Genomic DNA, 72,089 nt, shown 5'->3' with positions numbered 1-72,089 from the left:
CTCCCTTTTTCAGAATTCCTTAGTTGCCTGTAGTTTTTTGGTGTAGAACTGAAATCATGTGATCTTTTCCTTATACACTTTGCCCTTTTAATCTACCTCTAGATTATAATAGACTTTATAGAGAAACACACAACCTGTGTAAGGTAAATAAATAAATAAATAAAACTCAAGTTAATTTGGAGATTTTCTGGTGGTAAGACTCTACAAAAATACCAAGGTAAAGTTCATGTGAGCCTACAAGAGGTCAAAATAAGAGAACACCTTCACAGTAGTAATGATTTCCTCAAGATATTTGAGCAAGTGATTCCAGATGTGAGACGTAGCCTAGCATTTGGAAATGTCAGTTAAGGCACAGATGAATTGCAGCTTGAGTCCAGGACAAGAACTCTCAAATTGCCAGATTTTAAACACTACCAATTAATACCTGAAAAAAATTTAATATGTCTGATGTGAAATTGTACCAAGAGCTCCTATGAGACCTTCTCTGAAGTATATCACACTGCCTCTCTGTTCCAGGAAGAGGATAGAGTGTCCTCACCATCTGTAGTTTACAATAGGTGGCTCTTAAGGATAATCTTTCAAGAAAGATGCAATGACTAGAAATTTGCAAGTGGGGTGATGTAAAAAACTTGTAAAATACCACAAATATTAGTCTTATTATCAAAGAAAATATAGATATATGTATAATTGTGCATATATGAAATCATTGACCTTGACATGCTTTGAAATACCTTCCTCCCAGAATCATCTCATGTGACAATTTTAGCAGAATGTTTACGAAGTAGAGCATGGAAATTTAAAGAAATTACATCAAATAATGCAGTGTCACTTACTTGGAAGCCTAGGTGTTATTCTAGAAAAGGATCAAGTAAACCCCCCCACCCCCATGCTTCATTTGCTTAATGTTAAACTGTTTCTTTGTATTCCCTTGAAGGTGAATGTATCATGTGATAGGACCCTCAGGAGAAATCTATGTGGATATTTTTTTTTTCTTTCCTAGATACAGTAGCCCCCAAATCCCAGGGCTATGACTTTGAAATTGGCATCATTATGTCTCTGATTGACTGTAGAAGTTCACATAATACTAATGTATTAATTCATAAAAACAAAGTAAAATTGTAATAACATCATCAAATGCAAGTGTTTCTGTAGCAATGGAAACACTTTATTTTTAGCCTAGGAGTATCCTTAGTCATTGTTCCTGTGAAGAGGGGTAGAGAATTCCTTAACATTTGGTGCAGCATGTTGGAATTCTCTTTGCATTGTTAGTTCTGAGCTCCCCACTCATGACTTAGCAAGACATTAGTGGCAAAAGGATGAGGAATGGGATAATTTTGTAAGGCTGAGTTAGTTAATAGACTTACCTGCTGATGAAAGAACCACAGGGTCAAGAACTCTCTTAGCATTAACCAAGTCAAAGGAAATACAACTGCACAGTGAAGCTGGTTTCTAAATCTTTAACATTATTAAAAACTGAGTTTTCATCTTTTTCAGAATTATTTAGAAAGGACCTGACACTCATACATACTATTTTCTCTTTCTAAATATTCGAAAGAGGCATGAATTTTATACAATCAATCCCCATGTTGGAAAGAGCAAAATAAAATATGTTAAGAGTTAATTTATAGTGTTAAATGAACTACACCAGAAGTTAATTACTAAAGACTTTCATTGTCCCCAAATAATTCCTGACGCTCCTGTGAAGCTCGTTCATGTCTCCACCATGACTCTTTGACAAACTTGTTTCAACATCTTTGCCTTTGACAGAGCTGTGACCTAACAGGAATCTTATAGCGTGGGCTTTATCCACTCAGCCCTCATGGAGCAATGTTCTAGGCGTACATCAGTTTGTAATAGAGCAACACTTTGTTCCTTCACGAATCCCTTTCTTTTGCAAAAGATAGTCTGTCACCAATTACTGCACACTTGAATTGTTTCTGGAATCTTAGTTTTATAACTAACTTTTCTGTGAGTATTTTTGCATGCCTTTTCATATACATATGTTTATATTTTTCTTGGATTGGTACAAGGATCCCAAGGATTTCTAGAAAAAAAATCGTTTGCCTGTGTGCACATGAGAAATCTCTTGCTTTACTTGGATAATTTATTGTTAAAATAGTCAGTGATATATGTCATTTGTTTTTTATACTAAATTTTTTTCAGAGTATAATTGCATTTTTCAGTATTTCATTGGTAGTGTTTTGAAATGTTATTGATTTTGCTGTTTGCAATGTTATTTTTATTAGTTTTATCAAGGATTTTGTCTGTGTACATGTGTGTGTGTTGGTGAATAAGGGAGCAATGAATGCTATGTCTTTATAATCTAGATATTTTATATTTAACATTCTGTTTTCAGCAGTGGAAATGGCAAATTGTTGAAGAAAAGTGACTGACTGTGGCTGAGGAGATGTCTCAGTGGTTAAAATGCTTTCTGTGCATGTATGAGGACTACCATTTGGATCAAAGAAACCATGTGAAGGCTGTGTGGGTGTGGCAGCCAACTCGATTCTCAGCACACAGAGGACAATGCATCCCTGGAGGAAACTGGCTAGACAGCTGAGCAAAAATGATGAGTTCTTGTTGAATAAGAGAATCTGCTTCAATAGAAGATGCAGGAGAGTAATTAAGAAAGACATATGCTGTCAAATTCTAGGCACACACACAGAGGGATGGGGAGAAATATAATAACAGGCCAACTTTTATAATCATAATTTTATGCAATAGTACTTAAATATTTACCTGTGTCTGTTTAGTTTAACTTTGGCTATTTATATGTAAATTTCTTAACATGAAGCTTAAGATTTGGACTTACCTTCCATTTTTTTTTTCTTTTCTTTCTTTCTTTCTTTCTTTCTTTTTTTTTTTTTTTTTTTTTTTTTTTTTTTTTTTTTTTTTTTTTTTTTTTTTTTTGAGACAGGATTTCTCTGTGTAGCCGGGCTGTCCTGGAACTCACTTTGTAGACCAGGCTGGCCTCAAACTCAGAAACCTGCCTGCTTCTGCCTCCCAAGTGCTGGGATTACAGGCATGTGCCACTACCACCCGGCTCCATTTTTGTACTAACAAATGAATTTCTCTTTTCCCATAGTTGTTATCCCTGAATTGTCTTCTATATTATTCCTATCCACTTTCTCATTTCATTTTCCATGTGATTTCTAATACTTGTGGCTCATTTAGAAATATGTTATTCATGTTCTGAAACTTTGTGCATTATACATATCTCCTTATTACTCCTTAATTTATTACAGCATAAAGTCCCACTATGTTTATATTTTCTGAGGTTTGCTTTAGGGCTTGGGATATCACCTACCACTTAATGCAATCCACATGTTCTTTGTAGAAGTTAATATACAAAAGAAGGTTAGAGCTGTTCAAATTCCCCATCTACTCAATGAGTTTTCTATCTACATGTCCCACCAGTTATTAGCAATTGGATATTTTAAGTATCACCCTGAATCCTTTAACATCTTTCTCTTTCAGTTCTATAACATTTCCTAGCATATTTGGGAGAAACGATTTTACATGTTTGTATATTCACAACTTTTATGATTCCTTGGCAATTATTTTTCTGTTATGAAATATATAACTCTAGTTAATATTTATTGTTTTGAAGTCTACCTTGCCACCAGCATAGTTTAATTTCTGCACTATGGTTACTCTATTATCTTTTAGAAATTGTTTCTTTATCCCTTATTTCTTCAACAATTTGGAGTCTATGAACCCACAATACATCTCTTGAAGAGAGAGAGAGAGAGAGAGAGGGAGAGAGAGAGGGAGAGAGAGAGGGAGAGAGTCATTGACCCTTAACATAATTGAAATTAATTGCAATGTACCAACCACCTCTAGATTATATTTGTTTTATATTTACATATTTTTAAATCAAAAGACATTTCCTTCATGGAATATATTTCAGTCATGCTTTCACCTCCACATACTCTCCCCAAATCCTTCCCCACCTGCCCAGTGCAAACTTTACATTCTTTCTCTTTCTCTGATAAAACAAAAGAAAACAGAAAAACAAAACAAAACAAAATAAAACAAACATTCTCCCATTCCCAGCCCAGAAGCCATCTCAAATTGATAGCCACTTACAAAAGAAAAATTAGTTTTTTTCCAAGTGAGTATCACAAGGGAAACAAACTACTCTTAAGGTTAGCCTGCATGCTCAGTCCGTGGCCAAAACCAAACACCTAGGGGTTATCTCTGGAGGTTATTCCTCTCATAATGTTAAGAGAGGGTCTTTTTTTTAACCTTAACAGTTCCTTATGTATATATTTGGCTTCCTGTTTGGGGTTTTGTAGAACTCATTCTATGCAAAAGTATATGTGTATATTGTATTGGCATTGCTCCTTTCAATTTCATGCAACTCTTGTATTTTAAATGGGATTCTGTGTTAATAATGACTTCTCCACTCCTATGCTTAATCCTATGTAATGTGTTCTCATAGTTTTAAAATTTGAGAGTCTTCCAGGTATAATCTGACAGGGCCATTTCAGTGGTTTCTCTTTTGTTGCTTTAGGACATGACGCTGCTAGATAACTTCTGTATGTGGATCACCTGCTTTACTCTTTTTCCCTTTGTCTTTGGTTTTTGAAATTTAATACTAATCTGAATGGAATTTTCTTGAGGTTCTTGGATCTCCAAACTAAGAATTGCTTTCAAATAAAATTGTTAGATTTTTGTAGTTATAATTTATGTATTAAATAAAGTGAGAGAGAGAGGAAAATTAAGCACAGTTTAAAATCAAAACTTCTGCTATGAAGAAGCAGCCAAATAATTGAAAATATACTCTTAGAAAGTCCTATACTTTGAAAAAAATCAGTAGCATGTGGTGATTAAGTCAACCCTACACACACAAAGGTGGGCTTTGCAAGGTAGAGGAAACAGTGAAATATAGAATTCATGAATTCAATACCATCATAGCTCCTGAGAGAACAAAAATGGAAGTGAAATTACCTCAATTACCTAAAAATGCTATTTTCCATATACAGAAACAAAATTCTCTTTGGTAAGGACCCTGTAGTGTTTAGCATAGCAATGGAAAAGGTATCTATACCAAGTTGAGTCTTTGTGATATTTCAGAACCTTCTAGAGTTAAAATTAAAAAATTTACATCTTCTAAAGATTTAAGAAATATCAAGAAAAGTATGAATTTTGGATAGTAGCAAAACAATGTCTTAAAAATCATAGGAAAACAATTTTATGAAGAATTTCTATATCCCTATATCTTTTTAAAGTTATTTATTTACTTACCTTATGTATATGAGTACACTGTAGCTATACAGCTGGCTGTGAGTCATCATGTGGTTGCTGGGAATTGAACTCAGGACTTCTGCTTGCTCCAGTCCTGCTCGCTCTGGCCCAAAGATTTATTTATTGTTATATATGTAAGTACACTGTAGCTATCTTCAGACACACCAGAAGAGGGCATCAGATCTCATTACTAATGGTTGTGAGCCACCATGTGGTTGCTGGGAATTGAACTCAGGACCCCTGGAAGAGCAGACAGTGCTCTTAACTGCTGAGCCATCTCACCAGCCCGTATAGTCCTATATCTTGATAAACTATAAATCTCAAGATAATATGAAGATGTTTGTCAGCTGAAGTGAATATTGAAATTGTTGGTTGTCTATATGCTCTGTCTTCAGAAACTACTAGAGGTTGTAACTCAGGAATGTGTGGACGTAAATTAAGAAAGATTCTCACAGTCTAAATGGTAAGAGGTGGCAAAAAGCTGCTGGGAAGAACTCATAGCAGGACACCTGTGTGTGGTACTGAGCACAAGCTATCCTCCAGAAACCCTTGGATATTCATGATATGTGACAGATTACACCAATTTTAATGACTGGACTAGAATATGATTGGATAGAGAAGGAAATAAGAGACACATGGTTAGTAATTAGCTAAAAAAATTTTTTTAAAGTTACAAGATAAGGGAAAGGAAAAACAACACAGGTAAGAAAAAATAAAAATTTTCTGGTTAAAATGATTATTTCCTATTTATTCAGTCAAACTGTTAGATGCAGCTCATGCATTGTAAGAGCGAGGAAGTGTTGTGTGTGGTTTGTAAGGGATGCAACAACATCACCATAGTATCATACCAAAAACAGTAAGTCAACAGTCAACAATAGAAATGCATCATTCAACTGTGGGAAACAAAACAAAACAAAACAAAACAAAACAAAACAATACGAAACAAAATGAAACAAAATGAAACAAAACATGCATGTTTCAAAGTGCCTTTTTTCCCTGGAAACTGTTCTAGGTCAGGGTGAATTTTGAAGTAAACTATCATGCAACATTCATTTAAAATTACATTTCTTGCATGTGTTATTGGTATGTATTTGAAACAAAGCAAACCATCTTGAGAAAGTGCTCCGTATGCACAGTGAGATTTCTTTATCAAACAAAGAAGCACAGAAACATGTCTGTCTTTAGTTTGACACTTGCGCCATCATTTAAATGAACCCAGATGGCAGGTTCAGCAAGGAACATATTTTTAACCTTGGATTTACATATTTAATTGGGGATGCCTTCCCTGGGGAATTCTTCCCACTGTCCTATGGACCTTGTTGCCCCCTGTGCTGCATAATATTGGCATCTCTGCCACAGGCAACTTTGATTAATTGGCTTCCCATCCAGTTATAAATTTTGGAACCCAACACTGCAGCCTCATGGCCTGGAACAGTAGGTGCCCCTTTAATGATTACCAAGGGCCATTTCTCTGTGGAACTCTGATTTTCAATGGACTAAGGGGCTGTCAAGGAGCACTATCCATGATTTCTTTTTGTTTGTTTGTTTGTTTGTTTTTGTTTGTTTGTTTGTTTTTCGAGAGAGGGTTTCTCTACATAGCCTTGGCTGTCCTGAAACTCACTCTGTAGACCAGACTGGCCTCGAACTCAGAAATCTGCCTGCCTCTGCCTCCCGAGTGCTGAGATTAAAGGTGTGTGCCACCACTGCCCAGCTCCATGTTTTCTTATTTTAAAAATTGAACAATTACATTCTGTCTAGATTTTGTGTTTTAAAAAATTAGAGTAGTGTGCAGCTACTGGTTTCAAGTGAGAAGTGCAGAAAAGGACCAGTCTGGAATGGAGCACAGGAGCTTCAGATAGACTCTTCTGGAGCCTGCTTTCCTACATCCTAGTGTACATGTGCTTTGAAACACCAGACACAAACCTCACCATGTTTTCCTTTACTCTTTCCATCTATGAAAACAGCATCATCAGTCTAGCGGTCAGCACAATAAACCTGCTTCAGATTCTGTCTTTATCAAGTCGTTATAGGATCTGGAGAGCAAAGCAGCTTTGGAATACTTCAGTGTTATAACACTTCCATTATAATGCAAAAACAACAAGTAGGAAAATGTTGTGCCCCTGGAAGTATTATTGACATTTTATTCAAATGTAATTTTCATAAAGTAAAATCTATGATTTCCAGGCATATTTTTGGGAATTCTCACAGTCATCTGTTATAGAAGTGCCATTCTAGTCTTGATCCAGAATGCCCCACAAGCTTTGCCTTTCTCATGGGCTACTTTACCTTCCTCAGTCCAGCCAATGGCAGCCATTTTCCTGACTTCTTTCATCAAAGTTTCCTTCTACAGGATTCATGTAAGCTGGGGCAAATGTGTGCACTTGTGTGTGTGTGTGTGTGTGTGTGTGTGTGGGATGGTAACACTGAAGGGGAGTCTCAGAGATTTTACCATAATGCTTGTGAATCTATTTCTTTTTCCTGTGACTTTGCTATTTATCACTGGGCAGGCTTGCACTGTGTGGATGCATTATAATCAAGCAAACTGATTGCCAGCTGACAGGCACAGCTGCATTTCCCTTCTTGGTGATAAAGAATAAAGTTTCTAACATAACTCATATGTAAGTGTCTGTGTTGAGATATGTCTTTTTTGTTTCTCTGGTTAATATCTATGGTGGGTTTGCCTCTGGCTTCTGGGCAGGCCAAGTGAATTCACTTTAAAGTTATTGCTAGATTTCTTTCCAAGCAATTCATGATATTTTGAATTCCAACAGCAATTTAAAAAACTGGTTCCATTTCATCTTTGCCAGCTTTTCTCAGGCTTGTTCCTTTTTACTTAAATGTGAGCCCTTCCTATAGTTACTTAGTGACATTTTGTTGTAGTTACAACTGTTATTTCCACAGGCACCAGGGGTTGAACACCCTGTTTCCAGGCACTCCTTCAACTGCACTGATCTGCAGTGTAGTTTCTGTTAGATGCTTCTGCTTATATTTTACAAGATGTATTTATTATTTGATTTTCAAGAGTTCATTTAATACTATTTTGGAATATTTTGTCTCAGGTATGACTTTTTTCTTCATTTTCTAAAGAGCACTCTTTCAAGATGGGATATTATTTTACAAAGTCCCATCTGCCAAGTAAAGTCTGTGCTCTGTATCCCCAGGTGAAGGATAAAAATCCTCTACCATATCAAAGGTTGTGATATTTTTTCCCTCATTCAATTTTATGCTTGTGTGTGTTCAGGTTTGTGCATGCATGTGTGAGTATGTGAACATAGAGAGGATAGCAGGCAACCTCATATGGTGTTCTACTAATACCAGTTTTTAAAATTAATTTTTAGTACATAAGCGTGTAAGTGGTCTCCAATTCTTTCTTAAGCATATTATTTTCATTTTATTGACTAGCCCTGAATCTTTTTGTGATTGACCAGGCATGCTTGGGTGAATTTTTGGACTCTGATTTCCACTAATTAACATTTGAAATAAAAATGAATATATACATAGTTTCATGGAGATCACACAAGTGTATAATATTATATTTAATTTCACTAGCTATATCTTTTCAAAGCATGATTTTATTATTACAGTATATTGTCACAGTAAAGTTCCACATTGCAGGTGTAACAGCAATCAGGGATGTTGAGGAAGGAGTTAATTTGTAATTTAAGCTTACTTTGTCATCTTAAACAAGATGAGCATTAAGAAAACCAGAATTAAGCTCCCCTTCAAAGCCATTATAGCTGTGTCTGAATATAGTAACAGCAGAGTCTATGGGGACTGTTAATTCCAGCTCAGAGATGGGAGGAGGATGGGCACAAAAACAAATTACATGTGTGACATGTCATGGGACAGGAGCATTGCTTGGTTATCAAACAGGGAAAGCAAGGACCTCCACAACCACACTGCTACAGTGAACCCAGAGTAAGTGCTTTTAACCTGTCTCTAGCAATCAAAGGCCCCCGAGTGTTTGCCAGCTTCCAGGGTTACTTCTGCAGGCTATGGGGAGGGACTGTGGCTGTCTGGCCAGTCAGTCTGCACAGGGTAATGAAAATACATTATGGCGAGGCCTGAGTTACAGGAGAAGAAGAAGAAGAAGAAAATCAGAACAAAACTGTCTTTGGATACATCAAGCTCTCAGAACACTTCTTGGCCTTGCCTGATTCGCTTGTTGGGAATTGTCAGTGGCCCCCTGTGAGTGCACGCTTGCTTCCGCTGGCAGTGCTGTTCTCCATGAACAAAAGAATCAAACAGAAACACCAGTGTGGAGTTATGCCTTGTCCTAACCGCGCATGCCAGTCCACTTTGATCACAGGCTGGCTGCATTAGCATTCTGTCCTGGAGCTTAAGCGAGCCTATTCACACTGCTCGAGAGAAAACTTCCCGAGGTTCTAATGAATTGCTGTGTTTGTTCAACAGTTGTCAGGTGTTCCGAACGGTCCTAGCGATAGTACAGTGCTGTGTGTTTTATGAGTGACAGTTAGGCCACTGCACAAAGAAGATCTGTCCTTGTGGGTATGCACTGCCCATCTTGGAAATCTGAACACATCTGTAAATCACTCTTCCAATGAACTCGGTGCAGCCTGATTTAGAATCACTCACTTTGATTCTCCTGGCTTCTTAGAAATTCTTGCCTAAAGCTGCACAGTAGTTAAGAAGTTGAACGCAGATGCACAGCGAATGGTAAAACACCTACAAAGAAAACCGAGTTCATGGAAGGTCAAGGCAGAACTGAATTCACTCAATTACCATTTTCTTTATTTTAACTTAAGAAAGCTTGGAGAGTTACCAAAGCTGATGGAGAGGCACAGCTAAGTTGACTGAGTTTTTGGCAGCCTGAGGACTCACAAGGCAGGGGAGAGAGGCATATGCACTGGTGCCAGGCATGTCTAAAACCAAAATATGGATGGGCATAAACTCCGCCCTATGGGAACCCAGGGTATCTATGCTCCTTTTCCTAAAGATTTGGTAGTAGCTCTGTTTTGTTTTTTTTTTTAAAGGACAACCTCTTTCTGAAAGCACCACAAGATCAAAACTTCCAGTTTTCACTTGAACACACAGCAATATGATGTCATCCTCATGTAAGTTAAATTAAAAAAAAAAAAAAAAAGGAAAGGAAAGCTGGACAAATTACAGCTATCTCCTGAGAGGCTCTGCCAGATCCTGACCAATACAGAGGCAGATGCTTGCAACCAACCATCGGACTGAGCACAGGAACCCCAGTGGAAGAGTTAGGGGAAGAACTGAAGGAGCTGAAGGGGCCTTATCTGGCATCAATGGGAGGGAAGGCCCTTTGTCCTGTGAAGGCTTGATGCCCCAGTGTAGAGGAAAGCTAGGGCAGTGAGGGAGGAGTGGATAGGTTGGTGGGGGAGCACCCTCATAGAAGCAGTGTAAGGGGGGATAGGATAGGGGAGTTTGCAGAGGGGAAACCAGGGAAGGGGATAACATTTGAAATGTAAATAAATAAAATATCCAATTAAAAATGAAAACTGTGGTATAGTCTCCAATCTTCCCAGAAAAAAAAATGTATATTTACAATCTTTCCTTAACCAATAATAACAAGTAGTTCTAATTACCATAGCGATTGCTGGGACAACCAGGCTGATGAGGCCACTCAGAATATAATTAATTTTGCAAAACATTATTTTGACTATACACTGTAGCCCTAAAGACAATTAAGAGCTGTACCAAAGACTATATTCTGTCTAGTAAATATGTTTCTGCTTCTGAAGAGAAGGAGAATGCTAGGGCAGTACTAGAGGTCAGCAGGCAGTTGTGCTCTCTAGCGGAGGAGGGCACCTTCCTCACAACAGCCTGGCCCCTCAGTGTGGTTGTTAAGTACAGCACAATGAGGGAGCTCGGTTCCTCTTCCCGAGGAGTCTCCGTAGGGAGCAGCATCCTATGTCGTCGTCATCCAGGAGAGAAAGCTGCAGTAGTTAGTTTTTGCACACACTGTTCAGATCTGTAGGTAGACCAGAGAAAGGTGTGGCCAACTCCTTGAGCCTGACACAAGGAATGCTTTGCTGTTAGAATAGGCCTGGGGCATCAGGGGCTTTGCCATGTATGGACCCATGTCCTCCACACATTTGTTCAGGGTTTCACCCACTCCCTGCATCTCCCTGCATTTCTTATTTTCCAAATGCTCCAGATGTGATGTGACTTTTAATTCTGGGGCAGCTCTGCATTGTCTCATGTAGATACTTGAGGAGAACAAAGTTCTAAGAAGAACTTGAGATAGATTTGGAAGCCTGAACAATATCTTTTTTAAAAAACTGTTTTTTATGTTAATTAGGCATTTTCTTCATTTACATTTCCAATGCTATCCCAAAAGTCCCCCATACCCCCCCCCACTCCCCTACACACCCACTCCCACTTCTTGACCCTGGCGTTCCCCTGTACTGAGGCATATAAAGTGTGCAAGACCAATGGGCCTCTCCACTGATGGCCAACTAGGCCATCTTCTGATACATATGCAGCTAGAGACACGAGCTCTGGGGGGTACTAGTTAGTTCATATTGTTGTTCCACCTATAGGGATGCAGACCCCTTTAGCTCCTTGGGTACTTTCTCTAGCTCCTCCATTGGGGGCCCTGTGATCCATCCAATAGCTGACTGTGAGCATCCACTTCTGTGCTTGCTAGGCCCCGGCATAGCCTCACAAGAGACAGCTATATCAGGGTCCTTTCAGCAGAATCTTGCTAGTTGGGAACAAAACACCCATGGAAGGTGTTACAGAGACAAAGTTTGGAGCTGAGATGGAAGGATGCACCATCTAGAGACTGCCACACCCATAGATCCATCCTATAATCAACCTGAACAATATCTTGACAACCAATAAAGTACATCTCATCATTTGTGCTTAGCTAAAAGTTCTCACAAGTCCTGCCATTCCTTCAATAATGTCACCAACTTCCTTCCTTCTTAGTCCATCCAAAGAATACCTCATATTTTTCTAATTTCCTCAGCCACCATTTTAAAATGTAGTGTACAGGTGCCTCTGGTTTTGCCCATACATTTGTGTATGTGTGTAAAAGGCATGAAATTGACTTTAGGTGTTTTTCCTCAGTTAGTTTCCACTTTTCAGAGGCATGATCTAGTGCTAAACCCAGACCTTGCCATTGGTTTGAGTAGCCAGCTTCTTCAACTTCTTCTTGGCTTGCCTTCTCCCATCTCTGACTCCAGAGGGCTGGGATGACAAAGAGCTACCACACCTGCCCAACTTTCAGGTACTAGCAGGGGTTCTGAATCCTCTTCTTCAGTTCTGACCTAGGATTTGAAGTTAGTCTGAAGACCTTGAAATACCATGCTCTAAGGGAACTTAATCTGGTCATGCCAACCAAAGTTGTCATAGAAACCACTTCACCTATTTGGCTCTCCTCGCTTCAATTCAGGTTCCAAGCAAAGGTGGGACTTGGTTCTTACTCTCACAAAAACAGCTTACAACACAAGATGTTTTAATTCTTTATCATTTTATATTCCCCTTTAAATTTTGCATTCCTCTTCTTTAAGCACTTTGATATATATATATATATATATATATATATATATATATATATACACATACATATATATATATATATATATATATATATATATATATATATATATAAACTTACATTTTAGTATTCCTATTTCTGAGGTGGTGTATATGTACTTCAGAAGTAGAATCCATCTTTATTCTTCATTTCTGGGATTTATTATGTTTCTTTCACACTCTGAAGATTGTGAGTTTGATTCCTAACATTGAATATGGCATTGCTCTACTCAGCTTCTATTTCTGTCATGTGTATTTTACTTGGCTTGAGAATTATGTGTAAGTGCAGGAGGTGAGTGGATTCCAGCAGGCACCAACCTCATTTACTTATCATGACCTCTCATGTTAGTTTGTCAAAGTTTCTGTTACTTGTATCCTGGTGATGTGTTTATTTTCAAACTTTATTCTATAAAAATGGACAAATCATACCTGTTTATAAAAGATGAGTTAGCCATGTCTCAAATCCAGACTTCTTTAGACTTCTTTACTTTGAATTTCATTATTCTCCTCTAACCTGTAGAATGAGGTTGGCAGCTGAGTAGAAGGATAGAAACTTCTCTCATTTCCCCTGTTTATGTTTTTTTTAACATCATTTTTTTTCAGTTGAGATCTGCTCTAGAGTCTTGCATATTGGAGAGTGTCAAGTATTCTGCTGGCATTCTTCCTTCCCCACCCAATCCATCCAGAAAGTGAGATAATCTAAGTGTTTAGATGTCTCATGTATGCCTTTTGGGGAAACACATGCCACTAAGTTCTGAAACCTTCTGTTGAGCTTCAGAATTTGAAAAGGCATAGATTTTATTTACGTAGAGTACTATTTGTGAGGCATTTTTTTTGAGGGTTACAAAGCTTTTAATCTGACTGTAGACATAATTTTTTTTTAGCTTTTCCTCTCTAATTCTTTACTTAGGCAGAAACATCAAATAAACATAACATTATTCCAGCACAATGGGAAATTCTCTGAGTTATCTCTCCTCATTATATGACTAAGATGAGAACAAAGAATCTCTAAGGTATATATATATATATATATATATATATATATATATATATATATATATATCATAAGAGGACTGACCCTTAGGCCTCACACATACTAAAAAACCACTGAGCTGGGGGCATCCACATGCTTTGACTTTTATCTCCAAAGACATGAGGAATTTTTCTTTTTTAAAAGAATATCATTTAATGCAGTTTGTTGAAAGGTTTGAATATGCATCAGCATTTCATCCATTATATCGTAAATTATATTTAACTGTTTTTTTCTCTCTAAATGCTCATTTTAATGTTTTTATTTGAAATGAACATTTTAAAATACTTTACAATATTTAATGGATCCAATAATAGCTGTATCTACCAAAGAACCTTGCAGATTTATTGAGATTCCTTTTGTCTGATGTAACACATATTATGAGCTGTGAGTTAATGTATGTCCTGACCATTTGTAGCTATGGAAGAATTAACTCTTTCACCAGAGGCTGAATCTCAATGCCTATGAATGGCTCCTTCATCCTAACATATTCAAAACGTGCTCCTCAGACAGCAGATCCATGCTGTGTCAGAAAGGAAACATTTGCAGCTCAACTTTACATCCAATTCCCATGAAAACTGATTCCTAATACTTCATTCAAAGTATTAGGAATGCTTTGTACCTTTCCTGGGATGACCACATGATCCTCCAAGTACCTGCCAGAAAATGATTATATGTTGAGAGACAGCTAAAACCACCCTCCTGGCTTGGTGATTACCTTTGGAAATCCAGAGAGATCTTAATGTAGTGAAGTGAAGTCTATTTCATTGAAATCATGACTTAATCTGTCTCATTTTCTCCCTTCCTTGATGCTATTTGGCCTTGTGTGAGACCTTATGCAAATGAGAATGACTGCAGTGAACTTTCTGTGATGCATTCAGTAATTTATCCATCCATTCATTTACTACTTGAGCAAGCATTTATTCAATGCCTGCTTTCTGCAAAACACTTGGCTGGGCCCTCAGTAATAGCACGAGCATATGTGATGTTGCAAGCATGTAATATTGCTCCCCTTAAATATGCAAACTTTGTAAAGCAAATAATGAATTCTCTGGGAAAAAAGTGAATGGTTTGGGTTGCTCATTTGTGGTGCTATCTACCTGTGGCCAACACTTTGTCCTTGGGAAAACAAGTCAATTTCCCAGCCAAAGGTTCATTCCATTTCTTTGTGGATAGCATGAAAGAGATATTTCATTTAACTGATTAAATCATCTCTGTTATTTAAAAGAATAAATTTATTAGGTGGGATCTTAATATTGGGATAAAAAAAGGCATCTGTCTGTAGCAGGTCACCTAACCTCTGTGTAATTGTATCCTGATTAGAAGTTCCATAGACAAAAATCATCATTTGTGGAGGTAACCTGAGGGGCTTTATATGAGTGTATTTCCTTTACAAATTAAAGTATCAGAGACTAGTTATAAGGTCCTGTTAGTGTAGCAAAATAGAATAGCAGCTATCACTCATTACCTAACAAATTTCACTGGTGGTGACTACTTAGAGCAAGTCATTTTCTCATCATCTACATTGAACAATACTAAAATCAGAAGCTCAGACTGAAACTTATTCAAATCTAGCCTGTCTAATCCAGGGTCTGGGGTCAAGTCCTGCCCCCTAGAGGAGAAAGCCATGAACGTGATGCAGAGAACTGTGGGTGCCCTGTGGTCCCTACTTTTAACCCTGTGTCAGCTTACAAACATACATAGACAAAGTGTGACTGAGTGTGAAGGAGCATTGTTGTGAACTTGCACACACAGGAAAGGCTTCTCTTTCCTTTCCTTTTTACTATAGTGGGATAAGTAGCCAACCCAGCACACTGCTTCCTTGTAGCAATGAGTAAAGATGGCTTGGTTGAAATGTCTGTGTTTATAGTATACAGAGAAACACTTTGGCTCACTCAAAAGTGATTAGCTCACACTGGTGGATCATTTAATTTTCCAGAGGAACCTGAGATAAGAGCTGGGAGGTGAGATGCTGTAATTTGGAGGAACTGGAACACAAGATATGTCGGGATGCTGAGCCCCGCATTCAAACCCTGGCTGCTCTGTTTACAAGGCTTTGTCTTCGGTGCTGACTCCTCTGAGCTTCAGTTTTATCAGCTGAAAGTGAGGTTTAGAAATCAGGATGCCTTGAAGGATATGACAGATACAGTGTGGAGTTTGGCCACCTGTGAGATGGACACTTCCAGAGTCCTGCCTGCCTTGCAGGGTTCAGTGAGGACCAAGTGAGGAAAAGTCAGATTAGGTCTAAGGGGTAAGCTTTTAATGAATGTTAGTTATTTTATATTTCTTTTGTTACCAACTAAATACTTTTAGAGATCATAAAAATGTTTACCATGTTAAAAATCATCAGATTAATATTTCTACCACTGGATACATAATTTATATATTGATATGTCAAGTGGTTAGTAGTAGCATGATTTAAGACACTAACTTCTGATAAGAATGTCATGTATTTATATGGCATGTTTTTCCTTAAGTATGCTTTCACTATGTAAATAGCCTCTTTAAACAAAAGAATGGAGCTTTAACTAATGTAATGCTGGCCTATAGGAGATGGTAAATGAACTAGATGTTGAAAATAGACGGAGAAGGAGAACCACATCAAGGTCATTGACAGTGGGCCAGTTTGCACACTAAGTGTTTAGACCTCAGTGAGGCTGTGGCTGTGTATGTGGTTCTTCGTAATCTGCTGTCCCATCAATGTCTGGATTTATACCTGAGTTCTATATAATCAATGTTTTTAAAAGCCAACAGTATTGAAAGCTTTGTAAAGTATCATTTATTTAACCTAGATTGGTAAGAGCTCACTCTACAATGGTGTGGATCAAATCAGACGACCCAGTTTTGCAAAAGAATAGCAAGGGGTCATGCCATGATGATGTCTTTTCCCCAGTTAGGGGAAAGAAGACTGTGGTGTGATAGCATCTGGTGGATGAGAAGACATGTAGTGGTGACAAACAAGAGATGATAGAAACTTGGCTAACACAATGGCACTCAGATGGTGCCAAACAACTCAGCATGTGAGCATAATGAAAGAGAATCTATGTTCTCACACACATGTCACTCTGGAGTCATTAAGAAGTGATGGAAAGAGATCCTAGGTGGGGGCGTTAAATCATTTTAAGTGGGATACTGATGCCTGAAATATAAAAGCAAAGGACAATTGAGGAAAACAAGATTCTGCAAGGGTTTAACCAAGAGATGCTTCATCAAACACTGAAGAAGACCACAAAGAATGTAAAGACTTTGAAAAGATTTTATTCTGTATTATATTTTATATATTAGGAGGTGTGTGTGTGTGTGTGTGTGTGTGTGTGTGTGTGTTTGGTTTCTAGTGGATATTAGTCAATTTGATGTGTCTCCTGACCACTTCAAATATTTACTACCTAGAATCTATATATAGGCTCTGCATTCTGCTCCTAAAGCTGAAACAGTTGATTCAGTAAAGTTTTACATTTTCTAAGAAGCTTATTCCACAAAAAGGCTTATTTTTTATTTATTTTTCTCAGCCGTGATTTGTCTTATGTTTTTCTCAAGTTGTGCAGAACTGTGGTCCAGCATAATCCCTCTTCGGTGCACTTTTTCAATCATGAGGTTTCTATTGTCAGCAGCTAACTACTTCTGTTCTTGGACCAGCTTTCTGCACTGCAAAGCCAGAACTAGCTAAGTGTTAAATTACAGATAATTGTTTGTTTTACACATTGGCTTCCACCTGCCCTTGCTCCCTTCAGCAATTGTTCTCTCTGGCAGCTTCTCAAAGTGTGGCTTCAGACCACCTGCATCAGAAGCACTCAGCCTCTCATCCCAAATGGAGCTTCCTGGCCCACTACATCCCTCACACAGAAAGCTCGCTCTGGTTTTGCCCAATAAAGTTAGTGAATGACTACCAGGGGCTTCACTTGGTAGTTTTTGCTTTTTATTTCTGTTTCTTTGTCTCTTTTGTTGTTGTTGTTGTTGTTGTTATTTTTTAAAATTCTCTCCTTTTGAAATTATGCCACTAAAATAAACCAATGTATTTTTAGATCCCAAGGATCCAAAGCTATTTTTATTTATTTATTTAATAATCACTGAATTCATTTACATTTCAAATGATAATCCCCTTCCCAATTACCCCTCCACCAACCCCCTATTCCATTCCCCTCATCCTCCTCCACTTGGCCTCTATGAGCGTGCTCCTCCACCCATTCACCCACTCCTGCCTCACCCCTCTAGCATCCCCCTGTGCTGGGGCACCAAGCCTCCCTCCCCTCCCACTGATGTTACATAAGGCCATCTTCTGCTACATATGTATCTGGAGTCATGAATCTTTCCATGTATACTTTTGGGTTGGTGGTTTTGTAGTGCCTCGGAGCTCTGGGTGGTCCAGTTGCTTAATACTGTCCTTCTTATGAGGTTTCTATCACAGAAACCCTTAAGTCCTACCCCTAACTTTTCCATTGGGGTCCTGGACTCAGTCTGATGGTTGGCTGTAAGTATCTGCCTCTGTGTTGGTCAGATCCTGGTAGAACAGGGAACACAATGCTATATATTAAAAATGTACTATCCAGTGATTAAATTTAAAGATTCAATGATGGTGGAAATGCAAAGTCTTAGATAACATGATATATGCTAATAATAATAATAATAATATAAAAAGAAAAATGGACACTATAATACAATTCTACAAAGATTCAGCAAAGAAAAAGTCAGCACAATGAGGAAGAGTAGTCAGACTAGTCAAGGACTGCTTGCTATGTGACTATAAGGACCCTGGCTCCAGAACAGTAGAGCGACAATCCTGACTTGGACAGATGAAGAGGACTTCAGAGGCACCTTCTCCTGCAGCTCAGCTTAAGTGTACCAATCAAGAGATTGGCAATGGGCCGGTTAGAGATAAGATGGAGATACAGTTGGAACAGTAAAATGGAAGGCCTCTAGGGCCATATCATACATCATCTGATGAGTATCTGTGACATTTAGATTGGCTATAAATTTAAGGTAGGAATTCACACACTAAGTTGGGTCATATGGAGGCAGCTCATGAAGTCAGGGTTTATTCAGAGTCATATGTGATAAGGAAAAAGAGCACAATAAAGACTAGACCTTTTGCTCTTTTGGTGCCATTGTGCATGCAAATATTAGGACTGAAAAGCAGAAGGTGCTCAGGAGACAAAATATATTTAACATAGTAACTGGCAAGTTTCCAGCCAACTGGGCCTGAAAGCAAATTGAGAACCCAATTGTTAGTGTGTTCTGTGGCTTCTCAGAGGTAAATGTTTTCTTTTTAGGGCTATGCATGGGCATGAGAATGTACAGTGGTTTGGTGTAGTGACATTTAGCTTAACTGGAGCTACAATCCCAGATTCTGTTTCCCTGTGCCATTTGGGATTCCAGTTGGCCTCAAAAGCAATTTATGCAAGTTGTGAATGCAGAAATGAAATGGCAGTCACTGTGATGCCCTAATCAATCACTGGAAATTAGGACCACCAGTTCAAGGCTCACTTTACTAGTGTGCTCAGGACAGACTTGTGACTTCTCCAACCTATATCAGATTTATGTGTCATTTTCTCCAAGTTCTAAACTAGAATGCCTGTAGATCCCTGGCAATGCTGTATGTCCGGCCTAATAGAACAAAACAACAAACACTTGGCAAGTCACAGATGATGTGTAATTGAAAAGGATAACAGACAATGTGTGATCCAGTTCTTCTAGGTTCAGGTTTGCCTCACTCCCACTAGAATTGTTCAACCCAAGTTCCAGTGCTTTAAATAAACACTATGGTCTGCCCTGAGGTGCATAAGTAACAGCATTTCATAGACTTCTCAACCAACCTCTACTAGTAGAAGTTTTAATGCGTATAACAAATCTCTCACTCCTTATCACTTCTGGTTCTGGTTTCCAGAATAAGCCATAGCTAATACCAAGGTAATTTATCACAGAAATAATGAGATTAAATCTGCACATTAGCATAATACTTGTAGCATGGAAAATGGATTAGATGTAGAAGAGTGATTTAGGCACATTAAATAGCAAAAAAAAAAAAAAAAAAAAAAATCCCACATTTCCTTCCCAAGTAAAATCTTATTTTAACCTCCACAAAGAGAGAAGGGTGCTCACTTGCAAGAAACAGTGGTTAAGTATCCAGAAAGCCAGTTACCTGGCCTGGCCTGCCCTCTATCAGCACACTGGGAAGCAGCCAAGGTTTTGAGGACACAGTTAATCAATGCATTCATTATAGACATCTCTTGAATCATTCTAGAAGATAAACCGATGTTGAAGAATAGAGTTACATGTGAGCAGAAAGTAGAAACAAGAAATATTTAGGTATTAAAGCCATTATTACCTTGTGTAAGTGACAAGGGGGCAAAGGTCATGGATATTTTTAAGGCCACTGGACTAGTCGATGATAGTGTTTCTTGAGATGGCACTACAAAAAGCCATGTTAACTTGCACCATTCACAGGTGTTTTGTCACTCACATCAGCATATGCAGTAATGTACCAGAGTTCCAGAGTTCTTCTACTACTTGAAACTATATGAAGGTGAGATGATTTTAACTCAGGGAGTATTAGAAGAGATGAGTCAAAGCCCACACACTAACTGAAATCCCAGCATTGACATGGTCAAAAATACAAGGAGAACTTGAAATCCATGCTGTCAGAGAAGGGAGGCTTTGGGAAAGGAATAGTAGCCCTGGGAAGCACCCAGTATTCGAGAGTTAAGTATCTTCCTTTGTGGGCCAAAGGCCTGTATCTGCTTGACACTGGGAACACAGGCCTTTGATTTCTCCACTTACCTCATGGTGGCGGGCAGGGTGCTGGGCCTTAAGGGATGGGGCAGATGCTGGGCCTTAGGGAAGGCACTGGGGTAGGAAAGCACAGTCTGAGACATGGGAAAAGCCAAGCTGTATTGGGGGTCCCTGGGTTTGCAATGAGGCCTCAGGTTCTCAGACTCTTGGATAGGCACTGTTGGGAGTCTCAGAAGGGCAGAGAATGGAGTTGTGAGGGTTGCAAGCTGGGGACAGTATCTAGCCTGAAGCAGGAGATGTGTTTGAAGGTGAGCACCAGCTTGTCCCATTTGAGATGATAGTCCTTGGAATGGTGGATGCAGGCTATTAGAGATTGTGGCTGGAACTGCAGAGAGGCCTTCTACAAGAGATTAGGCTGCTGCAGCTCTGTAGGCGAAGGCCTTCATGGCTCCCCACGGTGGATCTTGGTGAAAAGAGACAGTCAATGGTTCTAAGCATTTTTGGTCGTGGCAGAAAGTGGGTGAGTAAAACCATAACGCCCCCTTCTTAGGGTGGGCCTTTTGCAGGGAGGAGTGTTCAGCAAGGGAACCTTTTTGGCTAAGTCCTCTGAACATCTAGGTACCTCATTAGTATGGAGAACTCTGTTTTGGGTCTATGTGACTTTGGTCACATCTCTTTTTCTTTTGTCTTGGTCTGAGATGTTAGGGATGCCTCATCTACATGTGGAAGGGCTTGGGACACTGCCTTTATGTGACTGGTGGCCACAAATCTCTCTATGGGAGGCTGTGGCTATATGACAGGCATCTGGTGCCAGGAGCAGGCAAAGTTCCTACCATCACTTCGGGGTCTCCGAAGCTTCTAGTCTTTAGTTCGACTTTACCAAGCTTCCTCTCATGGCCCACCGGCCCACAATCCTTCCAATATAAGAATTACATCACAGAAGAACTTGTAAAATGTGAGAAGGTAAGCAGTGGATGGATGGATGGATGGATGGATGGATGGATGGATGGATGGATGAATGAATGAATGAATGAATGAAAAATCTAAAGGGGCACTGTTTTTCAGGGACAGAGTAAAGGGCAAAGACTAAAAGAAATGTCATGTCAAGAGTATAATGCATTGTTGTGGCTGTTGTTATTATTATTATTATTATTAATTATTGTGAAGTTGGTAACTAGAGATAAAGAAGAATTTGAATGATTTACTGTAGATTAATCTGTGAGTCTGTGAGTTGCTCATAACTTTCATTGAATTTCAGCCAATCAGTTCTGCCTGCAAACACTCCTCCTCCAGGAACAAGTGTCCCCAAGCTTTCTCTTATCTTTGAACTTTTTTTGTTTTTAAGACTAGGTTTCTTTTTGTAACCTTGGCTGTCCTGGAACACATTCTGTAGACCAGAGATCCACCTGCCTCTGCCTCCCAAGTGCTAGGATTAAAGGCATGTGCCACCACTGCCCAGCTACCTTCAAACTACAAACAGTATTGAGAATTGAGTATTTTTGACTTCTTTGGCCCTTCTGGAACTTTGACCCCATGGAGTGTTCACTGTTCCTGACAATCCTGGCTTCAGAGTTATCTATTCCTCAGACACCTCTGCTTCTATTTTCTTGCCTGTAGGGTGGCATTTCTCAGGGAGACATGAACAAGTGTCTATTCAGCACCAGCTAGGGTACTGCTAACAGACCAACTATATAAAGAAATAAAAACACGAGAGAGAGAGAGAGAGAGAGAGAGAGAGAGAGAGAGAGAGAGAGAGAGAGAGAGAGAGCAGAGAGAGAGAATTTGCTTCCACTCTACCTTAGTGAACTGGTAACTTTATTATTAGGGTTACTTTACTTGCAAGACCATGGAAGACTCTAAGGAGCATGCGTGATTCTAAGATGGCGCTATCACTGAGAAGCTGAGCACAGCATGCAGAGAAAACTCACAAATGCTGAATTCTTGAGCTCTCTCAGCAACTGCTGGCTGCTTCATTTAGCCAGAGCCTCTTTCCCCCTGTGGTGGTTACTGTTCTTATACAGTCACAACCATGGTCAAGTCTTACTACCTGAGTCTTTGGAATCTCCTGGAAGGAGGAGTGTTTCCACAGGAGGACAGAGCTTTATTTATAGTGATATTTTATGTTTGTTTGTTTTTGTTTGTTTTTTTTTTTTCGAGACAGGGTTTCTCTGTGTAGCCCTGGCTGTCCTGGAACTCACTTTGTAGACCAGGCTGGCCTCAAACTCAGAAATCTGCCTGTCTCTGCCTCCCAAGTACTGGAACTAAAGGCGTGGCCACCACCGCCTGGCCATAATATTTTTTGATAGTTATTAACACTCACACCAGATAAGTTCTTCAAGGGTGCAAAACAAATACCAGATAGTATTAGAACTTTGAGATAGTTAAAATGAGTGCAGAAGGCAGAGAGACCCAAGATGGTGCTTTCCTGTTAATACTACTGTTTCACACAGGCAAAATCTAGTGTACTTTTATTATTTCTCTTATTTTCACTCAATTTGCTTAAAAAATGATAACAGAGAACCATCCCAAGGCGTTTATCCTTTCTATTGAATAATCTGCATCACATTGTGAGGTCTCAGAAAAAGTATCTGCCAGAGACTAAGCAATTAAATCAGTGGCAGACTCTCTTCTTTATCCCTCCAGCATAAAAATACAGGGAGAGGATAGCTCCTGGTGGTGTTCAAAATGCAAGTAAAACTCCTTGTGTTTGGTGGATTCATTGGGATGGAATTTTTTTCATAAGGAAACTAAGAACTTTGCTAAGAAGCATTTTCTAGATGGGAGAGATCTAGATTTATTTCTACTTTGTTTGTGTGGGAAAGAATTACCACAACAATAGAACAAAGGGCTAGACAAAAGAGATCACTGTAGTTGCTTTATATATGGGAAAATCACCATAGAATGCTGTTTTTAGTAAACTGAAGAAATGAAGAGGAAATGGTATTAGAAAGTGATTTTAGGTTTAAGGATGTTTTGACAGGTACATGTGAAAAAACAGGGTTGGTCACTTTGGATAGAAAATGCAACGTTATTGAAGTCCATTACAAAGAAAATTCTAAGAGAGATAATGGCTTTAAGATTGCTTGCCTGTTAATAAAAATGCAAATCTCTATGATTGGAACCTCCGGTCACCTGACTGAAATCTGGGCTCTGAACCAATGCACTGCACTGAATCCTTAGTCCTTCAGTAATCAATTCTCAGACACTGTAATCACCCTCTGGCTCCCTATTAATTATCATCTTAGCAGTCACAGACAGGAGCAGTATGCCCTCATGGTTTCACAGCATGCAGGCTACAGGGATGCTTTTTAACCCAAGCGGTTCTTTATTCCTTCCTCCCACCCTTAGCTGAATGGCTTCAGAATTCTCAGCCCAAGAGTTGGCTATGGCATTTCCAGGCATCCATAATTAAGCTATCTATCCCAGCTGCCAGCAATATGATGTGACAGAGGAAGGACATAGTGTTGTCTAAGGCTTGGAGGTAATGAGAACAGAATGGCCAAGACCATTTGACATCCATCCATCCATCCATCCATCCATCCATCCATCCATCCATCTATATCTATCTGCATATATGTATATGTATGTGTGTGAAAAAGAGTTGAAATAAAGCGCTCTATGCTTCATATTTTTGAAAGACAAAGGACAGCCAAGTCTCTCTGGCTGGTTAATACTTGGAGCTTTGACTTTTTCTGGCTTTCTACAATGCTTCATTTCATCAGTCTCATTAAGAACATGATATTTTCGACATGCTAACTTGCCTGTGAGTAATTTTCAGACCTTTATTGAATCTATACACAATGAACAACTGTTGTGTGTATTTTTCCTCAGTCTGTCTTTCCAAGCTCAGTCTTTCAGCCATGCAGAAATCACCTTTCCTCTTGAAAGCATCAAACATATTCACAATTATTCTCTTCACCTAGATCATCCATCCCTCCGAAGCCTCTCAAGACCTTGTCTCATGGTGGACTGTAATCTGCAGTTGATCATTAAAATAAATCCTTTTCTTCCCCTGAGTTGCTTTTTGTCAGGGTGTTTTATTACAGCGACAGGAAATGCAACAGGGATATTATCACACATTGATATTTTGGCATCTCTAGTGAATGTGTTATTCTAAAGGATAGAGCTTTAAAGAGTTATGAAAAGGAAATAATATTCTGTTTCGGTTTACTTTGTTTTGCTTTTTTTAGCTTTAAAGAGGAAACCCATTTGGATAGGAGGTATTGGATTTGATTCATCCTGGTTCAATCTGAAAGCTGCTTCTTTGAGTGTTTAGATACATTTTACTATTTAAATTAAGACTCCCATAGCAAAAGGGATCATTTGGTAAGCATCTTTGTCCTGATCTGTGGTTTTATTGTGTTAAACAAGATGAACTGTGGAACAACTTAATGTTCTTTATTTTTGACACTGCAGGATATTGGCAAGAATGGCTTTCATTTCTTGAACTCATATCAACAAGGCAACTACAAATCATGTGTGTGTAGAGGTAAGATAATGCAAAGTGAACAGCACTTTACCAAATACAAAAATCTTTTTACACTTGAGAAAGGAAATGACTTGAAATGATGACAGAAGAGTTGGGAAAGAATAGAAAATCAACAAATAGAGGAACTGGCTTCACTAGAAGTAGGGTTTTCTGGGATGTTCTTAGGGAAGCCATAGCTAGCCATCTGTCAGTTATCATAGAAATTTAAAAAGGGATCAAAGAGTTTTGTAGAGTGATGTCCTCCAAGCATGACAGCCATAACTTTCATCAAAACATCTGTAGAGACACTCAAAATCAAGTTTGCTGGCTTTGATGTTCCTTTACAGAAAGAGGGAGCAAGAAGGCCACTGGACAATTCCTGTTATCTCAAAGATTTTGTTGTGTAACCCTCCCCCCCCAGATAGTTTTGTATGAGTTTGCCATAATTGCACATGACATTATGGGAGTGGCAAGCTAGAGTATGCAGTAGGTCCAAGGTTAACTGATGGGGAACTACAGCTATGAAGCTCTGCAGCAGCCACCCAGGTTGGGGTGAAGCTTACTTGTGACAAGACTCCTACTCCTCCTTGAACTTCCATCTCCCATTAGTCTCCCTTGTTTCCTAGGTGGTTCTGTATCTGCTCTCCTGTAATCATATGTATCTGATTTGATACCTTTAGCATGTTGTGTCTCACAAATGAGGGGAAACGTATAGGATTTTTTTTTCTGAGGCTGACTTAAGTTGCTGTCATTATCCCCAGTTGTTATTATCCCTTGAAATGGCACAATTTCATTCTTTATGCCTGAAAAACTTTCCACTATCATTATGTACCAAGTTTTCTTTATCCCTTCTTCTGTTATTGGATATCTTGGTTGGTTCATAGATCAGCTGTTGTAAAGAGTGTAGGGATACACAAGGATTCATCCATCTAGCAGTTAGGTGACATGTAGTCTTCTGGCTAAATACTGGGAAATTGGTCATGGCAAATCTACACTTAGCTTTTACAGAAAACTAATTTGTATAGTGGATGAACCAGTTTGCATTTACACCAGCAATGTGTAAGTGGGTTCTTTTTTTCTACAATATTTTTTTGTTAATTGTTTTCATGATCATTTTATCTTCAATGTGTAGTCTGTTGTGAAGGAAAGTCAGTAGGAGCTCAAGGAAGAAACCTGATGAGATGTGGGAACTGAGTCAGAAGCCTCAGGAGAAAGATGCCTAAGACTCTTCCCCTTGATTTGCTCATATTGTTTTTTAATACATCCCAGGGTCACTGACTTATGGATGACATAGCTCACAATGGGATGAACCATTTTACATCAACCATCAATCAAGAAAATACTCCGTAGGCTTATATAGAAACCAGTGCGATGATGTCCAGTTCTAGAGTGACATCTCACATGACTCTACCGTGTGTCTGATTGACCAAGAACAATCAAAAACAACCTGAACCATTTATGCTTTCATGACACATTTACCAAGTTTGGCTGCCACCATGAGATACAACCTTGGCCTTCTCTGGCTCACAGCTTTTGTGGGCTGACCCTAAGAAAACACTTTCCAGAAGATTTAACCCCATCGATGCTGGTCTCTTCTTAATCATAGCCAATTTTTCAGCCTCAGAAAATCAGCATCAGTTGTCCCAGTAAAGCAAAGGTTTCGCTTTAGTGGTTCTGACCTCTTGCTAGTCACAGCTGATTTTTCCGCATCATAAGACCAGAACTACAGATTCTTAGTTCAAACTATTATATAAATGGTCCCATGAGAGTCTGTTTCCCTCTAAGTCTTCATGAGCCAGGACTGGTTATCAGCATCTCTTTCAGTATCCCTATTTCTGGGTTCCCACAATAGCTAATTAAGCTCTTAGTATGCAATGGCTTTTTAGTCCAAATTTCCAAAGTCCCTAAGCAATCCTCCCTCCTCAAACATAATCAGTTCTGTCACAACACTAGCCCATGATCATGATACCAATTGCTGTCTTAGTTTGGTTTCTATTGTTATGATAAAAAAATATCATGACCTAAAGCAAGGGAGGGGACAAGGGTCATCAAGGAAGAAATTTAAGGTAGGACCTGGAGCTAGAAATTAAAGCAATGGCCATGGATGACTGTTGCTTATTAGTTTGCTCACCATGGCTTTCTCTGCCTGGTTTCTTATACCACCAGGACCAGCTGCTCAAGGGTGGCATTGGCTACAGTATGCTGGGACTTCTCATAATAATTAATCAAGAAGTGCTCCACAGGGCTGCCTATAGGTCCATCTGATAGGAACATTTTCACTATGAGATTCCCTCTTTAGAGATGATTCTCTACCTTGAGTCAACTTGACAAAAATCTAACTAGCACAGATGTTAAGACAACATTTCAAATTTGAAGTTAGTAAAGACAATTTTTATTAAATGTCACTATATAGAAAACACAAAGAATAAATGTTGTCACATCATCTCATAGGAATTTGATTGTCAATTCTTATATGTTCAATGTTTTTCTTCCAAAAAGAGAAACATTTTCCATATCAAACAAATAAGCCCCCATACCTCTGAGCTATATAATATATTCAATTTCCAATTTCTATTTCTTTGACAAAATATCCACACCCCAATTTTAGCTATCCAACTTAAGTATTAATTAACTGCATTTTGAATCAGTAAAATAGCTGAATTTTCACTCTGGCCTATAGGATCTGAAAAAGAAAAAAAAAAGCTGAGAAATCCACACACTATAAACCAAAAATGTCAATCCAATATTTGGAAATGCAATTTCTCTTGGAAAATAATTAGAGTGGCATACCTGGGGCACTTTCCTCTGCTTAAACCCAGGCTAGGGAGGTAGGGTGCTAGAAACCATGCATTCATAGAATCAATGTGAAAATGTAAAAGAACTTTCGTACATTCATCTACGTTCAGTTAACATTTTATTTCATGTTGATTCAAGGCTTCTTTGTTGCTTCAAGGATAAAAGTCAATTACAGGATTTGCCAAGGGAAGCTCTTAGGTAAGATTATTTCAGAAACACAAGAGAGGTTGCTTGAGGAAACAGAGTATAAAACCATTTGAAAATCAGCATTCAAAGTGATTTCCTCATTGTCATTGCCCACTTCCATTCACAGCATCTGAGAGAACAGCTTCTGTAGCTAAAATATTATTTTTTCAGGGTTATAAGAAGTGTATAGGAATTTTGCCTGTATTAGGTTGATTTAACAATATCCTTCATAATAGGATTTTATTCTAAATATTTTGTTTTCCCCTGTACACATGGAAATGTTTTTGTTATTTGACGCTATGCACAATTTACCTTCTCGATGAGGACTTTCTGGAACTTTTTGTGGTATTGGTAAAGCCACTGAATCCAGTTAGGCTTCTAAAATGTTCTGTGCCCATCTCTACTGATGCTCTTTTGCCTTATGGTGCATACATGATGGTCTCCCCTGGTCAGCAAGGCCTTGAAGGATAAAGCCCACTAAAGCAGTTAGCTGAAACTATATGTTGGCAGAGTAAATAGGATGTCAATCCATTGTCTGATGCATGAGTAAATTGCATATATGAACTTCCCTTTCATTTAATTCAGGTTTTCTCTCCAAAGGCACTGTTTCATATATTGTGAATGGTTTATCACACATGTCAGGAGATTAGATACATTAAGCAGGTGACAAAATCAACAATGAACAGGGGATTTATTGTAATCAACTGGTATGCTCAGCCTTGTAATTGCTCAGAGCTTTTTAGCTCCATAATTATACTGTTGCTTCAGTGTAGCCACTCAATGGTGTCATAATTAGTTGGCAATTGACTGGAGGATTTGTGGGATACTGTAGAATGTGAAACATGTTTGCAGGTTGACCATGAGGATGGATAAACTACTTAGTCGACAGATTCAAGAGAATGTTTAGCACATCATTTTCAAACTTCATCAATTGCTTCTTCCATTGTGTTTGTTTGTTTGTTGATCTTATCTTTCTCTAAGTATGTACATGTATTTTGGAAGCCATCTGTGTATAGAGACAGGCCACCCAATCCTTCCGTCATTCCATTTTTATTCCAACTCCTTTTGTCATGCTTACACACACTCCTGCCCCACACAGTAGTCTTCCTCGCAGTTTCCACTTCACTAAGGTTCCATGGAAACAGAGTTCCTACGTAAGGTTGATTCTGACGAGAATTAGCTCAAATATAGAGGTAGAGAAAAACTTTGAATAGAAAAAGTGTTTGTTTTCATCTAAATAGATCATGATCAGACTGTTAAGAACATGAGCCATTTAGAGAGCAGAAATGAGTGCTCTGTACAATGTGTTGTAACTGATACTACAGAGACTTCAGTGTTGTGTACAGACAGAATAATAGATGCCAAGGGCTTTCCTCCAGCCAAAGTCATCAGCCTTCCAGGATATCACTCTGAGCTGGAGACCAGGCATTTAAGCTGAGTCTGTGGGGACCATGCTATATTCCACTTTTAGCACAGTCCACAGCATCCACTTACTGCTTTGACAGGCACCCTCTCTTAAGTAAGAGTGAGACAGGGAACTCAAGTCATGAGGTGGGGATGTTTTTTTGTTAACTAAGTTGTAGAAGGTCTTCTGTGACAAAATCAGTTATACATGGCCATCTACGAGTGTGAGAAATTGAGGATAGGGAAGGAAGATAATCCTGGTATGGTGGACCTCAATGCTTCAGCCTTGTTCAAAGATGTTTGACATGAATATCCAATGACTGAAATTCTCTCTTGTCTCCTAATCCCACTTCTCTATTCCTTTACTCCTTTATACCCTCCTCCTCAAGGCTGCTCTCAAAATTTGTATAAAACACCATTGAATTCCTAATCTAAAGGTTATACCCGGCAAGCTCTAGAATTATTGAAGTATGCTTCCACACCTGGCTAATTATCAGTCTTAATATGCTGTGGTTCCTGGGAATTTTGTAAAGGCAAAATACCAAAATAAAATTTGTTTCATTCTTACAAAAATAAAAAAGCACTGTAGTGAGTACAAGGTGTGTGTGTGTGTGTGTGTGTGTGTGTGTGTGTGTGTGTGTGTGTAACTATTCATTTTTTTTCACATAATATTTTATTGGTTATTTTATTTATTTACATTTCAAATGTTATCCCCATTCCTGGTTTCCCCTCCACAAACTCTGTATCCCACCCCCTCCCCCTGCTTCTATGAGGGTGCTTCCCCACCCAGCCACCCACCCACTCCCACCTTACCACCTTAGCATTCCCCTATGCTGAGGCATTGATCCTTCACAGGACCAAGGGCCTCCCCTCCCATTGATGCCAGAAAAGGCCATACTTTGCTACATATGCTGCTGGAGCCATGAGTTCCTCCAACTCTTTGGTTGGTGGTTTAGTACTTTGGAGCTCTGGGGGTCTGGTAGGTTGATAATGTTGTTCTACCTGTGGGTTGCAAACACCTTCAGCTCCTTCAGCCATTCTACTAACTCCTCCATTGAGGTTCCTGTGCTCAGTCTGATGGTTGGCTGCAAGCATTTGAATCTGTATTGGTCAGACTCTGGCAGAGCCTCTCAGGAGACAGCTATATCAGGCTCCTATTAGCAAGTACTTCTTGGCATCAGCAATAGTGTCTGTGTTTGCTGACTGCATATGAGATGAATCCCCAGGTGGGACAGTCTCTGGATGGCCTTTCCTTCAGTCTCGGCTCCACTCTTCTTAAGAAGACTGAAAGACAATTCTCAGTGTAAGCTGAAAAGTTTGGTGATTGTCTGTAACTATGTATGAAGTAACTTCACTGTAATAACTTTATTTTAGGTTTGTTCAACTGTTCCCTGTATATAATGAATGCAAAAGTGTGTAAATGATAAGTAAAAGCAATCACATATTCTTTCTAACCCTGCTACTCCTGTTTGCTTTTAGGCTAGAATAAAAGGTCATGTTAGCATATCATTAATAACTAATAATAAAGAAATGGAGGCTTTATAAACTAATTCTAAAATGCCTTTCCAGACCCTGTCTCCCTTTTTAAATTGTTAGCTTCTTAGGTAGCAATGAAAGGGTTTTCACAAGTAAGAAACTTTTATTTGTAGAATATGTAAAATATATTTTACATGGGTTTCTTTTCAGTTTACTTACCAACATGTTTTTGTGTTCCAGGATTTAATTAAGCATACCATACCCTTCATGCAGGCATTGTTTATTCTCATACCGTATTTATTGAATCCCTTATGTACAATATAATACCATTAATAGATGAGTTTGGGGGTAATGAGTTTATGGATGTGGAAACTCATAGAAACCTGAGTTAGGTCTCACCTACTTTCTGTCTCTTGAAGTGATGAGATACTCAGCAGACAGTCAAGGAGTCCTAGCTTACCTCACAGTAGTTACCCCTATCAGTAACGTCTGATAGTATGATGACATGTTATAATTAATAACCCATTCTAGTAGATTACTATTAACCAGAGTCCATTCTATGCTAGGATGTATTCAATGTCTTAACATTGCTTTTTGTTTTCAGAATTCCATTCAAGGTATCAGATACTATGCCTATACCTCGAGGCTCCTCTGTCTGTGATACTGTCTCAGTATTTTGTTTCTGTCTTCATTAACTTGGGGGTGTTTTAAATTTTCTTTCATTATTATTGGCTTACTAGGCTTTCATATTTTGATCATATTCCCCCTCCTCCCCTAACTTCTCCAAGATAGACCCCTCTTTCACATCCACCAAATTTGCTGCTTTGTTTGTTTCATTTTTAAACCTATCACTTCAATATCTACTCTTGAATATAAGACCATCCATTGGAGCCACCCACAAGAAGATACAACCTTAAGGAACTCTCTCTCTCTCTCTCTCTCTCTCTCTCTCTCTCTCTCTCTCTCTCTCTCTCTCCTCTTTGCAGCTTTCAATTACCAATACCTCTTCAGCTAGGGAGAGACTTCCTCTGAACGTTTTCCATGAAGACGCTGCTTCTGGCTTGAACTTGCTCAGGTCTTGGGCATGTTGTCAGAACTGCTGTAATTTCTAATGTACAACTGTCTTTTTGTGTACAGAAAACACTTTTCTTTGTCATCTGGCAACTACAGCTGTTACTGTCTTTCTGTCTCTTCTTCTTACTAATTTCTTTAGAATTATAATTCTTTTTGAAGGTTGTGGTAGAATTCATCAGTGAAATTATTATATCTTGAATTCTCTTAAGCAGAAATTCAGTCATATTTATATATATTTATATTCTATGCTGAACACATGGACTTGTAAGCCAGCGATTTCTTTATTGCCTATGTCTGCTGAGTTTACAATCTATCAGTCCTGGGGTGGGGTTGAATCACTAGTATTACAGGAATTACATCATTCTTTCTATATAACAGAAGTTTTGGAGTGTCATTGAGTGGATTCTACCTTGCCTAATGCCCAGTATTTGCTAATCTCTTTATTTTCACCAACTTTGTGTGACCATGTAGCTATTTGGAAAAGTTTAATTCTTGTGAGTGTCCATACACTTTTTTTTAAAATGGAAACAATTCCCATTCTAAAGAAAATTACTAATAGTTGTCGGATCAAAATGTTACAGCAGTAAGGCAAGATCTTTCACTATGTACTACATTGCCCCACCAATCGTGAGGCTATCCAGCATAACTTGTGGGGACAGGTGTTACTCCTGTCTTTGTGGGCACCAGACACGTTTCATCAGGAATGCATACTTCTGGTCGCCATCTTGGCTCCGGGACTCCGCAGGACCTAGGAAATTAGTCTGAACAGGTTAGAGGGTGCGCCAGAGAACCGGACAGCTTCTGGGACGGGCGGAAGCACAGAGCCGCTGAGGCAGCAGCCTGGGCGGGCCGCAGACAACCGGCCACCATCCGGACCAGAGGACAGGTGTCCGCCTGGCTTGGGAGGCGGCCTCAGCCTCAGCAGCAGCGGTCACCATCTTGGTTCCAGGACTCCCTGGAACTTAGGATTTTAGTCTGCACAGGTGAGAGTCTGCACCACAGAAGCTGACAGCTTCTGGGAACTGCCAAAGCAACACAGCTTCTGAGAGAGGCCCTGTTTTGGGCCTTCTTCTTCGACCAGGAGGAGGTCCAAAAACAAGATATCTGCGCACCTTCCCTGTAAGAGAGCTTGCCAGCAGAGAGTGCTCTGAGCACTGAAACTCAGAGGAGAGAATCTGTCTCCCAGGTCTGCTGAGAGACGGTAACAGAATCACCAGAAGAACAATCTCTAAACAGAGTCAAATATAACTACTAACTCCAGAGAGTACCAGATGGCGAAAGGTAAACGTAGGAATCCTACTAACAGGAACCAAGACCACTCACCATCATCAGAACCCAGCACTCCCACTTCACCCAGTCCAGGGCACCCCAACACACCCGAAAACCTAGACCTAGATTTAAAAGCATATCTCATGATGATGGTAGAGGACATCAAGAAGGGCTTTAATAAATCACTTAAAGAAATACAGGAGAACACTGCTAAAGAGTTACAAGTCCTTAAAGAAAAACAGGAAAACACAATCAAACAGGTAGAAGTCCTTACAGAAAAAGAGGAAAAAACATACAAACAGGTGATGGAAATGAACAAAACCATACTAGACCTAAAAAGGGAAGTAGAAACAATAAAGAAAACTCAAAGTGAGGCAACACTGGAGATAGAAACCCTAGGAAAGAAATCTGGAACCATAGATTTGAGCATCAGCAACAGAATACAAGAGATGGAAGAGAGAATCTCAGGTGCAGAAGATTCCATAGAGAACATCGGCACAACAATCAAAGAAAATGGAAAATGCAAAAAGATCCTAACTCAAAATATCCAGGAAATCCAGGACACAATGAGAAGACCAAACCTATGGATAATAGGAGTGGATGAGAATGAAGATTTTCAACTCAAAGGACCAGCAAACATCTTCAACAAAATTATTGAAGAAAACTTCCCAAATATAAAGAAAGAGATACCTATGAACATACAAGAAGCCTACAGAACTCCAAATAGACTGGACCAGAAAAGAAATTCCTCCCGACACATAATAATCAGAACAACAAATGCACTAAATAAAGATAGAATACTAAAAGCGGTAAGGGAAAAAGGTCAAGTAACATACAAAGGCAAGCCTATCAGAATTACACCAGATTTTTCACCAGAGACTATGAAAGCCAGAAGAGCCTGGACAGATGTTATACAGACACTAAGAGAACACAAATTCCAGCCCAGGCTACTATACCCAGCCAAACTCTCAATTGCCATAGATGGAGAAACCAAAGTATTCCACGACAAAACCAAATTCTCACATTATCTCTCCACGAATCCAGCCCTTCAAAGGTTAATAACAGAAAAAAACCAATACAAGAACGGGAACAATGCCCTAGAAAAAACAAGAAGGTAATCCCTCAACAAACCTAAAAGAAGACAGCCACAAGAACAGAATGCCAACTTTAACAACAAAAATAACAGGAAGCAACAATTACTTTTCCTTAATATCTCTTAACATCAATGGTCTCAACTCCCCAATAAAAAGACATAGACTAACAAACTGGCTACACAAACAAGACCCAACATTTTGCTGTTTACAGGAGACACATCTCAGAGAAAAAGATAGACACTACCTCAGAATAAAAGGCTGGAAAACAATTTTCCAAGCAAATGGTATGAAGAAACAAGCTGGAGTAGCCATCCTAATATCTGATAAGATTGACTTTCAACCCAAAGTCATCAAAAAAGACAAGGAGGGGCACTTTGTTCTCATCAAAGGTAAAATCCTCCAAGAGGAACTCTCAATTCTGAATATCTATGCGCCAAATACAAGGGCAGCCACATTCATTAAAGAAACTTTAGTAAAGCTCAAAGCACACATTGCACCTCACACAATAATAGTGGGAGACTTCAACACACCACTTTCACCAATGGCCAGATCATGGAAACAGAAACTAAACAGGGACACACTGAAACTAACAGAAGTGATGAAACAAATGGATCTGACAGATATCTACAGAACATTTTATCCTAAAACAAAAGGATATACCTTCTTCTCAGCACCTCATGGTACCTTCTCCAAAATTGACCACATAATAGGTCACAAAACAGGCCTCAACAGATTCAAAAATATTGAAATTGTCCCATGTATCCTATCAGATCACCATGCACTAAGGCTGATCTTCAATAACAAAAAAAATAACAGAAAGCCAACACTCACGTGGAAACTGAACAACACTCTTCTCAATGATACCTTGGTCAAGGAAGGAATAAAGAAAGAAATTAAAGACTTTTTAGAGTTTAATGAAAATGAAGCCACAACGTACCCAAACCTTTGGGACACAATGAAAGCATTTCTAAGAGGGAAACACATAGCTCTGAGTGCCTCCATGAAGAAACGGGAGAGAGCACATACTAGCAGCTTGACAACACATCTAAAAGCTCTAGAAAAAAAGGAAGCAAATTCACCCAAGAGTAGTAGACGGCAGGAAATAATCAAACTCAGGGGTGAAATCAACCAAGTGGAAACAAGAAGAACTATTCAAAGAATTAACCAAACGAGGAGTTGGTTCTTTGAGAAAATCAACAAGATAGATAAACCCTTAGCTAGACTCACTAAAGGGCAAAGGGACAAAATCCTAATCAACAAAATCAGAAATGAAAAGGGAGACATAACAACAGATCCTGAAGAAATCCAAAACACCATCAGATCCTTCTACAAAAGGCTATACTCAATAAAACTGGAAAACCTGGACGAAATGGACAAATTTCTGGACAGATACCAGGTACCAAAGTTGAATCAGGATCAAGTTGACCTTCTAAACAGTCCCATATCCCCTAAAGAAATAGAAGCAGTTATTAATAGTCTCCCAGCCAAAAAAAGCCCAGGACCAGACGGGTTTAGTGCAGAGTTCTATCAGACCTTCAAAGAAGATCTAATTCCAGTTCTGCACAAACTTTTTCACAAGATAGAAGTAGAAAGTACTCTACCCAACTCATTTTATGAAGCCACTATTACTCTGATACCTAAACCACAGAAAGATCCAACAAAGATAGAGAACTTCAGACCAATTTCTATTATGAATATCGATGCAAAAATCCTCAATAAAATTCTCGCTAACCGAATCCAAGAACACATTAAAGCAATCATCCATCCTGACCAAGTAGGTTTTATTCCAGGAATGCAGGGATGGTTTAATATACGAAAATCCATCAATGTAATCCACTATATAAACAAACTCAAAGACAAAAACCACATGATCATCTCGTTGGATGCAGAAAAAGCATTTGACAAGATCCAACACCCATTCATGATAAAAGTTCTGGAAAGATCAGGAATTCAAGGCCCATACCTAAACATGATAAAAGCAATCTACAGCAAACCAGTAGCCAACATCAAAGTAAATGGAGAGAAGCTGGAAGCAATCCCACTAAAATCAGGGACTAGACAAGGCTGCCCACTTTCTCCCTACCTTTTCAACATAGTACTTGAAGTATTAGCCAGAGCAATTCGACAACAAAAGGAGATCAAGGGGATACAAATTGGAAAGGAGGAAGTCAAAATATCACTTTTTGCAGATGATATGATAGTATATATAAGTGACCCTAAAAATTCCACCAGAGAACTCCTAAACCTGATAAACAGCTTCGGTGAAGTAGCTGGATATAAAATTAACTCAAACAAGTCAATGGCCTTTCTCTACACAAAGAATAAACAGGCTGAGAAAGAAATTAGGGAAACAACACCCTTCTCAATAGTCACAAATAATATAAAGTATCTCGGCGTGACTCTAACTAAGGAAGTGAAAGATCTGTATGATAAAAACTTCAAGTCTCTGAAGAAAGAAATTAAAGAAGATATCAGAAGATGGAAAGATCTCCCATGCTCATGGATTGGCAGGATCAACATTGTAAAAATTGCTATCTTGCCAAAAGCAATTTACAGATTCAATGCAATCCCCATCAAAATTCCAACTCAATTCTTCAACGAATTAGAAGGAGCAATTTGCAAATTCATCTGGAATAACAAAAAACCTAGGATAGCAAAAACTCTTCTCAAGGATAAAAGAACCTCTGGTGGAATCACCATGCCTGACCTAAAGCTTTACTACAGAGCAATTGTGGTAAAAACTGCATGGTACTGGTATAGAGACAGACATGTAGACCAATGGAATAGAATTGAAGACCCAGAAATGAACCCACACACCTATGGTCACTTGATCTTCGACAAGGGAGCTAAAACCATCCAGTGGAAGAAAGACAGCATTTTCAACAAATGGTGCTGGCACAACTGGTTGTTATCATGTAGAAGAATGCGAATCGATCCATACTTATCTCCTTGTACTAAGGTCAAATCTAAATGGATCAAAGAACTTCACATAAAACCAGAGACACTGAAACTTATAGAGGAGAAAGTGGGGAAAAGCCTTGAAGATATGGGCACAGGGGAACAATTCCTGAACAGAACAGCAATGGCTTGTGCTGTAAGATCGAGAATTGACAAATGGGACCTAATGAAACTCCAAAGTTTCTGCAAGGCAAAAGACACCGTCAATAAGACAAAGAGACCACCAACAGATTGGGAAAGGATCTTTACCTATCCTAAATCAGATAGGGGACTAATATCCAACATATATAAAGAACTCAAGAAGGTGGACTTCAGAAAATCAAACAACCCCATTAAAAAATGGGGCTCAGAACTGAACAAAGAATTCTCACCTGAGGAATACCGAATGGCAGAGAAGCACCTGAAAAAATGTTCAACATCCTTAATCATCAGGGAAATGCAAATCAAAACAACCCTGAGATTCCACCTCACACCAGTCAGAATGGCTAAGATCAAAAATTCAGGTGACAGCAGATGCTGGCGAGGATGTGGAGAAAGAGGAACACTCCTCCATTGTTGGTGGGATTGCAGGCTTGTACAACCACTCTGGAAATCCGTCTGGCGGTTCCTCAGAAAATTGGACATAGTACTACCGGAGGATCCAGCAATACCTCTCCTGGGCATATATCCAGAAGATGCCCCAACTGGTAAGAAGGACACGTGCTCCACTATGTTCATAGCAGCCTTATTTATAATAGCCAGAAGCTGGAAAGAACCCAGATGCCCCTCAACAGAGGAATGGATACAGAAAATGTGGTACATCTACACAATGGAGTACTACTCAGCTATTAAAAAGAATGAATTTATGAAATTCCTAGCCAAATGGATGGACCTGGAGGGCATCATCCTGAGTGAGGTAACACATTCACAAAGGAACTCACACAATATGTACTCACTGATAAGTGGATATTAGCCCAAAACCTAGGATACTCAAGATATAAGATACAATTTCCTAAACACATGAAACTCAAAAAAAATGAAGACCGAAGTGTGGACACTATGCCCCTCCTTAGAAGTGGGAACAAAACACCCTTGGAAGGAGTTACAGAGACAAAGTTTGGAGCTGAGATGAAAGGATGGACCATGTAGAGTCTGCCTTATCCAGGGATCCACCCCATAATCAGCATCCAAACGCTGACACCATTGCATACACTAGCAAGATTTTATCGAAAGGACCCAGATGTAGCTGTCTCTTGTGAGACTATGCCGGGGCCTAGCAAACACAGAAGTGGATGCCCACAGTCAGCTAATGGATGGATCATAGGGCTCCCAATGGAGGAGCTAGAGAAAGTACCCAAGGAGCTAAAGGGATCTGCAACCCTATAGGTGGATCAACATTATGAACTAACCAGTACCCCGGAGCTCTTGACTCTAGCTGCATATGTATCAAAAGATGGCCTAGTCGGCCATCACTGAAAAGAGAGGCCCATTGGACACACAAACTTTATATGCCCCAGAACAGGGGAACCCCAGGGCCAAAAAGGGGGAGTGGGCGGGTAGGGGAGTGGGGGTGTGTGGGTATGGGGGACTTTTGGTATAGCATTGGAAATGTAAATGAGCTAAATACCTAATAAATAATGGAAAGAAAAAAAAAAAAGGAATGCATACTTCTGTCTTCTCACACACAGACACTAGCTAGTACTCTGATGAACACTTGAGAGGATCATCAGTAAAGGCATTTTCTCTGCTGATTTCTTTTTCTTAGGACTATATCCTCTTGCACTTCCCCAAATCATCCCACTTCTACCTCCTGTTGGCAGGTAATCTGCTAGATTCCCTCTAGTTTCTCAACTTTGAACTATAACCTGCAAACATTGTCAGATCATGAATCTGCGTCCTGTGACATATAGAATATTCTAGAATATTCCTCTGCTGTCCAACCACCCCTCTCTTTTATTCTTTTTTTTTTCTTTTTTGTGTTTTTTGTGGTTTTTTTTTTTTTTTGGTTTTGTTTTTTTGCCTTTTTTTTTTTTTTGGTGAACCAAGTTTAATAAGCCAAATCCTAAAATACAAGCCACCTTTTTTCTTTGTAATCAGATATTTTATATTATTTCATTCTTTCCTCGAACTTTCTTGCTTAACATTTTTCCCTTTATTTACCACCACTTTCATCCACTTTGATCCACTTTTATTATTTCCTGAATAGGATGCTTTGGCTTGGAAATTTTCAGGTATTCCTAAATTAAGTCCATACTATAATTTTTGTAAGTCAAATACTTTCTGATTTCTGTTCTGATCATTCTTCTTTGATCAATGACTTGTGAACATTATTTACTGATTTTTAAGATACAAGAATTAATTATAGTTTGTTGTATTCTAATTTAAATATCTTTTTTATCCACTGAATATAGTTGAGATTTTCTTTGTTTTACATTGCTTGATCCTTGTCAAGCATTTGATCTTAATTACTTGATTGTGAATCATCATTTATTAGTCCTGAGCATTGTTTCTGTTATATTGCTTTGGTTGAGGCTTCTGTAACCTTAAGAAATGCTGTGTAACCATGCAATGAAAATGACAAAACAGGGTTAGATTTAATAATTTTAGTAACAAAGAGTTTTGCTGTTTCATTGAGAATTTGTAGCTATATTACTTTTGATAGCAACGATAGTCTTTCAACACTTATAGTCAGAATACAACTTCAAATGCTATAATACAATTATGTAAATTCTTGCTATATATGTGCAGTTACTTTAAGATCGTTTTTATAGGGCACAGAGAGAATGCATAACTGAAATGTCATTTAAACTATATCAGATAAACAATCTATGTTGAATTCCTGTTTACTTTAGATTTCACTAAAAATATATTTTTTATAGTTTCAAAGACTTGAAGAAATTGAATGTATTTTATATAGAATTGTTGTGAATTCCTCTGTTACTGGAAAAATACTGCCATTTTGGGATACTGAAAAAGCACAAAGAACCAAAAAATTCATATCCAGTCTTTCTAAATGAGCACCATCAAAATACATGCAAATGGTGAATGGTACAATACTAACCTGTCACAGAATGATTAAAGTAAATAGACTGTTTCTTGGGAAGAACACATTTCATTAGATGAACTTATATTTTGACCCTTTTTTGCTAATTAAATTGAATTTAATAACATCTATTTATCTATCTCATTACCTTCCTTCCTTCACTTTGTGAAATAACCAACACACACACAAATACATACACACACACACACACACACACACACACACATACACACACAAACACAAACACACACACACAAAACCAAGCATACACACACACAAGCACCAGAGAGAGGAGGGAGGGAGAGAGAGAGAGAGAGAGAGAAAGAGAGACAGAGACAGAGACAGACAGAGAGAGAGAGAGAGATGAAAAGGGAGGGGAGGAATGTTCTAGGTCATAAACTATCAGGTAATTAACTTACATTCAATAAATGGATTTTTAGAGTAGACAACAAAGTTGAGATTGTGGATTAATATTTTGAAAATAATGTCTGGTGATTACATTTATTTCTATTGCTATAATATCTATATTTGACTCTGACTAGGAGGCTAGAAGTAAGGTCCCCAGTACCAAATACCACAATAGACCTAAAAGTGAGAAATCAATGTTGTAAATACAATTCCCTGAGATGAAAAAGGATAATGCATTCTGATCCTCAATAATGGATTTAAAATTGTTAAATCTGCCCATCTTTTGGACACATTTCTTATACTTACATATTTTTTAGTATCTTCTGGATAAAATGCATAAGACCTTGTGGTCACTCCTCAACATACTTCCACCAGGAGATGTTCTCACCCACTGATTGCTTGCTTGTTTTCAGGCATATCATATCCCATAAAACAGCCACAGAAACAAAATAAGTAACTATATAATTCCTAGAGTTGAGTTACTAGCAAGTACATGCCAATAACTGTCCTGGAAGATAGCTAATGCTGCTCAGCTTTGCTGCCTGACAACTTCCCTGCAACAAATTACAATCATACGTCAAAATAAATTTTCAAAATTTCAAGAGGAGAGAAGCTACTTAGAAAAGAAAAAAAAAAAAAAAAACTAGCTGGGCAGTGGTGGTGCACGCCGTTAATCCCAGTACTTGGGAGGCAGAGGCAGGCAGATTTCTGAGTTCAGGGCCATCCTGGACTATAGAGTGAGTTCCAGAACAGCCAGGGCTACACAGAGAAACCCTGTCTTGAAAAACAAAAAGACAATCAAAGCTAATCAAAGTTTGCTCTCCTGGGAGATATTTTTTATAGAAAATGTATTATATAGTTAATGCAAAATTGAAATATGTAACTCTTAGAATATTTTATGATTTTGACATGAGTAGGTGGGAAATTTTAATGTTCCAGAATTTCTCAATCCATTTTGCTCTATCATAAACTTACTTGGTGTCTTATCAGAAATTATATCTTTCATAGATGTGGTCACTATGAATTATGCCAGGGGAAAATGTTTCCTGGTAATCCAGGCTTAGAAAACATTCTCTTCACTTAATTTTCTTATAGCCGGAATAGAAGAAATAAGAGTAAACTGGTTTTGATTTTCCTGATCAAAAATGAGTTCATATATAACTCCTCTCCACTGATGTTTTTAAATAAAGTAGGCTGTTGTCTTCAGGAGTGGAAGAGTGACCCCTGGAAGGATGTAAGCAATGAAGCAACTTTCAAACTAAAGAGACAGAGAAATAGCAAAGCAGCACCCAGACCAGCAGTGGGCAAGCAGAGGGAGCATGAGAGTCAGCTGTCGATACCAGGGAGTGTTTGCTAAGTTCTGCTTCTGGTTTGGGATATATGTCTTTTGCCGCACTCAGAATTCAACCTAAAGGCATTTAGTCAACAGGGAAAAGCCACCACTAAGTAAAGGCAGCTCTAGCTGAAAGTGATAGATGTGGCTCATGAAGTCAGTTCTTTGAACTCTTTTTATATAAAGCATATTGAATTCCTTTAGTAATTTCATTAACCTTGTCATGTTGCTGTCCCAGAGAGAATGCAATTTAGTTTTTAACTTGGATTTTGACATCAGTTCTAGATGATGAATTATTATAAATGATATAATTTATTCAAAATGCATTAAATGTTTATGAGAGACTGAAATGGGTGCTGAGGTTTAAAAAAAAAGCAAGTTAGAGGCTTTGCTCAGAATGAATTTGTAGGTACCCTAGCTATTGCATATTCACCATTACTGAGCTAGGAAGTGCTTGCTTCCTGGCACAGTGGAGAGAATGGCATGCCTCACTGTGGTCCTTTTTATAGCCTGTCTCCAAACAAATGATTGATCTCTGTCTTATGGTTATTCTAAAGTATCTGGTGTCTTAAGAAAACCCAGATAGCAAACATTTCAAATCCTTAGTCTTTGAATTTAAAAGACACAGCCAAAGTACAGTAGGAAAGAGACAATAATAAGTGACCATTCACCACAATATTTTTTCCATCTTCAGAGAATATGAAGACCATTATATAGGTCAAAGTATATAACAGTCATGTTTTGATATAGAGAGAAGGGTAGAGGTTCTTTGCCTCAAAATGAGGTACAAAGTGAGGAAACATCCTGTAAGAGAAATTCCATTTGTTTGTTTGTTTGTTTGTTTGTTTATTGGAGGTTAGTCTTATTCTGCAGTAGTTGTGGGTCTGGAAATCACCATGTAGTCTTACACACAGGGTGCTCTTAGACACAGTTTCTTTTGCCATAGTTGTTGATATGCTGTAATCACAGACTGAGAATATAAGCTTTATAATTATAAATTAATTCCTGTCATGAAACAAATATTACACTGGCTAATCCAAATAGGATTTTTAAATATACTATCATCATATTTGCCAAGCCAAAAAAAAAAACTGATTTCAGTTTTGTTCTGTTTTTGGTTTTGATCCAGAGGCTCACTGTGTAGTGCTGAACTCAATAAATAGCCTAGTTCAGCCTCTAGTCTATGATAATCCTGTCCTAGCCTCTATAGTGCTGGGATTACAGGTGTGCACCATCACATCAGGTTTATCTGTATGACATATTAATATTCTCTCTCTCCATCTCCCTCTCCCTCTCCCTCCCTCCCTCCCTCTCTCTCTCTCTCTCTCTCTCTCTCTCTCTCTCTCTCTCTCTCTCTCTCTCTCTCTCTCTCTCATTTTTGGAGTTCTTAATATAGTCTAGTTATTAATTCCCTGACTGAAGTATAGCTAACACATATTCTCTCATTGTATAGACTATGTGTTGACTTGTTGAGAGTTTCTTTTGCGTAGAAGAAGCTTTTAAAGTTCATGTATTACCTGTTGTCAATTCTTGGATTTATTTTCTGTGCTATTAAAGTATTCTGCATGTTTCAGTCTATGCCAAATCTTGAAGTGCTTTTTGTTTTGTTCTAGCAGTTTCAGAATTGTGAGATGATTTGGTGGAAGAGGAGAGATATGGCTGTAAATGTCTTCTTTTGTGAGTGGGCATTTTGAAACATTTTAGGAAGTGTATAATTTTTCATGATTATATATTTCAGTCTATATGAAATGTTACTGATTCATGCTATCCATGATTGCACATATTCCCTAAACACAGTGTATCTATTATAATTGTTGGTGTTATAATTAAACATACATTGCAAGGATCTCTGTGACCATAAAGGCTAGCAGAGTGTTGATCTGCATGAGATAAGAAGGCTATTCAGTTTAACAAGTTTCAGTAGCTGCTGTTGGTTCACACTTTAAGTATAACAGAGCTGACATAGTCCTGTTGCAAGCAAATTCTACAAAAGCAGATACATGTAAACAATAGGTTTTACATTATATATGTAAACTAAATAGTATAATGAATGGGAAAGTCAGTTAGAAAACCCACATAGTCTTGAAGAAATGAGTGATCATAAAGATATATTATTATCGTTGCTTAATGTGCATATGAGTTCTAATAAAATAATCTTTCATCGATCAAATTAATTTTCCTTTTGTTAAAACCATCGTTTCCATGGGTAAGTAATTTCATTCTTTATTTTTATTCAGCTTCACTAACTGTTCTAGTGCATGAAGTTTTGTTATTCTTATTTATTCTGACTGACCCTTGTTGAACTTCCCAAATCAATGTATTGTTGCTTCTTCAATTCTTTGTTATATCTGTTCTTGTGTTTCTCACTGGTTATTTTTAATATCTTTTTGTTTCCTATTTAATATAGCAACTCACCATTTGCTTAATTTCTTCTGTTTCTTTTTATTTTTCAATTTTCATCTTCTTATGCTTCTGGGCTTCATTCTGACTTCTTGGCTCTAGACGTCAGATATCTAACTCCTATCTTTAACTGTGTCAAATATGCTGGCTCACAGAGTTACTTTGCAACTATTTTCTGTTCTAAGAATCATGTTTTTTTCAGATCTGTTCAGCAGGAGTGAAGATACTTTGACCCCCTCAGCATTCTCTTTATTTATTTTCTGTCTTCTAGAAAGTACAAAGGGAATGGTGTCATTGTGATTATGAGATTCTATCATCATCAGTATTGTGAGGGTCTGCTTTGTCTCAGGGATGTTTCTTGCCCCCTATTTTTATTTTAAATTCATATCTGAACTTCTTGTAATTATGTCTGGTTTAAGAAATCTGTCTTTACTTTTTCCATGAACCTAGAGTAAATTACAAATGGAAACATTTTCTGGTCATGTATATATATGTGCATGGTGCGTGGAAGCATGTGTCTTTGCATTTATGTGGACTGTACATGTGTATGTAGGTACATATGCACTTGTGTGCACGTGGATGCTTGCAGTTGACATTGGGTAACTCCCTGGATGGCTCTTTATTTGCTGAGACATGGTCTTCCACTGGACCTGGAAATGCCAATTCTCACTAGTTTAACTATCAAGATGTCTCCAGGAATCCACTATTTCTGCCTCCAAAATGTAAGACATATAAGCCTCTGTTATGCCTTCCAGATTTGTAACTGAGTTTGAGGGATCAAGACTCTGGTCCTTACACTTCATTTACTGGGACAGCTCCTTGGCCTCCGTTAGAAATGCTTTAAACAAAATGAGGATATGATAAATATGTAAAATATGAATTAAATGAGCTCATTGAAGTGTCCACCCTCTCAAAAAAAAAAAAAGAATTTCATAATCCCACAAGCATATAGGCCTGTTACCCCATTAGGACCTAAGCATAACAACATGGCTGCTAGTGGTAGCTCATTCATTCATTCAGATTAACACAAAATTAGAGCAGTATCATAACTGTATTTAGAGAAAAATTTCCTTGTGCAAAAGAATGGACATAAATAAAATGACAGTCTGCTAATTTCTCCTTAAGACACTACACAGGCTACTTTGTTTTCCAAACATTGCCATATCCTTCTGGGATTCCATTCAAGTTAGCCCTTTGTCATGGAACAGTGACCCACTATACATGCCCTTCTGATCCATTCCCTCCTTCCATATACTTCTCAGTTGGAGTACTACATGCCACAAGAACTTTTCTTAGCTCCCCTAGATTGTACTAAATATTTCTATGTGGTTCTGTAATTACCTCTTAAGTGACGCTTCTTTCTATAAACTCTTTGCAATGGAGACGTTTCATTTTGTGCATTTCATTGTAAATCCTTGGTTAATTCTGATAATATAGGGAGTATCCATCGCTCAGTTTCATTTTTATTGGATGTTGGTGTGGTACAATTGTATATACTTATAGGATACAAAATGGGGATATGATAGATATGTATAATATGAATTAAATGAGCTCATTGAAGTGTCCACCCTCTCAAAAAAAAAAAAAAAAAAAAAAAAAAAAGAAAGAAAGAAATGCTTTAAACAAATTTCCAGGTTAGATTTTTTTTCCATTTTTTATTAGGTATTTAGCTCATTTACCTTTCCAATGCTATACCAAAAGTCCCCCATACCCACCCACCCCCACTCCCCTACCCACCCACTCCCCCTTTTTGGCCCTGGCGTTCCCCTGTACTGGGGCATATAAAGTTTGTGTGTCCAATGGGCCTCTCTTTCCAGTGATGGCTGACTAGGCCATCTTTTGATACATAAGAGTATGTAGTTCGTTTGCTATGTCTGTGTGTTTATGTGATTGTGATCAAAAATTTCAGAGGAGATTCTTATATGACCCCACTAAGAGAAAAATAAGCAGAGGTACTTGTCTTAACTTTACCTTTTGGGAGGCTTTCAGCTCACTGATAGAGGTACTGCATACAGAGTCTCTGTCTCTCTGTGATCCTTTATAGCCTATACTGTCTCCTCCCTAATCTGGTAGCCATAGAAACAGACACAACAAATAGCCAGAGAAGACAGATAGCCCTGGTGTTCTGCTTTACTTTGGATTTTCATCCTTCAGCATTTCTGAAGACTTTTTCTGATTATCACTAACACAATCATGTTAGGGCACACTGATGCATGGTCTGTCTTACTTTTTCCACACTTCCAGCCATTTTCTCTGATCATCTCACCAGCTTTCCTTGTGTGAGTCTGCTGTTACAATTATATAGCATTGAGTTATTCCCCTGAGAAAACTGTTCCGTTTGTCTGTTGGTCTGTCTGTCTGTCTGTCTGTCTATTTTACACTACTTCTTGACCATAACATTCATTAGGTACTAGTAAATGCATTACTGAAGGACCAGATGATTAAGGAAGACATTTTCCACTGGGTTCAGTTTGACTTTACAGGTTACACCCTGAAGAAAAACAATTTATGAAAGAGTTTAAAGTTCATAATATACTTTGTATTTTGTTTGATGATTAGCATCACTGGTACACTAAATCTGCAAGTTTATGCTGCACACTTTTCAGAAAGAGGAACTATGTTACTATGTCTCATCAAATCTGTCACCCCAGTAGGGAACCTAAATATACTTGATAAGATTTTATATGTGGAGCTAAACAAAAAGCCTCAAAGATCAGTAATGATTAATGACTTGCTAAACTGGAATTACATAGTTTATATAGGACATAGAACAAAAGCAACCCAAGTAAATGGATATATCTTAGAAAATTTTGTCACATAAATGGTTGTACATTTGTTAGTTTTCCAAAATGATATGAAATCTCTCTCTCTCTCTCCCTCTCTCTCTCCCTTTCTCTCTCTCAGATTTAATATTTATAATGGATAAGATCTTTTTTAACAATTTATTTTGTAAGTTTATATATGAAAAGTTTATGTTGCATTTTACTTTTAAATTATATTATGATATATTTACTGCTTACTTCTGATTTAGTTGTGCCTGCAACTTTGAAATCTTATATAATACATGGACCTAAAGTATCATTTTAAAATTAAATATTTTTATTTATGTGTAAGGATCTGTATATGACATATGTGAAGAGCTCATGGAGGCTGAAGGAGGGTATCAGATGTCCCTGGAGCTGTCATGACAGGTGGTTGTGGACAACGCGAAGTCCCTGTTAGAAGCCAAATTTGAGCCCTCTGGAAGAACAGTATGCACTTTTAACTATTACCAGTTTTCTAAGCATTCTTTAAACCAAATGTAAGTTCCTGACCTACTGGCCACATCTTCATATAAATCTAAGACCTTTCAAAATTTTATATTTTAAAGCACATCCCATAGGCTACCATGGAAGGTCTGATGGAGCTGGAAAGACTTCGAAGAGACATTTCTGTGGACACATACCTGTGTTGATTCCTTATACCTCAAGTTAGGGAGCTATAATTTCATTTCTTAGATTGGGAGAGATTCTATATCAAGTTGCACTACAAGATTGCCTTCCAAAGGTCTATTTCATCCTGGTGAAGAACGTATGACAGGAACATGAGGCTAGTTAACCTTTACATGTTTCAGAGCTACCAACTGCAGGTTGTAGACCTGAATTTGATATCACACACCCTTGAACTGAAGCTCAGCTCTCTTCAGTTTCCATGAGCAGAGATGCATGAGCAGGCCAAGTTTCCATCTCTGACTCCTAATTACCCTTTCATCCAGCCATGTGCATTATTTTAGACCTGCCCACAAGTTGATCATGAGAAACTGTCGTGAAAACAGAGATAAATGTTCTCACCAAGGATCTGACACATGCAATGTGCTCAGCTTTACAAGTGCATGTGACGATGTCTTGAAAATACTCAGATCTATAGACAAAAATGTCGAAACTATTATGTTAGTTCAGCTGTTTAGAGAATAGCTTTGTCAATGAACTCAGGATGAACCAGGAAGAAGTCTGTTTTCTTCAAATACATACTAAAATAGTGACTGTCATTCTAGCCATCAATGGCAAGTAATTTTAAAGGAAAATTCTATGTGTTTACCTTCACAGTGTGGATTGAATTCATGAACATGATTATGAAACATCATTTGACTGAGGAAGTGGATATGGAAGCAGAAGAGCATTCTACCAACAAGAATGTGAAATGTAGAGAAAGAAAAAAATATCAGTAGAAAACTGATGGAAAGGCATAAGACATTTAGACCCTGGTTATTCAGAAAGAATTACGAAACTGCTGACTTCCAACCAAGTCTTGCAATTAAATTAGCACACCACCCTGCATGGGAAAATGGGCACAAACCAAGCTGTGTTCTTAGCCTAAGCAATGGCATAGGAATTTGAATGCATTGTGGTTGGCAGAAACCAGGCACCTGATGGGACTGGAGATTAGTGTATAAGATGGAGCTGGCAATGAGAAGACTCAACTATCACCGTGTTTAAGCTCCACATTCTTCCTTGGCCTTGGGTTCTGAGAACGGATGTCACCCATCCAAATCATTTCTGGAATCAACTTTTCTTGTTTACAAGGTGTTTCAGGATTACACTCAAATCTCCATAAATTCTTCTTGGAATCTAATTAGGAAGAGGTCTGCTTCACAGAGGAGAAAATTAAGATTGAGAGAAACACATGGGCGCTCAGTTCAGTAGCATTTCTACTTTATAACAGCAGCAGTCTCAGGCTCATTATGCCCATGTATTCTTCAAGCAATATGCTAGGCAGATGTATTTTGACACTTCTGAAGTCAAAAGAAAATCTAGGATCCTCAAGTCAAAAGCAGAAATTTAGGATCCTGAGGAGAGCCAATAGCATTAATGATTGTAACACAGAGGTAACTGTGAAGAGGGCAGATGATCGTAAAATCATCTAGATTAGAGTTGGGCCATATCATTATCAGCCATATCATTACCAGTAACACAATTTTTCTTTAAAGAGACCAGAATAAATGTGGTTAAATTTCATATTGTTATATATAAGTCCTCGTGTATTGAAATACAGGGTACCTTTTGGTTGTATCTTCCTAATAAAATAATAGAAATTGCAATGTCCATTCAGTACACACTAAGCCACTCTTCAGAGGGTCTCATCAGAGTGTCACATAGAATGCACATGTATAAATCATATATTTAGTTGTACAATCTTTAAAGTCTTTAGAGATCTTAGTTTAGATGCTTATCTTCCCATTCTTCTTCAGAGAATAGTATTTTATATACACACTAATAAATAATATTTTATATTCACATAATTAAATAATATTTTATGTTCACATAATTAAATAATATTTTATGTTCACATAATTAAATAACATGAAATACCAAATTTTAATGATGCTGAGTCATTAATTAAACAAGGATGAATGCTTTTCCTTAAATACTAAGCCATCACTAAAAAAACATTGTGAAAATGATACAGGAACACAGGCAAATGTTCCTGATAAAATGTCAGAGAAAGACATTGATTGATATGTTTTGTAATTACTGTTATGAAAGCAGAAAGAAAGTAGTAAAAGATGGCTAGAGATATAAAAAATTGAAATTATTATGGGAGATGACATAGTTCTCTATTTAAATTTTTGTTTTATAATCCTATATTTGTAATCAACATTCACAAATCAATCCTCATTTCTGATGCTGATTTCCTAGCCTGATGCATTCTGAAACGTGGCTTAATCTTTCTAATCAGATGAGAAGCTTCCACCTTCACTTGGGATTCTGCACACTTTCACCTGAGAATACACTCTACACATTTGCAATGAGATGAAATTTCACGAGAGTTGGGGAAGTGCTGTAATTTGTGCTGGGTGGTAGGAGTGGGGCCCCTCAGAGGAGAAATCTGATCACATAGCCCATACACTCAGAGTTGATATGCAAAACATAGTATACTGAGTTTAAGAATTTCTAGGGAAACATATAGAATTATTAGTTAAAATGTATAGCATAAAAGATTTCTGCAAAGAAGAAAACTCGATATTCATTGTACACTGAGGCAAGAGGACCAAGAGCTCAAAGGAAAATTGAAGTGCAGAGAGAAAAGATTGTGACAACACAGCAGAGAAAGGGCTGGGAAAAGAAACTGTGCAGACACACAATATGGGAAATAGGAGGGCCATAAAGATGTATAGCTAATAATCTGTGATTCCTGATGAGAAGATACTGCCAGTAGGGTGCTGTAAGAGATGAGTCAGCAGAGGGATTCTGAGAGGAGCCTATGTCTCTGGACATAGCTGTTATGGGTGATCACGCAGTGGCTGTGAGGAAATTCTTGCAAAGGTGTGAGCACACTGACTCCACCTCTGCTGTCATTCTCAAAAGAAGAAAAGGGTGTACAATATTTTCCACAAGCAGAAGCATGGTCACCTTTACATTTAAACTTAAAAGAAAAAAACATCATTTACATTCCCAATATCAACATGGAAGATTTATTTCTTCAGGCATTGTCATCACCATTTATCTGTCTGTCTGTCTGTCTGTCTGTCTGTCCATCTATATGCTTATTAATCTATCTTTTTGTTTGTTTAGATGATAGTCATTCTGGCTACAGGATGATGGAATCTGGATACAGTTTTCATTTATACTTTCTAAATGACTATACTTGTTGAGTATGTTGCGAGGTAATAATTATTGGTTATTTTATATTTCTTTGGTAAAAAAAAAGAAGAAAAAGACATCAAATTTGTGTCCCAGATCATTGACTAGTGTATTTTTAACAGCTAGCTTAAAAAAAAAAAGGACAAACAATACTATGGACTACATAAAAGAAGAAGTGGGATTAATAAAGTAGAGGAAGCATGCTGCAGGGACAAATGTAAAGGAGGGCTAAGAGGGGTACATATGTGATTAAAGTATGTAATATTCACAAGCAACATTATTACAGTGCAAGCCACCATTTGTGCAATTTATACATGCTAAGATACAATAAAATAATTATTTTCAAATATATTTTAGTTCTTTAGTTGATATAAAATGAGCTACATAACAGTGCACAGAGGATAAAAATCCTTCCCTCTAACAGTGACTCTTTGAACATTGTTAAAAACAGCTCAGAGTCCTGTGGTGGGTGAAGGACAGTTAAGGATGCATTAAACATAGTTGTTTGGCCACAGATGCTCACAACCTTGTTCCTAGAATGATACAGTCAATGGAATGAAGGAATGAAGGCAGCCCTCAGGGCTTTTGATCTGTTGCTGCTCTCCCTTTCTTGTCCTTGGACTAAACTGCAATTTCAGCTGAGAGATGTATGTGCCAACTGCACCTCACAGTTCCTCCTCAGCGTCTTCCCCAGGCTCCTACTTGTGTTTGATTACTGGGGCACTGGCTGTTTTGTTTCTCAAAGGTCCCTGTGTGAGATAACTATTACAAGGCATGCCAGGTTATTTGGGTGTCTCTGTCAAACGTTTACTGCATCTGACATCAGCACGGCTGATACTGACAGCTTCTTTGAGTTGCAAGCACCCCTCAAACACACCTGCTTCAGTGTTTCTGTATCCATCCTTTCTCTGTTCTTGACTCTTAGTAACACCAAGCAGTATGTTCCTGTGGGGCAGTGGGCTGCACACAGATAGCCTGGTCTCCAGTTGAGCAAAGGTCTGGAATTCAGGGGACCCAATGGGTGGTGATTTCCACCTACATGGGACCGAAAGTGTTTGATCATGTCTCCTGGGCCCCTGGCTCCTGTTGAAGTTACCACCCCCACCCCCACTCACACACACAGGAGAGGTGTATGGCTATCAGCCTTTCCACATACAAATAAGGTTTCCTCCAAGCTCAGTCCAAGCCAATGAGAGGTACCTACTGAAGAACCCTGAATCTCCCCCCAAAACTGTATATAAATCCTATCCAGGGAACTAAAGGTATGTGAGAACTACTCCATCTTCTGAGCCTTTTGTTCTAAGAGCTGTAACACTGGGGAAGAGATCTGCTCTCCTGAAGCCTGAGGCTTCGCCTGGATAGTAGGCCTCTAGATGGCCCAGCCCAATGACTCGATGCAGAGTGGCTCAGAGTTACCTAGTGACCTGGAAAGCAAGGCAGAGACTTTGCCTCCCTGCTCGCACTTTCTTCCCTTCTCAGGAACCCTAACACCAGGCCTGGCCAGAGATCTCTATCGAAAGCCTCTGGTACTCAGGCCCACATCTATGTCAAACTACCCGCCACCCTGCAGTTACAGGTCCATCTCTGCATCAGGTTTCCAAGTCACACACAGCGGCAAACTCTTCAAAAAGTAAAAAAGGAATCAATTTGAAAATATGGAAAAACAGTGAATAATAACACCTGATCACGAAGTATGCATGAAGAAAGTTCTAACCAATAACTTCAACTCTGAATTAAATATAATGCAGAAAGTTTTAAAAAAATGACTCTGTAAAACAAATGTCCAATCCAAAGTTTTTTTAAAAAAAATATTTAATATATGAAACTAAAGAAGAAATTATCATGATGATCAAGTCCAAAAATTACAATTCTGAAATAGTTGAGTTAAAGTGCAGGATTATCGGAAGAATACAAAAATGAAAGGCAAACAGACAAAACAGACATGGCAGGTGGAAGAAATTTTTATACTTTTAAAATTTCAGAAAATATGCCTGTAAATATGCTATATTGCAGATGAAGAAAAGAAACACTGATGGGAGAGAGTCAATCTGATGAAGGAATTTTTTTTCTGCTGAAGTTCCCTCTTCATAAACAACACTAGCTTTTGTCAACTGATGAAATAATAACCAGAAAAGTGGGCTGAAGCACGACAGGCTCATTGGGAGGAGATTTGTTGGGGGTGAACACTTAAGGAATGGTAGGGATTCAGACTGAAATTGCTCCTGGCTAACCAGTTCCTACTAACTCTTCATCTGCACACACCAGCAAATGTCTCCCAGGAACAGAACTGAGAGGCAGTGAACACTGCTTTAACCACTCCAGCCAAAGTACTGAAAAGCCTGTTATAAGAGTGGCCCTAGAACATTCAGAGAGAACAGATCTGGGATGTTGCAAGCAAATAAAGAGGACAGGATAGGTTTAGTGTGAAGGGGCTAGTGAAAAACAAAAACAAAATTATCTTCTTGCTGAAGACATCACTTACTTGTGTAATTGAATATGGAGAAAACTGAGATGATGTCCAGCTAGGAGCACCATCCCTGATAACTAGCATTCAAGTGCTGAAAGGTACTATACACACTACCATAGAAAAAATAAATAAACATCAGTCTTACCCATCTATAAACCTTGTTATCTACAAGTGAGTCTTGCCTGGACGACACATCTAATAGTGCAATAATGGCATAAACGCTATGGGAGCAACCAACCAATTTTATTAGACTTAAGACCCACTCAATGGATGGAACTCATACCTGACACTGTTCATGAGGCCAAGGACCTAAGACTAGATGGGTCATGAGCCTACTGCTTTTATTCTGCTAGATGACCATAGAATAAGATGACATGAATGACATATTGATTAACACAACAATCAGTGCATTGCTGAAAGCTCACTAGAGAATATTCTTGTAGCCGATAGTAATTAACATAGAGACTCACTAAATAGTAATACTATTAAAACTTAATTCTTTATATAAACTCCATGTTTTATAACCAGTATTCCCATACTGCTACCTAGGCAGCATGAATACAACTGCACAAATGTCTCCTAAAGCAAGACATCACAGGGACTTACCAGGAGAGGTAAATCATGAGAGTTAACTCCCACTAAGTAGGAAAAATTACATTTTTATCATTTAAAATGAAGGCAATCCCTTGAGAAGACAACTAAGGCAAAATAAACAGAGTAGGAAAAAGGAAAGGTTAAAATTGGAATTCATTCCAACACATGTGCAAACCACAACAATGAAGTGCGAAGAATATGAAACAATGACACACCACAGTACCTTTCCTACTCTATTACTCCTTCTAATGAAAATCCAAGAATTTTGGAAAACTAAAATGTCAGAAAGAAATCTGAATCATGATTTTTTAAAGAATCAATAACCAGATATAGGATTCAAATAAGCATAAAAAGATGAATGAAGCAAGGAAATCAATTCAAGGCTCAAAATGAGAAATTTACTGAAAAAAAATATATGCTTGTAAAACTAGTTAAATGATATATTTGCATAAATAAGACAGGAAATCGAACCACAGAGAAGCAGTAAAAGAGAACTTATGAAAATAACAAAATCAATTAATAAAAAACAAATCAGAAAAGATCATCAACATATAAGACCAAACAGAATGAATTTTGAGAATTAAAAATGAAGTAAATAACAATAATGCTTATTAAGGGTGAAAAATAATATGACTTATATGTTCAGGCAATCTGGGATAGAGTCAAGAGACTAAATCTAAGAAGCCAAAGCATGCTAGAAAAAGCAATACAATATAATGTCACAGAAAATCTGTTACATGAAATTATCTTACAATCCAAGAGCAAGAAACGAATATCTAAACACGGGGACATTTACAACTCTAAATAGGCATGGCCAGAAAATAACCTCTTCAACACAGATCAGAGTAAGACATCAAAAAACTCAAAATAAAGAAATAATGTTAAATGTTGTAAAAAAAAATCCAACTCACATAAAAAGGCAGAGATAACAGAATAAACACAAATTGTTATCAGTAACCCAAGTCCAAGAATGCATAGAATGATACATTTCTGCAGCAGTTAAAGGTACCTGCTCTTTCAGAAGATCTGGATTCAATTCCTAGTGCCCACATGGAGGCTCACACCAGTCTGCGATGCTTGTCCATGGGATTCAATTTCCTTTTCTTGCACTAGTCATTCATATGGTGCAAAGACATAGATATGTCATACACGTAAAATAAAATAAAAGTTTAAATAATGCAGAGTAACTGAATTTAAAAACTGGATCCAACTGCTACTTGACCCCAAGAAATGAAGTGAGATAGCAAAGAAATTCTTAAAAATTAGTTAAATTATAGAAAGCAACCAACCAACAGAACAGAATTCATAAAATTATTGAATAGTATTACTTACATCTGATAAACTAGACCTCAAGTGAAAAACATGTGTAATAAGGAATAAAAAGAGACATTGCATATTCATAGAGAATACTCCATCATAAAGGTATAACAAATATAATTATTTATATATGAATTAATTCTCTTAATTTTAACACAGAAATCTTGACACTTTAATATTAGATATTCAGTTTTCCACTCATATTTTAGGAGGTTGTTCAAATCAAAAATCTGTAAAGAAATTTACAAACTAGTTTACTATAGATAACAAGAATTAAGTAATATCTAATATTATCTCATCCAACAAAGAGTGAATGAACATTTTTTACAGCAGTGCATGGAATCTTTTCTAGAATTTATACATTATAGACCACAGAAAAATCATTCACGAATAAAAATATTGATTAATTCCTTTTATTTATCAGATCATAATGGAATATCAAGAAATCAATATAAAGAAAACCTCAGGCTACACAAATATAGGTGACTGAACATACTTTCTGTTTAACAGTGGAATACTGAAGTTCTAACTACTCACATTGGTGAATGAAATAATCTGCAATAAATATTCTAATGATGCAACTCAAGGCTTTCAAACACAAAGAAGCAGATAGCAAGACGCAGTAAAGCAAAAGTAAAAGTTTAACAAGGTAAATGCCACAAGAGGAAAAAATAGAATCAATAAAAGGATGGTGCCTTTGAAAAGATTAACAAGACTACCAGTCTCCTGACAAAACTCACAATAAAAAGAAAGATGAGGTTCAAAATACCAAAGCTAAAGCTTTAAAGGGATTTGATCTTATAAAGCACAATGAAATCTTAAATTTCAGTGTCTTGAAAACTTTTCCTCCAAAAACTGGAAAATCTATAGGGATTGTATAAATTTCGAAATTCATGTAACCTATATAAATTCAATTTTGAAAACTCAAGTAATTTAAATATATTCAAAACATACAATGAGATCGAAGTGGTAACTTCTAGTCTGTGTGCACACTTCCTTCCTTCCATTCTTCCTTCTATCCTTCCTTCTTTCCTTCCTTCGTTCCTAAATATCTTCCCTCTCTTCTTGATCTCTTTCCCCATCCTTCCCTTGTTTCCTTTCAGTTTTTGTCATATCTTTTCTCATTTGTATTTGCTTATATTCATTGTACATAGTAATGGGCTGCCTAGAAACTTCTTTCTCCAAGGATAGATCATGTGCTGTGTGGTCATATTGACACATTTCCCTACTCTCCCCCAATTCCTTCATCTTCTTTTCCTCAGGAAATTTCCTTATATAGAATCCTAGACATTTTAGGATAAAAAGTTACTAGAATTAATAAATTCATTAATTAATACTGAGCTAAAACTCTTTTATAAAACAAAATTAAAAGGAACACCACAAATTATAGTCAACATTACCCTCATATCACAACTGAATAAAGACAAAATACAACATAAACATTATAGACTAATTTTTCTGGGGAATATAAATGCAAAACCTCTAAGTAAAATTCTTGCAAATGAACTTTAAGAGTATATTTAAAAAATAATATACTAAAACGAAGTTGATTGCTTCTCAAAGAACAAATTAACAAATGAAAAGACATATACCAATATCCATAATCTAGTGTGATTAAGTTAGAAGTCTCTTAAATGAGGGAAAGAACCGGAGTATTTATCTTCTTTTCTCCTTCCTTCCTTCCTTCCTTCTTTCCTTCCTCCCTTCCTTCCTTCCTTCCTTCCTTCCTTCCTTCCTTCCTTCCTTCCTTCCTTCCTTCCTTCCTTCCTTCTTTCCATCCTTCCTTTACTTCCATCCTTCCATCCTTCCTATATTTACTTCCTCTCTCATTTCCCCATTAATACCTTCTTTCTTTTCAATTTTTCCATATCTTTTCTCATTTTTATTTGATTATATTCATTGTACAGTGTAATGGGTTTCCTAGAAACATTTTAAAGTATATATCTTGTACTCTGACCATATTCACACATTCCCCTACCTTCTCCCAACTACTTTATCTCCTTTTCCTCAGGCAATTGTCCTATGTAGAATGTCCTAGCGATTTTAAGATAAAAGTTATGAAAATTGATAAATACATTTAACAAAACTAAGTTATCAAATCTTAGCTTACAAATCAATTCTTTCATTATAAAACAAGTAATAGAAAATTCAAAGTGTAAAATTAGAAGCTAATATTAAAATCTGAAATATTTTAGAATGTTCTTATGAAAATGACAGAGTTATACACTATAAATGATGAAACATTTTTTATTGAAATCAAAGATTACCTTAATGGTGAAGTGCTATACCGTTTCAATTTAGTAGAATTTCACACCTTTTTTCATTTTTTGTTTATTCACTTTACATCCTGATTACAGCAATCCCACCTCTCTCCTCCCTAATCTACCTTTACTTCAGGTGCTAACTTTTTCCAGGATTATCTGTAAATTTAATGTAGTACCAATTTAAATGCCTAGGGAATTTTTTGAAAATATGAGTTGATTAATTTTCTTGTTGAAATTTTTAAAAAATCTAGAATAACCAAAACAAGTTTTTAAAATAATGATCAAATATTAAGACTATACTATCTGATTTCATATTTTTATAGGCTTCATGTAGTCAACAAATATGCTACCGAAGAAAAGAAAACTGAATAAATGAAATAAAGTTACTCAGAGTTGGCATTCAGAGTTGTCAATATTTCCTAACTCGTTATGATCTGGACAGTTTGGATTTGTGTTTATGATTATGACATTTTAGAGTGAAAGCAAACCACTCCTGGGCATATACCCAAAAGATGCCTTACAATCCCACAAGGACACTTGTTCTTCTATGTTCATAGCAGCTTTACTTAATAGTCAGACACTGGCAATAACCCAGACGCCCCTCAACTGAACAATGAATAAAGAAAAAGTTGTTCATTTACCCAAAGGAATACTATTCAGCTATTAAAAACAAGGACATCACGAATTTGGCAGACAAATGGATGAAACTAGAAAATACAACCCAAAGTAAGGCAATCCAGACCCTGAAGGACATGCATGGTATGTACTCACTTATAAGTGGATATTTGCAAAAAGGACAGGATACTCATGCTACAATCTACAGAACAAAAGAAGCTGAATAACTAGGGTGGCTCAAAGTACGGTGACTGAATATCGCTCAAAAGGATATATAAAATAGACATCTGAGGTGAACCGAGGGAGGGACCTGGATGAGAGAAGGTATAAAGAGGTGAACTGGGGTAGCAGATGTAGGGAGAGCCTGGGAGCAATGGCTGAGAGAGTGAGGGGAAATTAGCTCCAGCAATAGCATCTCTAGTACATGCCAGAGACCTGGAATGGGGGAGGCTTCAGGGAGTCTAAAAGGCTGACTCTAGCTGAGACTCTTTGCAGTGGACTCTTAGCAAATTCCAACATATGGAGCCTGAAATCATCATTTCCTGTAACCAGCCAGGACTACCAGTGGAGGAATAAGGTCACCAATTCACCTACTGTATCTTTAATTCAAAATTTGCCCTGCCCACAAGAAGTGTAAGGACAAAGATTGAACAGAGATCAGGGGACTGGCCAATAATGACTAGCCTAGCTTGAGATCCATTCCATGGGCAAGAACCAATCCCTGACACTGTTAATGATACTCTAGTATGCTTGCAAACAGGTACTAGCATAACTGTCTCTGAGAGGCTTCATACAACAGATGCAGAATTACACAGGCAAATATTAGATGGAGCTTGAGAATTCTTGTGGAGGGGGTGGGGAAACCTATCCTCCATAGGGGATAGGAGCTCTTGAAGAAGACCAACAGAGTCAAATAACCTGGAACCTTTTAGGGGTCCCAGACATTGAGCCACCAATCAAAGAGCATGCATGGGCTATAACTACTCCCCTCAAACACCCACAAACACCTATGCAGCAGATATGTCATTTGGTCTTAATGTAGGACCTCCAATAACTGATGATGGAGGGGTCTTTCCTTGACTCTGTTGCCTGCCTATGGATCCTGGTCCTCTAACTGGGCTGTATTACCTGACATCATTGGAGGAGGATGCAGCTAATCCTGCAGTGACTTGAGGATCCAGCATGAGTTGGTACCCAGAAGAACATCTTTCTCAGAAGTAAAAGAAAAGGTGGCATGGGGGGAGGGGCCATGCAAGAAGGGAACTAGTAGTAGAAGGTTGGATCTGCAATCTGAATATAAAGTGAATAAATGCTTAAGTTAATGAAAACAAACAAACAAACAGGCCAACTAACCAACCAAGCAAACAACAACCAAGCAATATTAAAATATTAAATCTTATAAATCTGGGCGGGAATCTCTTTAGAGTCATCTGTACAGTCTCCTGGGATGTGCTCAGCTCTTCAAGTGATTTGGTAGAGTGTTCTTCATATTTCCTTTTAGGTACACCACTATAACTCACTGAAGTCCCTTCTTATCACAACATACCAGTGTGAATGATAAGGGCATTAGTATACATTTTCTTGCTGTGTATAAATTTGTATATTTAATTTTTTATTAACTTTCTTCATTTATTTTCTATGTGACTATGACATATTGAATGTAGGGAGTGTCAGAAGACAGCTTGGGCACTCACTTATTTCTTCCTTTCTTTCTTTCTTCCTTCCTTTCTTTCTTCAGCAATTTAACTCAGATAATCAGGTTTGACAGAACATATCTATATCTACTGAAACATCTTACTACCCCTGAATAAGTATGTTTTAAGATTCTTGTAGAATATTCTATTAATTAGTTTAAGTTACACTAATATTTTATAGCCATGTACAACAATTGGCCTGCTCTTAATTTAAAATATTTTATAAATTTGACAATTGCTTTCATAAACTCTTTCCTGGATAATTTTTATTTTTATTACTTTTTATATCATTTTATCTGCTAATCGTTCATCATCTTAATTAAAACTACTAATCCTGCACATTTATTTTGAATATACATACTTTGTTGGGTTATCTTATAATTTTAAGTGTTTTAATTGCAATTTTTGGTATTCAGATAAATAATAGACAATAGGAAAGAACAGATTGCAACATTGCCACCAGACATGACACTATAATATATTTGGGACCACTTGAATCCAGATTTATTTAGTAAAACATGATTAGGTAAGCAAACATATAATATTATAGACTCTGTCTAGGGTTAAATTTACTTGGATCATTTACTTAAAATACAGGCTGCTGTTCTCCTCATCTGATAACTACTGGATCAATGATTCAGGGGATAAGTCCAGAACCCTGCATTGTTAATGAGTACCCCAGTGGCTGATGTGTGCAGACAACTCATGATAAAGTTAATTATGCATGACACATACATAAGAAAAATTAAAAATGATTCTGCTCTCAGATAAGAAATGAAGCCACTAATGATCTTCAATAAATTAATTTATTCTCTGATCACTGTATTACTTTTCAGTTAAAAAGTAAGTTCTCATGGGATCCCATCATGAAGCAAGAGTCTATCAAATTTTTTCTACTTGAGCAATAATAGAGATTTAAGAAAGTTCTGACTATTTAATATTTTTGATGAGCTTCATAAGTTTGCCACTTTGGGGAATATTTCTTCTTATGGTGGTTGTTCTATTGATGTGAGGAAGAGACATAGCGGCCCTATGAAAGTGGAGTTATGTTAATAGGGAAGTGGAGAAAATATTAATTTAACAACAAGATCAGCTATATGATTTATGCAATGGCAAGCAAACAAAAATGCAGTGCCCTTTGTTCAAAAAGTGTTCAGGATGCTGAAACAATAGTGCCGGTGTTAAGGCATAGCCAAAAGCCTTCCAATCAGAAGAGCTTCCATAGCTTTGGGTTGGAAGCTCTCAAAGCTGGCCCAGCACTTCACACTGAAAAAAAAAGCTACTGTTTAAAATTAATTGTAGCCTCAGCTTTTCATGTGCCCCCTGTCATTATGCATAGAGTTTTGAATGAAATTGCAAATAGCAAAACTTTTTAAAGAATGTTCATTTTTCAAACACTCTTTCCTCGGGTGACCTAATTATTACTTTTTCTAAACTTGAAGCATTTCTTGCAAAGTGATTTAGATTTCTCCCATGGATTCTTCTTTGCCACTCCAAATGATCTTTTAAAATATGTTAATGTTTCTATGTGGTGAAATCTTTGCAAAAATAAAGAAGCACGCAGGAGGGTAATTCCAAACATAAATTTTTAGGATGTCCACAAAAGAGAAGAGTCAGGTAAACCAGTTACAAATCTTCTATTGTTCTGGGAAACAAGAAGCCTTTTTTTAATCTCTCAGAATTATTCATCCTAAAGAGGTTCAAAGGTTTGAAACTTGGGATAATTTTGACTTTGTCAAGTTCGTTTCATTGTTGGATTTCTATCAGTAGAAGGAAAAATGTATTCTCCTTCACCCGAAGGTTATTAGTGGAATTTTCTCATTTGAAAACCATTACCACTAGCAGAACACACTGCTATTTTTTCAGTAATGAGGAAAGGGGCTTTTTTAAATGTTAGAGAACAAGTTTTTCTATAATTCTTCTGAATTCTGGATCTTTGAAAATAGTAGACAAGGCCCCCAGATTAAATGCTCTCTCTCTCCACCCCACATCTGTGTAATTTCAGGATGGAGTCACAGAGTGCTCTGGATTTCAATTTTGATGCATACTACTATATCTCTGAGCATCTAACAGTAGTCCCAAAATTGTTACTCAAGTCATCTAAGCATCTCAAGTTATAAATTCTCACTGTTAACAAAACCTGTGTTCTTTATTTATAGCATTAGAGCCATTCAGGTCATTTCTTAAAGATTAAAGTCCCCAAAGAAACTAGTGTTTGGAGATTCATTAGTGTTTCTGTTTTTGTTTATCTATCAATTGTACCAACAAGAAGAGTGGAGGCATTTTTGTCAGATATTATGTTAGAATAACGTTAAATTAGACTTCCACTCAACCAATGAAGTAAATGTCATCCCATTCTAAAGAGTTCAAGCATAGCCTGGTTCACATAGTGAATTCCATACCAGCCAGAACTACACAGTGCAACTTCCCATTTAAAAAAAAAAAACTATAAATAAAAAAATAAGATGGGGAAAACTGAGAAAAATATACAACTACTCCTTCTTGTTCCCATACACACTTATACATTAAACATGCATCTACATGCACACATGTACATAGATACTAACACATAAATATCATAAAAGTATACAATAAATAAACACATTTTAAAAATGAGAGAGCTTACTCTAAAGTAATATCAGTATTTTAGTTTGGCATAATTCATTGGTTACTAATGTAGTAAACCAGTAGTTAGATATACTGTCACTAGAAAGATGAAGAATATAAACATCTCTAAATTCTTGCACTTCCTTCAAAAATTCCTGAACAATACAGTTGGTTTTCTTTGTATATGATGTACATATAGTCTTGATCTTCAGGTTAGTGAAAAGTTTTTTCATACTTCTTGAATGAGTTCTCCTTAATCACATTTGAGAAGAAGGCAAGGATGAGGCTGACAGTGATTCCCAGAAGGGATCTCCAGGTGTGCAGAGGACTGAGGATATACTGGGGACAGGGAGAACCAAGCACAGCACCCCAAGAGGAGATCCAGGAAGTGTCTCAACATACATGGGTTCAGTACTGTTAGGAGACTTTTACCTCTGAAGTGTGTGTTCATGAGGTTTTAATAAAAAATATCCTCACTAAAAGGCATTAGACAAGAATTTAATTTTAAAAGCTTACTTTACTTGTATACATTGTTCTTAAACTAGGTTACTTCCCACACCTCTAAATGAGTAATCTTAGCACTTAATTCCTTTCAAAGATCATAGTAAAGCAAGTGCTTATAATGTTGTTTACAGTATTTTGTAGAAAATTTAGAAGCTTCATAACAATTAGTGACAATGAAGATTGTGGCTTCTAAATTAAATCCATTTTAAAATAGTGCAAAATGATGATGGAAAAGGAGTCTTGACAGCTGAACCCTAAACTGTTCAGCAACAGAAGGAAGATACTTTCTTTTTTTCTTTTTCTTTTTTGTGAAATTTGATTTTTTAAATTTTTTAAAATTTTATTTTATTAGATATTTTCTTTATTATCTCAAGTTGGTCTAGAAGCTTCATCTGCACATTTGAATAAGGGCTGAGGCTACCTGAGACTATGTCAACAGCCTTCACCTTTTCCCAGTGCCTGTTAGTCTTATGACTCAGTATGAGTCCAAGTCATTGAGAGTTACAATGTATTATAAGTCTGCAAAATCAATACTCACCCAAAGACATCTAGTTGTGAAAGGTTGAAACTTATGAGTATGATACCCTACATAACCAGCCAACTGCCATCTCAAAACTTAATACAAATCATGTTATGATAGGCTAACTCAATCCATGTGGTTTTGATTTAGAGAATAATTATAGAGGAAAAATTTAATATGGACTTTGCATAAGACATATGTCTTATAATAGTTAATATGTGCCACTTCCATTAAAACAAAGATAACCAAGGTTAGCTAGCCACACCTTTTCTTTTTTATGAATAATGCTAACTTTATTTATAAAAGACACTTAAATTAGTTGTCTTATGCCATGCATTGATACAGAATTCACTGTTACTTCTAGAAGTAGAGCATATGCAGACTTGAGCTACCACTGCTCTTCCCCATCTGCAGTTTGATACATACAACCAGTTTGTGTACAATGAAGCCTGCAGTGGGCACTTCACACTACAGGACTTCTAGATTGGTAAACCAAAGCTGCAGAGTACTGAGGGATGGACAGCTTCATTTGTGACTGCACTTTATTCTCTCCAGTCTCCTTTTCAAGCCATCACCTTCTTCAGATAGAAAATTCATGTCCTTCTATAGCTGTGATGACACTAGCAACACACAGAGAGATGTGGTGTTTGCAGAAGTAGAGTGGGTGACATTCTATGAATGTCCATTTGTCCATTTGTAGCATAGACTTCTATGAAATATGAAAAATAGAGTACTAGGACAAATGTTATTACTTACATAGCATTTTCTATGGAACCAATGCAATTTTCAAAGACTTTTACAAGTACTAGAATCAGTCAATAAAAACATTCTCTTGTCCCCCTGCCTCTACACCCCAGGAGCTGGAGAAAAATGTGTGTACCACAAGTTTGAGATCCACTTTATTCTTTGAAGTAGGGGCTGCCACTGGACTCAGAGCTAATGAGTTGTACAGACCACTTAGCCAGCAAGTGCATGGATCCTACTTCTGGCTCCCAGCCCTGCACCTAGCTTTGTATACAGGTGCTACATATCTAAACAGACATGCTCATACTTGGTCAGCAAGCACTTCTGCAACAAAGCTATCACCCCACCTCCATGCTGTCATTTTTACCTATGACATTATCTTTTGTTATTACAGTCTTGCTTTTCAGTGGCCTGTGTATGAACTTATCACTTTACTTATTTCTATATTATAAAACTCTTGGGATTAAGTATTTATTCTCTTACCATCTCAATTTCCTATAGCAACCTTTCATTACACAGGTCTTTCAGCAGATTGACTAAATGCTTACATTAACAATTAGCTATTTAAAAGCTGATTGGACGGTAAAATAAAAAGGTAAAAAGAGAAGGTAATACTTTATTCAAACATTCTTTCTTTACAAAGATTAGCATTTCAAAGGAGGGTGAAACTATCTTAATCATTATTATTTTTTAAGATATAAGAAGACCCATCACCATTCTGGCATCTGTTGTTTAAGCTATATCTTTCATTGTAATATTAGTTCATTGAGACAGATCATGAGAAGTTTTCTGGAAACAACTGAGGATATTCATTTGCTGAGACACATTGCTATATATCAGACAAAAATCCCTGTACAAAAGACTGATTACAGTACTCCAAGATTATAACTGAGATTTCAAAGATAAAAAAGATAGGTAAACCTAATATGCCTTTTCTTGCCTCTGAAGATATTTGTGCAGGTACTTAGTAAAAATGAATTTCCTTTCTAGCTGAAAAATAATTAACACACTCAATCTTGTTCTCTATATAGCCTTTGGATACAAATTTCTTGTTAAGCTAGTGTTTACTAAAGCTGTCTGCCAAGTTTTTAATATAAAATACTCTACTAATACTTAGTAGAAATGGGAAAAATAAAGCTATTGCTTAAGATTCTGTCAAGTGTATATTCATAAGAGTATTAGATACTATGATATAAACTATTACAAAATTATTATATAAACAAGATTATATTTTCATTGAAAGAAAAAATAATAGTGAGAGCAAGGTACATCACAAAGAAGGTTACTTACATCATAAAGAAGGTCCAGTGTTCAAAAAACCATGTGGTGTTTTCTCTTTCTCATTTACAGGTTTTCTTCTGTTTGATTTTATCCAGGTTAGCACTGGCCTATGGGGTGGTATAAGTAGATTCCTCTGTATACTGGTTTTCACTGGGGCTTGTTAAGATAATGTTTGCAGCTTTCTTTTCTTGGCATATTTCTTAGTCTTCTACTCTTTCCTTCTAGCACCATCTCTCTATCTTTTAAGGCAGGATAGTATCTCCTAATCCTCCAGGTCTAACCTTTTGATTCTCAGAATCACAGTCTGGACCATGCTATTTTTCCTTTAGTTAAACCATCCACCATTAAGCTTGAGTATATCATTTATTTCCTCCAAATATGCTTGTGTTACTGTTCTTGTGGTTTAAGAAAAAATATAACAACAACAACAACAACAAAAACTGACAAGAGCAAATTAGAAAGGGAAGGCATATTTGACCTCACAGTTGAGTGTGCATTTTTTTCGGTGAGGCAGAAATGGAGGCAGGAACATGAAGCAGCTGGCCACATGTAGTTCACAGCTATAAAGCAAAGAGTAATGAATGCTGATGTTCAGTTTGTTTTCTCCTTATTCAGATGGGAATCCCAGCTCATGGACTAATAGTACCATCCACATTTAAAGTAGGTCTTCTCAACTTAGTAACATAATCTAGAAAATTCATCACAGATGTGCAGAAATGTTGGTGCCCATGGTGATTCTAACTCCTGTTAACTGGTAATTAAGAATAACCATCACAATATCTGGTACATCAAAAATATGACCAGGCAGCAGATGGTTGTCAAACAGGTAAGTGGTTTGTTTTAGCTATCTTTGAGTTATGTGGGTGAAAAATCCCATGAATATAATTTGCATCATGAATAAAAGCATTCCTACTTTTAATATATTTAAACATTAAATGTGTACTTGGATATAATATAGCTTATTTTAAAATATTCCCAATGATGTAAGCTTGACTAAATTTAAAAACTTCATTATTGGAGAGAAGGAATAGAGTGTTAAGTAGATGTTGAGACTAATCTCTCTCTCTCTCTCTCTCTCTCTCTCTCTCTCTCTCCCTCTCCCTCTCCCTCTCTCTCTCTCTCTCTCTCTCTCTCTCTCTCTCTCTCTCTCTCTCTCTTTCTCCCCCCCTCTCTCTTACACTCACTCACACTACAGGAATTAAATCTTATTACTTACATAGCATTTTCTGTGGAACCAATGCCATTTTCAAAGACTTTTACAAGTGATTTCCATAAGATACATGATAGTAGAACTTGATGGTGGGACCAAATGTTTAGGAATAGAATGATAATTTCTTTCTCTTGAGATCCTTTCTCCTCACTAGCTTTCAATTTTTAGAGTACCACACATTGGTCTACTGGTTATAAAACTAGACCATTAATTTTCTCATTCATGTGTTTATCACTACAGTATTTTCATTTTGAATTTAGAGATGAAGGGAGGTGGTATAGATCAAGAACAAAGGAGAAGGAAAGGAAGAGGAAGAGGGAGGGAGGAGGAGAGAAGAGGGATAGATAGATAGATAGATAGATAGATAAATAGATAGATAGATAGAATCCATTTATTCTAAGCATTATTTAGTGTCTCCACTTACCTATTATTCAAATTGAAAAGATTTATTTCCCTTGAAGATCTTTCTGACTATATATAATAAGTTTCCTATCACTGTGAATATACATTGACAAACTTGTGTCATTAATGGAAATAGAAAACATCAAGGGAAAACACATGGAGTAAAGGGAGCTGCATTATCTAGGTGATCACAACTGATCTAGAAACAATATACTCAGTAACTCTGTTCAGGAAAAATTTGTTAAAAGAGAAACCAATCCTGTGTATTAGACAGGTTTTTAATATATCTAATCTACCTATCTATCTTTCTATTTATCCATCCATCCACTCATCTATCTATCTATCTATCTATCTATCTATCTATCTATCTATCTATCTATCTATCTCTCTATCTATCTACTATCTATCCATCATCCATCCATCCAGCTAACCAGCTAGTTACCATCTATCCATCTGTCTATCTATCCATCCATCCACCCAAGTTTGGGCAATTTGTAAAGGGTTTTGAATCCTGAAAATACTGCCAGTGTGTTTTAGCCCTAAGAGACACCCCCTAAATATGTCGATTAATATTCATGGCAACATGGCACAGCAAGAGATCTCAAGGCAACACAAAATATTCACAGAGAACAAGCCTATGACAATATACTTTTTGTAACTTGCTTTCATGAAAACAAACTCAAAGGTTCACAGAATCTGTTTTCATCTTTACAAAAGAGAACAACTATCTCTTTCACTGACTTCCCAGTAGGTTCCCATATTCAAGGTCCCACTACTTGTTAAAATTGTTGTACTGAGGATAGAGCTTCTAATGTATGAACCTTATGGAGTCCAGGTGTGTCTGCAACAGCATCCTGTAAACATACAAGTGTGGGACATTTCTGGAAATTTCCATTTCTAGAAAATATTAAAAACATAAGAAACAAAGAAGATTGAAAATGAGAAAATTATAATATCACAAATACATATTTTCTTTTCCATTTTATTAATGAAATTAATGCAGATTTGTACTATTGAAGCATAGGTGTGGATGTCAACTTAATTTGTATCCATATAACAATTGCTCCAAAGGATTAAGTGAAATGATGCATTAGAGTTTTTTCTTTTGTAAGAAAATATATGCGTGTTGGGAGCCGCCCCCACATTCGCCGTCACAAGATGGCGCTGACATCCTGTGTTCTAAGTGGTAAACAAATAATCTGCGCATGTGCCAAGGGTATTTTATGACTACTTGTACTCTGCCTTTCCCGTGAACGTCAGCTCGGCCATGGGCTGCAGCCAATCAGGGAGTGATGCGTCCTAGGCGAAATATAACGCTCCTAAAAAAGGGGACGGGTTTCCGCCATTCTCTCTCGCTGGCATCTCTCTGGCTCTGCGCGCCCTGCGCTCTCTCGCTGCCTAAAGATGTAAACAATAGAGCACGCTCTGCGCTTTGGCGCGCCGGAGCTCTGGCTCCTAAAAATATAGAAGGGGCTTTCGCTTTTGGGGCTGGGGGTTTGCGCTGCTAGCTCCTGAAGATGTAAGCAATAAAGTTTTGCCGCAGAAGATTCTGGTCTGTTGTGTTCTTCCTGGCCGGGCGTGAGAACGCTATTAAGATATGCGAATAAATATGACCTTATTTATGTAATTAAAATTTTAATCTTCTCTTCCAAAAGACCTGTGGAGGACCTAGTAATCTTCACAAGATAAAGGCTGGTTTGTGCATGGTTTTGCAACAAATGTAGCTGATTGAGGTCATTCCACAACAACCAAGGCTCTAAATATCATTACCTTCATTTTTAAAAGATAATATTAGAATATGCTCATAAGCCTGAGAAGAGAACATCAGGAGAAAGGAGAAAGTGAAATAATACAGCAACAAGAAAACATCAAGGGTTACCACGGAGTCCAGATACACAAGAGCAATGAACACATGCATAAGAAGCATAGCTCTATTGATATATTATGTTTGTATTTCTGAATAGAAGAAAGTATTCTTCTTTTTAAAGCTATGTTTTCTGTATTACTTTGTTACAGTGGCTCTAGGGAACTAATACATATAATATTAAAAAACTAATATATATGAAGATTACTTTAATTTTAGGAGAAGAAAACATTTTAAAAATTCACACAGAAAACATGTTTCTCTGGCCCAAAGTAAAGCATACAGGCACAGAGAAACCTAAAAGTTACAGTGGAAGCTGAGAGCAAGACAAACGACCATAGCTGATACAGGTTAGGGTATATGGGTGCAGGGAGTTACGCAACTTCAGCTGGAAGTTGTGGATGAAGGGTGAAGACTGAAAGTAAGCCTGCATAAATTTAGTTGGGGGTAAGGGTACTGTACTGGCTAGTTTTGTGTCAACTTGACACAGCTGGAGTTATCACAGAAAAAGGAGCTTCAGTTGAGGAAATGCCTCCATGAGATCCAACTGTAAGGCATTTTCTCAATTAGTGATCAAGTGGGAAGGGCCCCTTGTGGATGGGTGGGACCATCCCTGGGCTGGTAGTCTTGGGTTCTATAAGAGAGCAGGCTGAGCAACCCAGGGAAAGCAAGCCAGTAAGGAGCATCCCTCCATGGCCTCTGCATCAGTTCCTGATTCCTGACCTGCTTGAGTTCCAGTCCTGACTTCCTTGGTGATGAACAGCAGTATGGAAGTCTAAGCTGAATAAACCCTTTCCTCCCCAACTTGTTTCTTGGTCATGATGTTTGTGCAGGAATAGAAACCCTGACTAAGACAGGTACCATACTACATGACACAAGTCAAAAAAGCAAAGAGGTGGTCAGATTTTACAGAGTGGGATATTAATTTGACAAGAACAATAGAACAATACCAACTGATGGCCATTTTGGGAACTGTTATTGATATAACTGTTATTGATATATTGATATAGTTCCTGGTGGCCAGGAACACCAAATCTCAAAGAAGAAAATGACACCTCAAACCTATTACAACTTAATCTCTACAGATGATTGAGATCAACTCTACTGAAAGGAGAAATGTGTGTGTGTGTGTGTGTGTTTGTGCATGAGTGTGTGAGTGACTTATGAGTGTGTGTGGTGAGCATGTGTGCACATGTGTGTGTGAGCATGTATGCATGTGTTTATGTGACAGAGAGGGAGAGGGGGAGGGGGAGGGAGAGGGAGGGAGGGAGAGAGAGAGAGAGAGAGAGAGAGGGAGAGAGAGAGAGAGAGAGAGAGATATGCAATAAACTAATATGCAGAACACAGTACAGAAACACAAACAATGAAAATCAAGTGAAGGGTCCTCCAAAATCACCAATACTATAGACATAACCACAGTGAGAATGACTTGGAAGAACTTTCTGACAAAGCCCCCAAGAGTGATTATAATTCTGTTCAAACAACTGAAAACAGTTTTGTATCCACTGTAAAGGGATAAAAACAAATAGCTGAATGAAATTAGAGACCTGACCCAAGATATGAAAGCAGAATCAATAGTATGGGAGAATTAGAAGACTGACTATCAGGATAGAGGGATTGGATTATGTAGTAAAGATGAATGATGAATAACTGATTAGTAAAGAAACACCTCTGATGATGCAAATAGAAGAAATGAAGAAATACCTGAGCACTAAGCCTACTATCCAGAGTTGACTTCATGAAGCATTTGCACTTGAAGAGGAGGAGAAGCATGCCCAAGAGTCCACAGAGGAGAAACAGGCTAAGAAAACACCACACAGTCTACAATGTGACACAAATAAATACCCTTTTTAAAAATAACATCTTTGAATTCCAATGGTCTCAACTGCAAAATCAAAAGATACAGAGTACTAGGTGGAATAAGAAAATATGATTTATCATTGCACCTTTTCAAGAAATGAGGGATGTCCAAGATAGAAATGCCTTAGGATAAAAGCACAGGAAGAAAAATATCCAAGTAAAAGAAACTCAGAAAGAGGTCAGAATAGTCATTCTAACATAAAGAAGTGGAAGCTAGTCAGGAGAGATGAAGACTATCCCTTCATACTCATTAGGGAGACAATCTATCAAGAGGAATTTAGAATTCTAAGCACATACACAAACAAAGGCGCACCAAACTTCATAAAACAAATGTTACTAGATGTAAAGCCACTGATTGCCTCCACACAGTAATAGTGGGGAACTTCAACCTCCTACAGTCATCAATACATAGATCATCTTAAGAAAAAAAAAAGCATTAAAACACTAAAGTTAAATAGCAACAGACAAACAAAACTAACAGACATCAACCACTAAGACTACAAATTTTTCTCAAAATCACATTGCTTTTTCTAAAACTACCACACATTAAGGAAACAAACAAATGAACAAACAAAAATCCATATGCGTCTTTATCCAAGCAATTGTGCCCTTTGCCTCACAAAAGCTTTTCAGTTTTGCTATATCTCATTTATTGAATGTTGAACTTAATGCCTGTTGCTATCAGTATTCTGTTCAGAAAGTTATCTCCTGTACCAACAAGTTCAACGCTTTTCCCAATTTCTCTTCTACTAGGTTTAGTGTGTCTGGTTTCATGTTAAGGTCTTTGATCCACTTGGACTTGAGTTTTATGCAGGGTAATAGGTATGGATCTATTTGCATTCTTCTACATGCCAACACCCAGTTAGAATAGCAGCATTTGATGAAGGTGCTTTCTTTTTTCCATTTTATAATTTTGGCTTCTTTGTCAAAACTTGGGTGTCCATAAGTGTATGGATTTACATCTGGGTCTTTGACTTTATTCCACTTATTAATATGTTTTTATCCCAGTACCATGAGGTTTTATTACTATTGCAGATACTCATAATTTGTCAAAGTTGTGAGAGTGTCTATGGAACACCCAGCCCTAAATGGGGCATCTATATCA

The 72,089-nt window shown here is 37.5% G+C and overlaps 1 long non-coding RNA gene across 1 annotated transcript; it reads left to right on the top strand.

Annotated features, from left to right (window-relative positions):
* The first annotated feature begins 24,958 nt into the window (after positions 1-24,958).
* Gm39919 lies at positions 24,959-48,882 on the top strand. The gene is made up of 3 exons (XR_866692.2): positions 24,959-25,022; positions 47,536-47,722; positions 48,507-48,882. It is a non-coding gene; the product is annotated as a predicted gene, 39919 (long non-coding RNA).
* The last annotated feature ends 23,207 nt before the right edge of the window (positions 48,883-72,089 follow it).

The sequence above is a fragment of the Mus musculus genome, chromosome 2 (assembly GCF_000001635.26).
Source record: "Mus musculus strain C57BL/6J chromosome 2, GRCm38.p6 C57BL/6J".
Taxonomy (NCBI): Eukaryota; Metazoa; Chordata; class Mammalia; order Rodentia; family Muridae; genus Mus; species Mus musculus.
Note: the sequence above shows the minus strand (reverse complement) of the source record. Positions and strands in the feature narration are given on the sequence as shown.